The sequence below is a fragment of the Chionomys nivalis genome, chromosome 1, assembly GCF_950005125.1.
Source record: "Chionomys nivalis chromosome 1, mChiNiv1.1, whole genome shotgun sequence".
Lineage (NCBI taxonomy): Eukaryota > Metazoa > Chordata > Mammalia > Rodentia > Cricetidae > Chionomys > Chionomys nivalis.
In genome coordinates, this window is record NC_080086.1 from 114,278,418 (window position 1) to 114,350,506 (window position 72,089).

The 72,089-nt window shown below is 36.2% G+C and overlaps 1 pseudogene; it reads left to right on the plus strand.

The window, feature by feature from the left end:
* The first annotated feature begins 13,051 nt into the window (after positions 1–13,051).
* On the plus strand, positions 13,052–40,571 carry LOC130883216 (glyceraldehyde-3-phosphate dehydrogenase-like; annotated as a pseudogene).
* The last annotated feature ends 31,518 nt before the right edge of the window (positions 40,572–72,089 follow it).

The window sequence follows — 72,089 nt, forward strand, 5'->3', positions numbered from 1 at the left end:
AATCTGGTCATTTTTTGTTGCTTTTTTTTTTTTTTTTTTTTTTGAGACAGTGTTTCTGTATGTAGTTCTCACTGTTCTGGAACTTGCTGTGTAGACCAGACTGCCCTCCTACTCACAGAGATCTTCCTGCCTCTACCTCCCAAGTGCTGGGATTAAAAGTGTGTGCCACCATGCCCTGCTTAAAAATCTCTTTTTAATAAAAAGCAAAAAAGGAATGTAGTCTTAATGATTATACTCATTTCTGTTAAGTTCCAAAATAACCCCTCAAAATGTACTGAAGTTCCCTGTATCTGAAACTTCAGGGTGTCTAAAAAATCTGACATCTCCCTCATCTATTGAAGTCTTCCAGTTTCCTCCTCACTGCTGTTTGTCTATCCAGTTCTGGAACAGTATTTCTCCACTGAGTGCAGACTTTGTTAGGTTTGACATTTTCTCTTGCTTATTTGCTCTTTTCTTTATTTTTAAATATTAATCTTTAAGGAGTGTTGGTGACAAACTGAACATAAATTGTTTTTCCCCACCCTCACCAAAACCTAACGTGCTCCTCATTGTTATTGACTCTTTCATGTTAATCTACACCTGAACATAGAAATAATATTTATGAGAAAGCCATTATTCCAGTTATTTATAAGGGAAAGAGTTCCATAAAAGAAGGGAAGCTTGTGGTTGTGTTTCTTCCTCCAAATTATTGGTTGCATTGGTCCGTGAAGGTGGAGGGAACAGAAGCAGGAAACAGGAAAGCTGTGAACAGGGTCAGTACAGGTCTAAGTACGACATAGACAGCCTTCTGGGACAGACTCCAATAAATCAGATCAACATTACTGCAGAATATAAAGAATATATATAATTTGGGATTCTGGAGACAAACCCCAATTTGCATTAAATAGCACGCTCCTATCACAAGGCTTTGTATTAGGCAATAGGATTCTATAGCAAAGTTCCTAGAACAAGTCTCCTTACCAGATATCTGTGTCAAGAGTCAATCTAAAAATAAATTAGACATCTGGTTTAGAGATAGCTTTCAGATAAGGTCAGTCCTTCAGACCCAGGGATATGGCTCCAGATAAAAGCAGGTAGAGGCAGGAAGATCAACTGGAGGGAAGGAGCCACCGGTTGCCAGCTATTGAGATAAGCTGCAAGACCATGCAGAGACTGCAATCTCTACCAGTCACCAAAAATGCCAACAGAGGTCTTGTTTTACTTTACATCAACATCCCAATCCTAACTACCCCAACTTTGCTTTCTCTCTTGACATATTTTTCCATAACATTAATAAATATGTGCATAGAACCATGCAGTTATAGACTTTCACATGATAAATATGACATTTCAAACAATGGTTGGAAACTCAAACTAATAGACTGTGAAAAGAGGGAAAATATGCTGCATACATGTAACCAGTTAAATGAAAAATATATGCATAAGATGAAATTTAGTAAATTTCATATATAACACTAAAGCCATAAGTAATAGAATGACATATCTGCCACAAAACACTTTAGATACTCTGTTTAAAATCTGTCATGTGCAATGTTGGCTGCCAAGCTGGAACAACATGTGACATATATAACAGAAAATTAAAGTTTTATTAATATATGTTTAAAAAGACAGCAAACCATCCTAATAAGGAAAATGCCAAAAATAAAGGCATTTTAGAAAACTATACTTGACAAAGTAACAAATTTCCAAGCAATTTAACAAATTAAGATGAGATACAAATTAATTTCTAATAAACTAGCACAAATTAGAAGATTATTATTAGTTGAGAAGGTCAATAATCAGGTTATTAGTGAGTAGTCATATTGTATTAGTAAAATTTCAACAATCTAGCTGGTTTAGAAGTTAAATTGTTTAAAAATTAAAGTTAGTATAGTCATAAATACTGATTATATATATATAAATATTATACATAAATAAGAGCAATAGTGTTACATATATGAAAGAATAAATATATTTAGAATATTTACTATAGAGCTTTATGAAACTTTAGAAGCACTTAGTGATGTGACATTTTATTCAATGAAATATTATCCAACCATCAAGCAGAAATAAATATAAAGGAATGGAAGAGAAATGTTTCCAACTCTCATAATTAAATGAATACAATAAGCTGCAAAAAATGCATAAACTTTCGGTGTTAAAATATTTATAAGTATATATATGCATATTAAATAAATAATTATATTGGGAGGGGAGATGGAAAATTGGGAATTTATGTGTGATTATGCAAATAAGTACAATTTAAAATTTTATTTCTTTTTATTTTTTGAGATTGTATTATAATTATATCATTTTTCCTATTCTTTTCCTTCCTACAAACTCTTCCATACCCCACTCCTGATGTCTTTTCAAATTCATGGCTTCTTCCTTCACTAATTGTTGGTACATATGTATATATCTATTTCTAAATACTTTCTTACAACATGCTCAGTCTGTATAAGTTTACTTGTACATATGTCATCAAGGCTTACCTTTGGCTTTGGATAACCAATAGTTGTACTCTCACCCAAGAAAGGCTATTTTGCTTGCTCTTAACATTGATTTGTTGATTGTTCTTTGTGTAAGACTGAACTGAGCACTACTGGGCTCTTCCCTATCCAAGTCAGCATGTTTCTCATTCAGCACATATTTAGGCATTCTGTTGTTTAGACATACAGAATGAAATGCCCTCCAAGTTTTTAAGGGAAATTATCTAAGGGAGTCATAGAATTGCATATTACAAATGGGCTGTTTGAAATTTTGTCAGACTTTTTTTTTGGTGTTCATCTGCTGTCCTTTGAAAATAGGAAATATAACTTACTGATAGGATGTTAAATATTGTTTCTATCCCAAATCATCATATATCATCATGATATACCTAATATGGTTTAAAAGCATAAATAATTTTGTATCTTTCAGAAGATACTTTAAAACATTATATTACCTATTACAAAATATATAAATATATAATTTATAAAATGATTTCTCACATATGCTTTGTACCACTACTGCACTAGTACACTTTACAGGCATGACACCATTGTTAATCAGAGGGGTTGCTGCTATTTTTGTGTTTATGTTTCTCTTTTGGTTGCTTGCAGAGTACCTTCGTAGAAAAAAGAGGCTGGAACATAGGGATAAAGGCTCGATGTACGCACCAGCTTGATATCTTCATATTCAATGAGTAGTGTGCATGCTGTGTTCAGCCATGGGGACTTGCCATCAATTTTTGTGGAGTAACTTGTAGCCTTGGAAATGGCTTGAAATGTTTTGTTTATTTCAATGGCTCCCCTTTGGTCAACACCTCAGTTAGATGTAACCCAGTCCCAAAACTGGCAGTATCATTTGATGAAAAGAGATGACCAGTGAAGCTTCTGTCTCTCCCAATATTTATTTTGCAAGTTCATTTAGATCACTTAAATGTATTTATATATTTTAGGAAGCTTCTACTGTATTAGGTTTCTATACTACTCAAATGCCCTTTAATTTTAATTGTCTCTGCCCATTTTCCCTTCATGTCTACTATTCCCTTTCTCACTCAACTTGATCCTCTAGTTCCATTCCCCTTCCATCCACTGAGAAATATCTACTCTATTTCACTTTCTTAATAAGATAATAGAGTTGAATTAGTACCCACTTCAAGAGAGGGAACTCATATCAAAGACTGTTTGAGCAACCATAAACCTGACAATAGATTGCCCAGGGACTTAGGATGAAGCAAATATGATTATTCTAAAATAAAATAAACAACAAACAAAATGTAACAATAAAAATGACTCCTAATAACATTCTGCTATCCTCTTGGATCTGGACCATGCTTAGTCAAGATCAGAGAAGCTTCTTCCTGTAGCAAATGGGAACTAATACAAAGTTCCACAAACTGTCATGCAGTGTGAGAGACCACGGAACACTCATTCCTAATCAGAAATACTTCTTCTCAGGGATCAGGGAATCCTTTAGACCAGGAGGCAGACAGGCCTGAGTGCATAGGCTGCACCAATGACTGTAGCAAGTTTCACAGGGCTCTGTATCCACTCCACCATGTCTCTTGTTGGGATTGGTTTTATCACTTAACTTTACTAGCATGATAGGGCAGCACTGATATCCTTTCGGAGCTGTGCAGCTGGGAGCTTCTGTTACAAATACTGCTCAAACAGATAGTTCTACCTTATCATCAATGTCTGTGATGTTCAATCAGTAAAAACCCTCATATTGGAATCCCTCAGTAACCTCCTCAAGATGGCCAAAGAGACATAGGACTTGGTATGTCCCATGTGAGTTGCATCAGAGACAATGATCCCTCAGAAGTACCATGTCACCTTCTTCTCATTTTCAGGTATAAAAACACCATTGTTCCAGGTCAGGTACATGTAGAGATTTCAGGACTCAGTCCTGTTGGAGAGGATGACAGAGGCTGCACTCTCTAGCCTCTATGCTGCTCCATAGAGGAAACTATAATCATTGGTATTTCTGACCTGCAGCTTCCGGAAAAAGACTCCTTTCCAAATACTGATGCAGCTTCTTTCTTTCCTTCTCATTTTTTTTTTTTTTGATTTTTGAGACAGAGTTTCTCTGTAGCTTTTGGCTCCTGTCCTGGAACTAGCTCTTGTAGACCAGGCTGGCCTTGAACTCACAGAGATCCACCTGCCTCTGCCTCCCGAGTGCTGGGATTAAAGACGTGCGCCACCACCGCCCGGCTCCTTCTCATTTTTTAAAAACTTAATTTATTCATTTATTTTACATCCTGACAGCAGTTTCTCTTTCTCCTCATCTCCCATCCCTTCCACCTACCTCCACTCAATCCTACCATTCCATTGCTCCTCTGTTTGTGTTCAGAAAGAGGTAGGCATCCCTAAGGTCTCAGCAAAGCATGGTCTATCAAGTTGAGATAAGACTAAGGTGCCTCTCATGGTTTTAAGGCAGGGGAAGGTAACCTGGTGTGGGTAATAGGCTCCCAAAAGCCAGCCAAAGGATTAGAAACAGACTCTGATCCCAATGCTAGGAGTCCCACAACTAAACAACTTACACAATTTATCACTAACATGTTGAAGGCCTAGATTGGTCCCATGCAGTCTCCCTGACTGTCTGTTCAGACTCCATGAGCTCTTATATGTCCAGGTTATGTGTTTCCTTGTGATGGCCTTCACACCCTGGCTCTTATAATCCTGCATCTGTTTCCATTAGTTGCTGGAGGAAGGCACCCTGGTGACAAATGGGGTAGTCAGCACATTACAATGACATATGTTCCCACACATATTTGATTCTTTTCTAGGTTTCTGGGCCATCTATCTTCTGTGTCGCAGCACTCCGTGGAGTGTCAGGGGTGTTCTCATTTTCATGGTGTGGTTCTGAGGCTAGATCAGCCATTGCTTGGCCTTACCCATAATCTCCTTGCTCTTACCCTCCTCCCCCATTTTCCATAGGCAGATCAGACTGTGGGTCAAATGTTGTGTGGCATTCCAATCCCTCCACTGGACGTCCCACTAAGTCACAGGACATGACGAATTCAGGAAAGGCATCCATTATTGCTAATCTTAGATGGGGTAATCTTTGTGGATTCCTGGAACTTTCTCTTGTACCAGGTTTCTTTTTAACCCAAATGCACACATTTTCTAGTTATCTCTTTCAGTGCTTTTCCCCTTCATGTACCCCTCAATCCAAACCCTCACATACCTATACCGACCCCCAGTTCACCCACAAGATCTCTCCTAGTTGACCTTCCCAGGCAGATCTATGCCTCTCTCCTTGGGCCCTCCTTATTATCTATCCTCTCTGGGTCTGTGGATTTTAATATGGTTATCTTTTATTTTACAGATGATATCTGTAATGGTCTGTCCTGTCCCTTTAAGAGGCAAGCCCCACCCACTCCCTCCCTTCTGCCTAGCAAGCTGATCTTCCTTCCACTTCTAGCCTGAGCTCTCTTTTCCATCTCTCTCCCGAAGAGGTAGATTCTTCCATCTCTGTCTTTCACCCCCTGTAGCTCCTCATGGGACTCTCTCATCCACTGCTTGCCACCCACCTGCCACCTACAGAGGCCTCAGGTGGTGGGATCTGGCTGCTCATCACTGCCTGCTGCCTGCTGCCACCCCTCAGGGAACTTCACTGCAGCATTCTTACCTAAACCATTACAATATCCACTTCTATGTTTGTCTTGGTGGTTCTGGGTTGTCTCACTCGGGATGATTTTTTTTCTAGTCAAATCCATGCCTTTGAATTTCATAATTTCATTGTTTTTAAGAGCTGAATAATACTCCAATTGTGTATATTTTCCAAATTTTCTTTATCCATTCTTCAGTTGAGGGACACCTATGTTGTTTCCATATTCTGGTTAGTATGAATAATGATGCTGTCAAAATAGTTGAACAAGTGTCCTTGTGGTATGATTGAACATCTCTTGGGTATATACCCAAAAGTGATATATCTGAATCTTGAAGTAGATTGTTTTCCAGTTTTCCAAGAAATCATTATATTGATTTCCAAAGTTGTTGTACAAGTTTGCACTCCCACCAGAAGGGAGAAATGTTCCCCTTGCTTCACATCCTCAAGAGAATAAGCATTTATTAGGTTTTTTTTTTATAATAGTCTTTTTGACAGTTGTAGAATAGAATCTCAGAATCATTTTACTTAAATTTCCCTGATGACTAAGAATGTTGAACATTTCTTCACGTGTCTCTCAGTCATTTGATAAGAATTCTCTGTTGAGATCTATACCTCATTTTTTAAATCAGACTATTTGGTTTTTTGATATCTAGTTTCTTGAGTTTTTTATATACTGTGGAGATCAGCCTTCTGTCAGAAGTGAGTTTGGTGAAGATATTTTCCCATTCTGTAGAGTGTGGTTTTGTGCTTTTGACAATGCCCTTAGCCTTGCAAGAGCTTCTCCATTTCATGAGGCTTTATTAATCAATTGTCAATCTCAGTGTCTGTGATACTGGTATAATATTCAAAAAGTTGTCTCCTGTGCCAATGAGTTCAAGGCTTTTTTCCACTTTCTCTTCCATCAGGTTCAGTGTAACTGGTTTTATGTTGAGTCTTTGATATACTTGGTTATTATGCAGGATGATAGATATGGATCTGTTTGCATTTTTTCTACAAGCCAACATCAAGTTATTCCAGTACCATTTGTTGAAGATTCTTGTTTTCCATTTTATAATGTTGGCTTCTTTGTCAAAAATCAGGTGGTCATGGGAGTATTGGATTACTTTGGGGTCATTGATTGAATCCATTGGTCCACCTGTCTGTTTTATGACAATACGGTGCTGTTTTTATTACTATCACTCTGTAATAGAACTTTAAATCGGAGATAATGATATCTCTGGAAATTTTTTTATTGTCCAAGATTTGTTTTAGCTTTCCTTGGTTTTTGTTTTTCTGTATGAAGTTGAATACTATCCTTACCAAGTCTAAAAGTATTATGTTGGACTTCTGATGAAGATTGCATTGAACCCATATTTTGCTTTTGATAAAATAGGCAGTTTTACTTTTTTAATCCTTCCAATCCATGAGCATGAGAGATCTTTCCATCTTTTGTAACTTTCTCCAAAAGCTTTTTTTTTTTTTTAAGAGTTGGCATTTTTGTTATACAGGGCTTTCACTTGCCTGGTTAGAGTTATCCCAAAGTATTTTATATTATATGTAGCTATTGTTAAGGATATTGCATCTCTGATTTCTTTCTCAGCCAATTTCTTGCTGGTATATTAGAGGTATACTGTTCTGTTTTGTTTTGTTTCATTTTGTTTTTAATCTTGAATCCAGACAAAATGCTGAGGATATTTATTAGCAGTAGATGTTCTCTGGATAAATTTTTGGGGTTGTTTATGTATACTTCCATGTCATCTGCAAATAGCAATAATTTGACTTCTTCCTTTCCAATTTGTGAAAGACAGAAAGGGAGTGGATCAAATGAGAGGGGAAATGGGGATAAACTGGAAAGAGTAGATGGAGGAGAAACCATAATCAGAATATGAGAGGGAAAAGTATTTTTTTTCAATAAAAGAAAAAAGTATTAAGTGAAATGTTTTATATTTTTTGATTTATATAAGATTTTTTTCTTGTTCTGTATACAGTATTTCCTTTAAAGTTAAACTACAGACTAAGATATTATGATACAGTGAGATTATATGTGAATTTGCTCCCACAAATAAGAACTATATTTAGACTATACTTTAACTCCCACGTGTTACAGATACAGAATGAAAAGATGAGCCAAGGTGATTCATGATATATTCAGCCCCTTTTGTTATCAGCATAGCATAAGCAATGTCACAGCCTCTCCTTTCACATCCCAGCTCTCAAATGTGTCATAATGCTTTGACAGGTTTCATCTATGACTGAAAATGACTTCAGAGTCCCCTGACATTTTAATGTCTGGATTTACATAAACAGACAGTTTTTACAAAAGGAATAAAAAAATGAAGCAGAGTTAAGAGTTCTTTCAGCTTTTACTTGGTTTGGTGTGTGAAATTGACTAATTTTAAAACACCAGGGAAAAACTAGAGGACTAATGATTCTGATCCCCTTCACATTTTTTTCTTTTTTTCAAGATCTAGTAAATAAACAATTGATACGTACCTATAAATTATGTATAAAATACATGAATTCAATATCCATTTTGTAAATAGAAATCTAGAATAACAGTTCACAACCACTATTTGATTCATTTTTTTTTTCTTCTTCCTTTATCCCAAACTGTCTCTGCTTCCTATGTTCTGGGATTAAAGGTATGCAATACCAATGCCCAGTTTATTTCCCTTTTTTAAAAAATATAATAATTTTTATATACAAACTGGTTTTAATCTATAAGATTTCAGAATAAGTCTAAATCATGTTCCCTCAGAACAATTTTATTCATTCAAACTAATCACCTCCTTTTCATTTATATAACAACTACTTTGCTAAAGTTGTATATGCTAATTTAAAGGTGACCTTTCATAAAACTGCCTTCACTTTTCATAAAATATGGCAAAAAGAGAATACTAAATGATGTTTTTGGTGCAATTAAGATTTGAAATTTGGTGTTCTATTTTACCATCTTATAAATTATCTTCCAATGTTGGGAGGGAATAACTAAAGCTACTACATTATTCTTAATGTTAAATTTTTATTGAAAATTGAACAAAGGAACCATTATTTAATACACCAAAATCATAATTTTCTGTAAATAATTGATGACAGTACATGTAAAGGCAGTACAGTAAAACTCAAGAGATCATAAAGGCAACCGAAGCATTTATGCTTTCCTTATGATCTTACAAGCACAAAAATCACTTGGGGATTACTCATACTTGCCCCATATTCGCTACAATGTGACAAATCTAGGAAATTAAGACATCAAAGATGACCCAAGTTACAAGAATCTAACTTGATAAGTATATCTGTTGACTCATTGTGTTGTTGATTCAAATTCCTTTTGTTTTTGTTTTTTGAGAGAGGATTTCTCTGTGTGGTTTTGAAGCCTGTAGACCAGGCTGAACTTGAGATCACAGAGACCTGCCTGCTTCTGCTTCCAGAGTGCTGGAATTAAAGACACGTGTCATGTCACCACCACCTGGCTCAAATTCTTTTTCTTAAGGTTCCTTAAAATGCTAAAATTCTTGCTTTCATTTTTTTTTCTATATTGGGTAGCTTTTGTGTATGGGTCATATTTCACAGTGTGTCATTCACATTAACACGGCATTTATAAAAGCTGGCTTTTTAAGTGACAATCAATATTGCACATCATATTACTGAAAAGCTGAATGAACAGTATAGCTTGTTTTTTAACCTCTTCAGTAGAAAAGTTTCGTAGTCATTGGTATGCAATGTATACAGTGATTTTTTATAGCAGATATTAGAACTTAGCCTTGGCATATTTTTATCTCGAAGACACCTGATCTTTGATACAAGCACAGATGTTCTACTCCAAAGACATGCTTTGAGAACTCTCATACAATATTATCTCAAGCAGAAAAGCTATAGAATTTTAAAAATAGATATATATGATAGTTAATGCCATTCAAGTACCTTCACCATCTGATCCCAATATGCTTTGTTAAAATGTATATTCCACTATAAATCCTTAACTACAATGAGGTATTCAATGAAGAGGTTTCCCTCTTGATTTTAGTCAGCTGTATACTTTCCCCAACTAAACTGAATCACCCCCCTTGCTCATGCACACACACACACACACACACACATCAAATGCTATTATTAATCTGAGAATAACTTTGTCTCTTACATGAACTCTAATAATCTGACCGTAGAATTGCAACAAGCTGGAGTCGTTGATTCTGAGGTCTTTGGACTTTGAGAAATAGCTCTGTTCAGAAAGTTTATATAGAGTGGATGTTCTAGTGTTCCTAAACTCCTCACCAGAAGAGAAAGAAAGATGGAAGGAAAGAGAGAAAGAAGAAATGAAGGAGGGAGGGAAGAAAGGAAGAAAGGAAGGAAGGGAAAGAACCATAAATAGGGAGGGTGGAAAGGGGAATCAGAGGGAGGGAACAAGTAGGTACACATACTAAAATAATCACAAACAATAAAATTAGGGGAAGACAGATGGCAGTTATATAGGAAATACCAAGCAAATTTCTCAAGGATTTCAGTGGGTAAAAGTATCTCACGGTGACATTATTAAAACCAAAATATTTTAGCATTTGGAAGTGTTATTGAATGTTAAATTGATAAGAGGAGTATGGAACAAATCTCTTGTACCAAATCTATCTCCTACCACAGAGCATTTGGTCTAAAATATTTATTGTTTTAGAGCATACATCTGCTAGTAGACAAAAGTAAGCATCATGGTTCACTAATACCTTACATATAGCAACAAGGAGGACAAGCCAGAACTGAAACGCAACATTGATAACATATATCGCTCATTCTGTACTTAACATTCATGAAGAAGGTCAGTAATAATACTCTATCAGCTGAAGTCAGGATAAAAATCTGAAAAAAAAAATCTGTTTTTCCGAAAAGCTCTAGATAGAAACCATCACAGTGCTGTGCTGAAGACTGAACATCCTTGCTTATACATACCAACAATTGTGATTATTGTAAATAGATTGCCCAGGGAGATGTTCTGAAAGGTGAGTTCAGTTTGATGGCATGGCCTTGTTTAAAATAAGTGGCTGATATTATTTCTGACATTAGTAAGAGAATGATGTTTACATGTAGTCCTCTTGTTCTGGAAGTTTTGAACTGTCCGATCATGCTTCTAAAAGATGTTCCAGCTTCACATGAGTTCAATATAATTTATATTGCTAACTGCAGTAGGAGAATGTGATAGTGATAATTCTTGGAATTTTGTGCTTTTAAAATATGATTTGAAAACAATCCAAAGAGTCAATTCTTGATAATTTAAATAAATATTAAAAGAAATATAATTGTGAGTGTGTGTAGGTGTGTTTGAGGGTGTTGTGTGTGCACAAATGTCTTCTGTGATACTTATTTTGACATCAGTGAATACACATCATTATGATGTCTTACATTGTTGTCCATCAATCTCTTTCTCTTGTCCACTTATGAACTCTTAGTTTCTGTTTATAAAGGCAATTTTGTAGACATTAGACAGGGTCAAATTTTGTAACAAGTGAGCCTTTTATAAGGTCATTTAACCTAATGCAAGAATCTGATAAGTGGCAGATTCCTGTCTAATGTGTCTAATGCCATTATCTGCTAAGTATTTGTTGAGATTATCTGCATAATTCCAGACTCTGAGATATGTAATTATCTTTTTCACAGCAGTTAGCTGCCAGAGAAGCAAAGGAACAGACTACAGCAAGTCCACGCATTGATTAGTGAAGCAGGGTATATAAGTACTGGACTACATTTATATAGGTAAAGCAAGTGATTTTTACGATGTCTTTTCAAGATTTTTTACCTCATTTCCATTAGCATTTGTAAGTCACTGAAGAATAAAGAATATTTATTTATTGACTTGGATAAACTTGACTATTACACAGTATATAGATAATCTGTTTTCAATAATTACAGATGTTTATAATAAAAATAAGAGTTTTGAGCTTCTGAATTAAAATTACTGGTCATGCTTTGGATTTTTGCAGTCAACAATAGCTCATAAATTTATAGGAATGTTACTATTTGAAACAATCTATCATCTAAGTTTTAGATATTTTCACTATTATCATCAGACTATTGAGATAAACATAAAAGAAAATATAAGAGTATTTCAAATTATTTAGTGTAAATGTAACTTTTGGACAACATATACCTAACATTTGGATGAACTACAAAAACTGCAATAAAATATTATGGAAAATATTCTGTATTCATCCAAAATTGTATAATTATCTATGATATTTAATGACATATAACTGAGATTCATTTAGTATTCAACTCAATGTAGGCTATGAAATGTTGATAAAAATATTGTATTTATTTATCTTCATGAAAATTAAAAGAAAATTCCCAATTTTTTGAAAAGGTTAGTATAGATTTATAAGTGTCCTAATTATTGTATATTGATTAGTCATTAAAATCTAAATCAGGTGGATATTCTTTTCCAGATAAGATCAAATGTCATTCAAATTATTTTTTTAATTTCTTATGTGTTCACTTATAGATTTAAATATAGGTGTGTTTGCTTTTTTATTTGATATCAGGAATTAAAATATAAACAATGTTGTTAAAGTAATTTATTGTTTTGAGACTTGTAATAAAAGCCTTTATTTCCTATGTAATGTCATGTAGCATTTACCTTTGTGTATCATCTCAAGTGTACTATCTTTATATAACAGTTTCTACCTGTTTTTTTTTTTTTTTGTACAATTACCTAATAGGAAATAACCCTCAATGAGTGTTCCTATTTAAGAAATAGGAAAGAATCACCTCCAGAGTCCTACCCAGTGCACACAGACAAAAGTCAAATTTACTTTAGTCACCTGACACTCTGTCCAAGTTTATATAACCCTATGGCACAACCAGGGTGTCTTAGTTAAGACTTTATTGTTGTAAAAAGACAACATGACCACAGAAACTCTTAGAAGGAAAACATTCAATTGGAACTGACTTGCACTTTAGAGATTTGGTTCATTATCACCATGGCAGGAAGCACGGCAGCATGCAGGCATACATGGTGCTAGAGAAGGAACAAGAGACCTACATCCGCATCAGCAGGCAGCTGGAAGAGATAGAGACGCCGAACCTGGCTTGCGTATTTGAAACCTCAAAGCCCAACTAAGTGATGTACTTCTTTCAACAAGGTCACATCTACTCCAAATAGACCACTTGTCCTAATTCTTTCAAGTAGTGCCACTCCCCATTTGCCTATGGGGGTCATTTTCAAACTACCACACAGGCCAAGACTTTGTTTATGTGGTAATATTTCTAGAATATAGACTGCCTAGGAACACCCCCAATTAGAAGGCCTTTAAAGGCTTACCCCTTACCTAAATTGTGAACATCTAATGTTCTCTGGGGGTTGGTGCACTGACATTTTCTGTCTATAAATGAAAAATGTCTTTTACATTTTTTAGGCTCTGTACTGATTCAACTCCCTCTTCTTTCTTCTCTCCCACGTTTAAAGATCTTAAATTCTCTGTCTTATAAAATGAAGGAAGAAAGAATATGAATGAGCAGAAGTTTAATTTTATTTTTCTAATAAAACTTCCAAAGAAACAGAACACCAAAAGAACAGTAGATAGAGGAAAGATGGAAAAGAAAAGTAGAACATATCAATCTCCATTTGATCACTCTGTAAGAGCAAAATCTAAAATAACAATGGTGATTCGGTAAATACCCTGCTGTAGTTGCATTTTGTTCTCTTCCTTTTTGTAATTTTTTTGAACTTATTAATGTTGTGGTAAAACTGTAATGTTGTGGTAAAAATATGAGGCTGTAGCTGCTTTAGTGAACTCTTCGGAAGAGTTTTCTCTGAGGCCTGGAACATGATCTCCTAGTTCAGCTAGCTTCTTCTATGGCCATCTTTTGTCAGAAGTTAGTTGAGGGGACTCTTTGCACATGACTCTCCTACAGTTGGATACAAATTCAATTGTTAGAATGTTGCCCTTACTCTAGATTATTTCTAAGTTATATATAATATAGATTCATTTAAAATGAGGGATCATGGAAGAATCATGGAAGTAGCAAAATGAAAGATAAAGGACAACATTAAAAAAACCCACCACCACAAATAGCAAAAGGAATACAAAGTTAGCTCTAAGATAAAAGTAAATTTGAAGCAAGTAGCATTTTTTTTAAATTTCCCTGTTTCCTTCTCCTAGCACATTTATTAGTTTTTATGCTTAAGCAATTATTTATTACTAGATTGCTTTTAACAACTTACTAAAAATAAGAAATGCTATGTTTGACATATTTTTAATTTGGGAAATTTTTTCATTTGTTTCAGCAGTTGGAAGTAGAGCCAGTGTGTTTAATGAACTAATGCCAAAGTCTTAGAAGCAAATATTGAGGCAAAATTATAAACATTATGCTTACAGAGACATATCAATGAAATAAATCTCATGCTTTATTTACGTTTCTACTCTGTAAGTTCAAACAAGTGTTGATTTCATTACTGATACCAATAAATATCTTATAACTAAGCAAATAAAGACAGCAGTAATATTTTGTCTCAATGCAAAAATAGAATTAATGTGATATAAATGGTGTGCATTGAAAAATATTATTTTCACTCCTCACTTCATTTTATTAAAATCTCTAATTAGAAGAGACCAAAATGTCATGCTATGCTAATTACATAAAATACCTTTCTTTTAGCTAAAAGTTACTCAACTTGTGCTTGAATGCATTATTGACAGGGAATTTAAATTCTGTCAGACAGCCCACTCTCCTATTGGCCAAAAGTCTAATAACCAGCAAGGCTATCATTGTGCTTCAACTACATTGGTTCACCCCTGTGTATATAAGCACAAGGACTTCTGTGTGAGAACACATTGCTGTTTCTTCTATCTGTTGACCCATTGGCATTCTACACAACTCTCCTGTCAGTTTGTGTATTAACTTCTAACCATTCATTGTAAGATCCTTCAGTTATTTCTAAATTATTAATAGTAGACAAGTTTACCATCCCTTCAGTACACCAGTGCTTAATTTTAAAATAATAAATAGAAATCTCAGGAATTAAAAATGCTACAAAATTTGAGGACAAGTCACTAAAAAAAGAATATATGCTGCATGGTAAATTTCTCCTAACACATTTAAAAGGGCTTCTCTGTGATCCCAAAGAATAAAATAAATATTTGTATAATATAAATATTGTATATTTATTTCCTGGTCCTGGTCCAGAATGCTGGAAATCATAAGAAATAAAATTGTTCCTGGCTCTATGCTTGAATAGGAGGAAAATGATAAAAGGAAAGTGACACAAATAATATATATAAGTGAAGAAATATTGGGGGAAAGTGTCTTGGTTTTATGTAAGATGGGTCATTTGTTAAAGGCACTTGTCATCCATCCTAACAACCTGAATTTGATGCCTGTATCTCGTGAAATGAGAGAACAAACTCCCTCAAGTTATCTTCTGACCACCACTCACATACAGGGATACAAGGATCCCCATTCATCTCACACACAAAATGAACAAATAGATAAATTTTAAATAAAATTCAAGTATCTTCAAGAAAAATAACAGTGAAAATAATATGAATTTGACTTTGTTCAAAGTAAAAATAGCAATGGTTTACCACCAAAAGAGTATCCTAGTTTTAATTCTTTGGTGATATCCGCATATTTAGGTATTGAATTATGTGTTATATAAGCATGCACGTATACAAATGATTACAACTATATAAAATGCGTTATGAGAGACTGTCTTCAAAGGGCTTAGTGCAGGAAAATGCTGTCACATAATTGCATGAACAGCAGACTCCAGTTTTAAATGAATACAGATTAGATGCTCAGTTCCCACAGGTTCTAAATTTCCTGTGATCATTTTACATGGAATTATGGAAAACTGGTTTCTTTTTCACAATGTAAATCTTCAGGACAGAAAGAACCCAGCCAGGAGCTTCCATTAGCACCTCTCTGCAATCCTTCCACCTATGAAGCAGAATGACTGACAGGTTCTTTTATGGTCACCAGATACAGAGAGACTGAGGAAAATTTGCTTTTCATATTTTACTATGTATTCAACTATTAAGTATGGTGTGCAGGAAATTGTAATTTAGAGTGCACTATTCTTATTATCTGATTACTTAACCATTTATGTTACTTGTTAAAGTTTATTTCTATGTTTATTGGCTATGTGCCGGCTACTGTTATGTCAACTTGGCACAACCAGTCATCTAAAAGGAAGGAACGCTCAGTTAAGATGATGCCTCCACAAGATCTAACTGTAGGGCATTATCTTAATTTGTGATTGATGCAGGAGGACCAAGCCCCTTGTGAGTAGACTCATCCCTGCGCTGGTAGTCCTGGGTTCTATAAGAAAACAGATTGGGTAAGCTGTGATGAGCAAACCGGTAAACACTATTCCTCCATAACCTCTGCATTAGCTTCTGCCTCCAGGGTCCTACCTTATTTGAGTTCATGTCCTGACTTCCTTGAGTAATGGACTAAACTATAGAAGTGTAAGCCAAATAAATCCTTTCTTCCCCAAGTTGCTTTAGGCCATGGTGTTTCATCCTAACAATAATAATCCTAATTAGGACAAGTTGTTAACTTTAAACATTGTTACTATGCTCCTTTCTTAAACTTACATATATTCATATAAAGAGCAAAAGAGTAATACTTTCACATGAAAGGAAAACAGCAAGAACATTTGAATGTTTTCACATATTTACGTTTTATAATATTTAACATATTTGGATGCTAAATGGTATTCTTTTTAGTTTTCATAAAATAACAATTTATGCAAAAAAACATCCAAGGTTTCTTACACAATAATCTAAATTTAAGAACCCATAGGACTAATTTCATTTTCTCATCTCTGGGCAATGTATAGTTTTCTGACATTTCATTAAATGTAATTAAAATATGCTATTCGTATCCTTATGAAGGTGCATTTAAAATCACTGCTGTATAAACGATGCAGGTTTAAATAACTCAAGTGTGTTATATTAACAGAACCATCTGCTCAGCTCATAAAATGCTTTCCTTTAAAATGGAAGCTCTATAATACAACAAGATTAAATCCAAAATGAGAGATTATAAAAGATAGCTTTCATACCTCATAAATAGTGTGTTCCTAGATCACTTAGCTGCAATAGCATGTTTGGAACTCCCATCTTCTTGAGTTCTGACAACTCTCAGGTGTCTGGCTTTCTGTTTGTGATTCTAATTTGGAAAAATATTGTGTGACTTTGTTTATTTTGAAGTAATTTACAATGATTCCCCACACAGAGTTTTAGCCCCCTTTAAAACTTCTATGTCTATCCAGACATTATATTTCATTGTTCTCATATTTTTTTCCTTGTTTTTTTCATATGTTACAGTTTTCCAGGATCTACACTGGTAGAAACCAAAATATTTAAGAATGTTCAATTGCCAAACCATTCTCATATATTCCTCTTACCCAACACACATCTAGATGGTATTACTGTGTACAGTAGAGAAGGTTGGAGAATGAGCCTCCCTTTGAGTTAGGGTCTGTTCTATTTTACTCAGTAGCTCAGTTTCAAAGTCTGACAAAAAAACCCTCTTAATTGTCTCCAAAGTGCACTACTTAAGAAATAATACTCAAATAAAACCAACAGCAGATGAGATGTTTTATAGCTTTCTAGAATTCATTTTTGTGCTTGTTGCCATGGTCACCACTTCTTAGCTTTCATTTTTCTGTTGTTCACATTTGAACTGGTCCTATTATTGCTCACATTGACTTTCTGCTTGCAAAATGATTGGGCCCAAGGAAAAATTTTTATTTATCATTTAAGAAATTAAACAACATACCCAAAATATGAATGAAATTTTCTATAGACTGCATGACTTCAGCAGAATTTAGAAGCATTTGACTTATTCACAGTGGTTTTTATCCTTAGACAACATATGTACCAGACCATTTTATCTTTGGTCATATTGGGATACATCTGACATCTAAGGAGACTCAAGAATAATCATTCTTATACAGTTCTGTAAAATGCTTAATTAGTCTGCCATCTTATAAAAGAAGCACATATAAAACAATAATTCCAATCTCAACAGAAGTCTGGAACTTCCTATTCACAGGCCATATTTATAAAAGAGACATGATAAAATAAAACACAAGCACTTCAGTTTAGTTAGGAACACTGACTGTGATGTGGGCTCTACTTTGCCATAATAAGCCTTAAATTAAGTTCATTTTGTTTCTTTGGTTTCAGCACTGATCATACAGCATCTTGTGTATACTAGGCAAATGACACAGCACTGAGAAGGACCACCAGTCACCATCCTACTTTGGAATGGAATTACTTTATATCGTAGAATACTAAACATCAGTGTCAAATTATTTTTCTAAAATGTCCAAGATTTTATGTCTTACTTATTTTCAGGGGATTATTAACTTTCTTAATTTTATAGATTTTGTATTTCTTTTCAGTTTATAGAATGAAATTGGGAGTTTGTCATTCAAGTGATTCTGGTCTCTTAAGATGTGAACAGTAAGAACAATTCAACAGTTAAGTGTACTGGCTGTTCTTTTCTCCAATGGACCTGGGTTTGAGTCCAAATCTCCACATAGCAGCTTGTATATATCTGTAACTTCAGTTTCACACGATCTGAAACTATCCTCAGGTCATGAATCACGCAAATGGTGTACAGACATACATACAGGTATAACACTGGCATAATGATTGTTTTTAATGGAAAGAGCTCAGTAATTGAGGCACTAGATAATGATAGTAGCTAGGGCTAAGGAGTAACCAAAAGGCATGTTGAATTCCTGTTGGTAACACGCATAGAAATGTAGTCAACAATTCACTAACATGCATGCACCTGCCTGGATACCTACTAAAAATGAATTTAGTTAAGGAAATGATCACATATAGATATTATACAAAACACAATTTTAAATGATTTCTTCATGTATATTTTAATGGAAAAATATACAAATATTAATGAATGAAAAGTAACCAATATTAAATAGCATGTTACATCTTTGCTAAAATGACAACAAACAGGAAAATACTGTTACAATAGTGTATGCTACTATAAGTTTTTTAGAGATGTTTATAAGATAGAAACTGAAAGATATGATCTGAAAAAATAAACCTGAGATGAGCTAGTTCTCTTGGCAAAATATCTCTGCTTTGGCCTGTGTGTTCCTCAACAAAAACGTAAACTTAATGAGCAGGATCTGATATATAAAATTAAGAAAGTGAGAATTTTTATCAAATACCTTCTAGCAAAATTGCAGGCAGACTTCCATATAAATATTCAGTTTATTATATTGAAATAAAACATTAAGTATTATTTGTATTTGCCATATTTGTAATGGAAATTGCTTGGATAGAACTTGTTCTCTTGCATAAAATATTGCTATAAATTTTGGTTGTCATTGTTATTATTTTTAAAATTATGTGCAGCAGGACAGGAACCAAAAGCTACGGAGAAACCCATCTCGAAAAATCAAAAAAAAAAAAAAAAAAAAAAAAAAAAAAACATGTGCACCACAAAAATTTAACTTTTTTCTTACCCTAATTATCACAAATACTGACTCAGAACTTGCTAAATTACTTATTTATTTTCCATATATCCCAGAAAAATTAATGCAACTGAACTATAAACAATAAACAATACTGATGTTAGTTATTAAAATCAAAAAGCCAAATTAACAATAACTAAGAAGAAAATAAAGATCAATTTGTAAAAACGAGTTAAATTCTAAAAAATTTAGACACTACTAGAGTTCTATGTTTTGATTGTCCCTTCTTATTATGTGTTTGTCTCAAAAAGATACATCTCTCCTACATCTCCACAATGGGGTATAGAGTCTGAGTTTTTTAGACTCACCTTGTAAAGTGAAATAATTAATGGAAATACTGTTGATGCTAAAGAAAATTGAGGAATCAAGTCCTGTGTTTATGAGAACATGAGCAGTGGGAGTACAAGGTAAACCATTCCGTCAAAGTTCTATCTTGAAGAGCAGGATTAGTGGTAGTCCCCAGAGTGCAAAAGGAATCTGAAAAACAGAATCAATTCAGATGGGTAATCTTACCTACTTCCCCTATCCAGGCGAAAGACTATATGTTTTTCTTTGGGTTCACTTTCTTATTTAGCTTCTCTAGGATCACAAATTATATGCTCAATGTCCTTTATTTATGGCTAGAAACCAATTATGAGTGAGCACATCCCATGTTCCTCTTCTTGGGTCTGGGATACCTTACTCAGGATAGTGTTTTCTATTTCCATCCATTTGCATGCAAAATTCGAGAAGTCATTGTTTTTTACCGCTGAGTAGTACTCTAATATGTATATATTCCACACTTTCTTCATCCATTCCTCCATTGAAGGGCATCTAGGTTGTTTCCAGGTTCTGGCTATTACAAACAATGCTGCTATGAACACAGTTGAACAGATATTTTTGTCATATGATAGGGCATCTCTTGGGTATATTCCCAAGAGTGGTATTACTGGATCTTGGGGTAGGTTGATCCCAAATTTCCTGAGAAATCGCCACACTGATTTCCAAAGTGGTTGCACAAGTTTGCATTCCCACCAGCAATGGATGAGTGTACCCCTTACTCTACAACCTCTCCAGCAAAGGCTATCATTGGTGTTTTTGATTTTAGCCATTCTGACAGGTGTAAGATGGTATCTCAAAGTTGTTTTGATTTGCATTTCCCTTATCGCTAAGGAGGTTGAGCATGACCTTAAGTGTCTTTTGGCCATTTGAATTTCTTCTGTTGAGAATTAATGCATAAAGTACTAGGATATTAGTACTACAGTGGAAGTATCAGTAGCTATATAGTACAATATGGAATAAATTCCACTTTGCAGATAGTTTTGGCCAGGAAAAATTGCCGTGCTTCCGACCCAAGTTTTCTCCATTTTCTCCTTCATATTGATTTAGAGTATTTCCTTATTGAATACTTCTTCTTTCTCCAAAGCATAGTTTTACACTTCTATTCCTATCCAACCCATATGTTCCTGGCTATCTTGACTTCCTCAAAATTCATTTCTAGTAACTCCAGTAGCTTTTGAGCATTACAGATTAACTTTTGAGATATCATATTAAGGAATAGACTGTGTTAACTGTGTGGATAAATATATATGTGTACACACACACACACACACACACACACACATATATATATATATATATATATCCAGAAAATAGTATTCATAATCATCTCATGTTTAGATAACCTTGTTAGTAATTGAAATCAATGAAACTTCAAATGACACATATCTTGTTCAGAAACTTTAAACAGCAATGTTAACTAGATTATATATAATTATTTATCAGATGTGGTTTTTCACATTAACACAATAGCTAACATTAAAAAGAAAACAAATAAAATCATAGTTAATTTAATACAGTGATTCCCTAGCATGCAAAAGACTCTATCTGGGACTGCCATAGAATCAAGTCAAGTGGTAAACGTCCTTAATCTTACCATTTGGCAGGTAGAAGCAGGAACATCAAAAGCTCAAGGTCTTCCTCATCTACATCCTAGACTAGGTTCAAGACCAGAAATTACCCCTACACACACAGGAGAGAGAGAGAGAGAGAGAGAGAGAGAGAGAGAGAGAGAGAGAGAGAGAACTGTTGTCATACATACATATATACACATAAACAACTGATAAATAAACAAATGGCTAAAAGAACTGTCTCACTTTGTAAGTCACATTCCAGAATAAAAACTCCTGTTTACTTTTCCAGTTTAACATTTATTTTTCATCACTGGGGCAGTAGGATGCCATCAGTGCTCTCCCATTGCTTATCACCTTGGAAGAGCTGGTTAAGTCTATTCCAGTGGAGTAGAAAGTACAATATGTTTCCCTCTCAATAAAACATCCCAGTCTTGTGTTTCTCTACATTTGATATTTCTATGTTTGTTCTCAGTTACAGGCTTCTTTCCTCTGCTGGGACTCTGCCTACTTATTCCTTACATTCTTCTTACATCTTTTGCTGGTTCAAAAGGTCAAAAACTTAAATTCTTTTTTTATCCTAAGATAAAGAAATCATGTCCTTGCTTCTCCTTCAATTCCACAGTTCTGTGTTTGACTAGAAATCTCTCTCAAAACTTAAACTTAGCTTTTCTTATCCAGTTTCTTACCTTATACTGATTGCTCTAAGTGGGACAGTCTTGTTCTGTCCCCATAACTGAATACAAAAGAGGGAGTTAGTATTGCCCAAATTAATTAAATTATTGAGTTTCATAGGCATCAGTTCTATAAAATTGACAGAGTTGACAAGTATCACAAGAGACATAAATAGCTTCTTTTTTTCTCTTTGTATTTTCCACAAATTTCAACCAACCTTGTATCATATTAATGGTTAGTTTTTCTCTGTGCTGGGCATGAGTACATTTTCTCCCTTATCTTTTCCTATTTTGTTTTTACTGAAGTATCCCTATAATTTCATCATATTGTGTAGCTTCCTCTTATCTGCTCTTTTCCCTTGTTATGCCATCTATTCTTAGACTCTTGCCTTATGTCCATGTGACTCTAGTTTCCAAGTCACTGTAGCTGCTTTCTGCTTTCAGTGGCTTTTCTGTAGTAGAATAACATTTTTCATACTTTCTGTGGAACACATTTACGAAGATCTCTAATGAGCACTTAGAATTTTCACTATTGAACTAATGAGATAATCATATTACTCCCCTAGCCTACTGTACTTCATTTCCTATTTCTGGAAATGTCATCTTAGCTCACCAAACTTACCAAGTACTGCTGGTGCCCTGATGGCTGTCTCCTCTCTCATCCCACATGCCATTGTTTTAGCACACAAAGTTTCTATATTGAGTGTCTTTGTAATCTTAAATTTTATTCTAGGAGAACTTTCACAAGCCACATAGTTTAATACTTTACCTTTCAATTTTTTTTTCTAGGTGTTCTTTTTCACTGGTTGTTTTTTCTTTTCCCTGGGACTTTCAGGGTCTTTCATATTGTTATTAGAATTGTCATTCTATAACTCAGTCTTTCTAAGTCTGTATCAAAATTTCTTTTAAGAATCATTAAAAATCCTCTTGCTTGTTTGCAATGTTATTTACATTTTACCAAAAAGTCTATTAGTTTTAATTGAATATTTTTATTTACTTTGCAATCTGACCACAGTTTCCCCCCTCCTTTCATTCACCCTTGCCCCAATTCCATTTCGTCTCTGTTTCTGTTTAGAAAGAGGCAAGGCTTCCTTCCATAGATATCATCAAAGTATGCCGTAACAAGTTGCAGTAAAACTAAGAACTTTCCCTTGTATCAAGACTGGCCAACAAAACCCATTATGAGAAATAGCTTCCAAAATTCAGTCAAAGTGTTAGGGATGGTGTTCAAACAGTATTAATAGACAAAAGTACCCAACTGTCACATAAGTCGGTTCCACGTACACTTCCAGGTTGTCATTTCAGACTCTGTGAGCTTCTATAAACCAAGATTAGCTGTTTCTGTGGGATTTCTTGTGATGTCCTCCTCTGGCTCATACAATCTTTTCTCTCTCTCTTCAGCAGGATTCCCCTAGCTCAGCCTAATGTTTGATTGTGGATCTCTTCATTGCTGAATTAGTAATCACTCTACGAGTATAGCAGAATATTATTAGGCATTATTATGTTGATATTATTTTCCCCAATAATATTTGGTTCTATCCTATGTTTCTGGGTCATCCAGCTTTTGGGTCCTAGCATTCCAGGTAGTGTCAAGGGTGAACTAAATCTCATGACATGAGCCTCAGCCTGGGCCAGTTATTTGTTGGCTACTCCCACAATCACTGAGAAATCTCTACCCCACCAAATCCTATAAGCAAGATAGACTGTAGCTCAGAGGTTGTATGACTAGCTGGAATCCCAGCCCATCCACTGGAACACATGGCTAGTTCAGGCTACGTGTTCCCTGTTGCTAGGAGTCTTATCGTGGGTCATATTTGTAGATTCCTGGGAGTTTCTCTTGCACCAGGTTCTTATCTCATCCTGAAATGTCCCCCTTTCCACTCATCTCTTCTGGAACCCTTCCTCTCGAACCACCCAAAACCTGATCCCTCATGCTCCCATCTCCCTCCACTCACTCCCAGTCCAACCATAAAGTCTCTTCTATTTCCGCTTCTTAGGCATATCCATGTCTCCCACTTTGAGCCCTCCTTGATACTGAGCCTCCCTGAATCTGTGATTGTAGCATGGATATCCTTTACTTTACATCTAATATCCACTTATATGTGGGTATATATCATATTTTCTTCCTGGGTCTGGGTTACTTTACCCAGGATGATTTTATTTCTAGTCCCATCCATTTGCCTTCATATTTTATGATGTCATTGTTTTTAACAGCTGAGTAATACTACATTGAGTAAATATATCACATTTTCTATATCTATTCTTCAGGTGAAGGGAATCAGCATTATTTCCAGGTTCTGGGAATTATGAATAAAGCTGCTATGAAAATAGTTGAGCAAGTGTCCTTGTAGTATAATTAAATATCATTTGGGTATATTCCCAAAACTGATAGAGCTAGATCTTAAATCTCAGAGTCATTTTGATTTGTATTTCCCTGATGGTTAAGGATGTTGAACATTTCTTTAAGTGATTCTTAACCATTTGAGATTCTTCTGGTGAGAATTCTCTGTTTCTATCTGTACCCCATTTTCTAATTGGATCATTTTTTTGAGTCCAGTTTCTTGAGTTCTTTGTATATCTTGGAAATGATCCCTGTGTCAGATGTGGGATTGGTAAAGATCCTTTTCCATTGTGGTTTTGTCATATTGACAATGTCCTTTACCTTCAGAAGCTTTTCAGTTTTATTAGGTCCCATTTCTTAATTTCCAATCTTAGTGTTGTGTGCAACTGGCATTATATTCAGGAAGCTGTCTCCTGTTCCAACTACTTCAAGGCTATTGCCTACTTTCTCTTTTCTTTGTCTTCAGGTTCATTGTAACTGGATTCATATTGAGATCTTTAATTCCCTTGGACTTGAATTTTATGCATGGTGTTATATATTGATCTATTGCATGGTTGATATATTGATTGGATTCTTCTACATGTCCATATCCAGTTATTTCAACACCATTTGCTAAAGATGCTTTCTTTTTTCCATTGTATAATTTTGACTGTTTTTATCAAAAATCAGGTGTACATAGGTGTGTTGGATTATGTCTTGGTCTTCAAATTGATTCCATTCATCCAACTGTCTGATTTTATGTCAACGCCATGCTGTTTTTATTACTATAACAGAGCTCAAATCCATAAGGGTGATAACTCTGAAAGTACAAGATTTTCTTCAGATATCCTGGTTTTTTTCTTTTTCATATGTAGTTAAATACCGTTCTTTCCAGATTTGTAAAGAATTGTGTTGGACTTTTGATGGAAATTGCATTGAATCAGAAGATTGGTTTCGATAAAATGGCCATTTTTACTATGTTAATCCTACCAATGAAAGATCATAGGAGATCTTACATCTTCTCATATCTTTTTCAAATTCTTTCTTCAGAGACTTGAAGCTCTTTTCAAACAGGTCTTCCACTTGTTTGGTTAAAGTTACACCAAGATACTGTATATTATTTGTGCTATTGTAAAGGGTGTTGTTTCCCTGATTTCTTTCTCAGCCCATTTATCCTTTGAATATAGACAGTAGAGCTATTAAATTTTTGAGTTAATCTTGTATCCAGCACTTTGCTAAAGTTGTTTATCAGTTGTAAGTTCCCAGGTAGAATTTTTGGGTTCACTTATGTATATTATCATATCATTGGCAAATAGTGATACTTTGGCTTTTTCCTTACCATTTGTATTACTTACCTTGATCTTTGTAGTCTTACTGCTCTCCTAGAATTCCAAGTACTATTTTGAACAGATTGAATGAAAGTAAACAGCCTTGTTTTGTTCCTGATTTTAGTGAAATTGCTTTGAGTTTCTTTCCACTTAATTTAATGTTTGCTGTTTTTTTAAGTATATTACTCTGATTATGCTTAAGTATGTACCTTGTATCCCTGATCTCTCCAAGACTTTTAACAAGAAGGGGTGTTAGATATTGTAAAAGCATGTTTTAAGCATCTGGTAAGATGATCTTGTCTTTTTTTTTAAGTTGGTTTATATGGTAAATTCCTTTATCATATATTGAGCCATCACCGCATCTCTGGGTTGAAGCCTACTTAGGATGAATAATACTTCTGGTGTGTTCTAAGAGTCAATTTCCCAGTATTTTAGTGAATTGTTTTTACAATGATGTTCCTGGGGGAAACTGTTGTACAATTCTCTTTGTTTGGTTTCTCTGTAGTTTGGGATTCAGGGTGACTGTGGCCTTATTAAAAAAAAAATGACAACATTCCCTCTGTTTCTATTTTTTTTTCACAAATTTGAGGAGTATTGGTAGTATGTCTTCTTTTTCCTCTTCCTCTTCCTCTTCCTCTTCCTCTTCCTCTTCCTCTTCCTCTTCCTCTTCCTCTTCCTCTTCCTCTTCTTCTTCTTCTTCTTCTTCTTCTTCTCTTTGGTTGGGAGGATTTCAATTACTACTTCTGTTTCCTTAGGGGTTAAGGGTCTGTTTAAATTGTTTACCTGATTTTGATTAAACTTTTGTATATGGTATATATCAAGAAATTTGCCCATTTTATTTAGATTTTCCAATTTTGTGGAGTACAGGTTTTTGAAGAATGATCTAGTGATTCTTGGGATTTCCTCAGTGTCTGTTGTTATAGGCCACTTTTTGTTTCTGATTTTTAAAATTTTGATATTCTCTCTCTGCCTTTTAGTTAGTTTGCATAAGGCTTTGTCTATCTTGTTGATTTTTTTCAAAGAACCAACTCTTTGTCACTAATTCTTTGTATTATTCTCTTTATTTCTATTTTATTGATTTTTAGCCCTCAGTTTTTGCCATCTACTTCATTTGGGTGTGTTTGCCTCCTTTGGTTCTAGAACTGTGAAATCATTAGCATGAGATTTCTCTAAATTCCTTATGCAGGCAAATATTGTTATGTATGTGTGATTTAATTTAATTTAAACATTACTAATTTTAATTTTTTTCCTTTTTTTTTCTTTTTTACAAATGTGGGTGCCCTTGTATTTGGGGCATAGATGTTCAGAATTGAAGCATCATCTTGGTGTATTTCTCCTTTGATGAGTGTGCAATGTCCTTTCTTTTTGAGTTGATTTTTATTTGACGTCTATTTTGTAGATAGCTACAATAGTTTTGTTCTTAAGTCTGTTTGATTGGAAAACTTTTCCTAACCTTTTACTCTGAGGTAATGTATTTCTTTGATATTGAGGTGTGTTTTTTAAATGCAGCCAAAGGATGGGTCCTGTTTTTGATATTATTTTGTTACCCTGTGTCTTTTCATTGGAGAATTGATCCCACTAACATTGAGAGATATCAATGATCAGTGATTGTTAATTCTGCTATTTTTGTGTGGTAGTGCTAGTGTGTGTGTATTTCCCTTTTTTGGATGTTGCTGGTGTGAGATTATCAATTATCTGTGTTTCCTTGAGTATAATTAATTTCACTGTGTTGGTGTTTTCTTTCTAGAATCTTTTATAAAGCTGAATTTGTAGATATAGAGTTTATATTTGACTTTGACATTAAATATCTTGCTTTTTCTGTCTATGGTGATGGAAAGTTTTAATGGTTATAGTAGTCTGGCTGTCATCAGTGATGTTTTAGAGTCTGCAAGATGTCTGTCCAGACCCTTCTAGCTTTTAGACTCTCCACTGAGAAATTAGGTGATTTTGATAGCTCTGCCTTTGTATGTTACTTTTTCCTTTGCTCATGTGGGAGAATTGTCTGTATTGTGTCAATCATGTTTTAAAGAAATGCTGATTGGCCAGGCAGAAAGTATAGGTGGGAAAACCAGACAGGAAGTAGAGGTGATGCGATGAGAACAGGAAAATTCTTGGAAAGAGGAAGCTGATTCCTGCCTAGACTCTGAAGAAGCTAGATGTGAGCTGCCCTGCTGAGAAAGGTACCCAACAATTTGGCTAGCATAGATAAGAACAATGGGTTATTATGCTATAAGAACTAATAAGTAGCCTGAGCAAATGGGCCAATCAGCTTTATAACTTACAGAGATCTCTGTGTGATTTTCTTTGGGGCTTACTGGCTGTGGGGTACTGGGTGGGACAGTAACCCCAACAAGCAGGCCCCGTTAATGTTATACTTTGCAGCTTTTACTATTCTTTCTTTATTCTGTATATTTTGATTATTATGTGGTAAGGGGACTTTTTCTAGTTCAATCTATTTGATGCTCTGTTAGCTTCTTGTATGTTTATAGGCATGTTATTCTTTAGGTAGGGAAAATTTTCTTCTAATATCTTATTAAATAGATTTTATTATTCTCCTTCTTCTATTTTCATTAATTTTAAACTAGGTCTTTTCACAGTATCCTAAATTTCTTGCCTGTTTTGTGTTAGGAATATTTAAAATTTAACATTTTCTGTGAACAACGAATATATTTCTTCTACCATATCTTCAAGACATGAGATTCTCTTTTCCATCTCTTTTATTTTGTTGGTCATGTTTGCACCTGCACTTCCTGTTTGCTTATGCAAAATTTCCTTTTCCAGAATTTGCTTAGTTTGTGCTTTCTTTATTGCTTCTATTTTCATTTTCAATTTGAACTTTTTCTTTCAACTGTTTGTTTTTTCCCCAATTGGCTTTCTTGCCATTCTTTAAGAGATTTATTGATTTCCTCCCAATTTTTTGTCTTTTTCTCTATTGCTGTAAGAGATTTTCTATTCCATCTTCTCTTAAGTATCTCTATTATTTTCATAAAGCTGGTCTTAAGGTCATTTTCTTGTGCTTCAGCTGCATTACTGGAATGTTCTGGTGCTGTCATAGGATAATTGGATTCAGGTGGTACCATATAGCAAATATTTTTTGACTGTGTTTGTACCCTGGCATTTGGGGATTTGGATTTGGGATTATCAGTCTAGGTGTTGATTCCTGTATTTATCTTTTTTGGATATATGTTTTATTCTTTGTTTTCTATTTCTTTTCTTGTCTTCTGGCCTAATTTCCCAACAGTTCTGGTTATAGGCTAGTCTTAAGGTCCAGTACTATGTCTCCACAGGGAATTTTAAGGGCTTGTGCCCCTAGTTCCATTCTGTTTTTTGCATATAATGTGTTTTATTTTATAACCACAGCATCATGTGGTTTTTTTTTTTTTAGTTTGTTTATATGGTAAATTATGTTGACAGGTTTTTGTATGTTGAACCATCCCTGCATATCTGGGATGAAACCAACTTGATCATGGTGGATAATGGTTCTGACGTGTTCTTGGATTTGATTTGCCAGTATTTTATTTAGTATTTTTGCATCAATGTTTATGAGAGAGATTGGTCTGTAGTTCTCTTTCTTAATAATGTCTTTTTGTGGTTTGGGTATCAGGGTAATTGTACCTTCATTAAAACAGTTTGGCAATGTTCCTTCTGTTTCTGTTGTGTGGAATAATTTGTGGAATGTTGATAATAGTTCTTTGAAAACCTTGTAGAATTTTGAGTTGAAACCATCTGGTCCTGGGCTTTTTTAGGTTGGGAGACTTTTGATGACTGTTTCTATTTCTTCAGCAGTTATATGTCTGTTAAATTTGCTTATCTGGTCTTGATTTAATTTTGGTAAGTGATACTTATCCAGAAAGTTGTCCATTTCCTTTAAGTTTTTCAATTTTTTGGAGTACAGGTTTTTTGAAATATGACCTGATGATTCTTTGTATTTCCTCCAATATCTGTCTTTTTGTCCCCTTTTTCATTTCTAATTTTGTTAATTTGGATATTCTCTCTCTCTGCCTTTTGGTTAGTTTGGATAGAGGTTTGTCTATTTTGTTGATTTTCTTGAAGAACCAACTTTTTGTCTCATTAATTCTTTGTGTTGTTGTTATTTCTGTTTCATTGATTTCAGTTATTTGATTATTTCCTGCCATCTAGTTCTCTTAGGTGAGTTTGCTTCTTTTTGTTCTAAAGTTTTCAAATTTTTGGTTAATTTACTAGTGCGGAATTTTCCCAGCTTCTTTATGCAGGCCTTTAGTGCTATGAACTTTTCTCTTAACACTGCTTTCATTGTGTCTGATAAATTTGGGTATGTTGTATGGTCATTTTCATTGAATATCAGGAAGTCTTTAAGTTCTCCCTTTATTTCTTCCTTGACTCATTGATGATTCAGGTGAGCATTGTTTAATTTTCATGTGCTTGTAGGCTTTCTGGAATTAGTATTGCTGCTGATTTCTCATTTTAAACCACGGTCATCTGAAAAGATACATGTGGTTAATCCATTTATTTGTATTTGTTGAGGTTTGTTTTGTTACTCAGTATGTGGTCAGTTTTTGAGAAGGTTGCATGAGGTGCTGGAAAGAAGACATATTCTTTTATGTTTGGATGGAATATTCTATATATGTCCGGTGTTAAGTTCATTTGAATTATAACATCTGTTATTACCCTCATTTTTCTGCTCATTTTTTGTCTGTCTTTGAGGTTGAGATGTGTTTCTTGTACGCAGAAGAAGGATGGATTCTGTTTTTGTTTCCAATCTGTTAGCCTGTGCCTTTTTATAGTTGAACTGAGTCCGTTTATATTAATGGATATTAATGGGAAGTGATTGCTAGCTCCTGCTAATTTAGTTTTCATTGTTGGTAATGTTAATGTGCAAATTTTTCCCTTCTTTGAGATTTGCTGCTATGAGACTATCAGTTGTTTTTGTTTTTGTTGATGTAGCCAACTTCCTTGGGTTGGAGTTTTCCTTCTAGTATTTTGTGTAGAAATAGGTTTGTGCCTAGGTATTGGTTGAATCTAGTTTTGTTTTGAAATATTTTGCTTTGTCCTTCTGTGGTGATTGAACATTTTGCTGGTATAGTTGTCTGGACTGGCATTCGTGGTCTCTTAATGTCTGCATAATACTTGACCACAACCTTCTGATTTTCATTGTCTCCAATGAGAAGTCAGATGTAATTCTGATATGTTATTTGACCTTTTTCCTTTGCAGCTCTTAATATTCTTTATTTTGTATGTCTAGTGTTTTGATTATTATGTGCTAAGGGGACTTTTTTTTATTCAGTATGTTTGGTGTTCTGTAAGCTTCTTTTATCTTCATGAGCATATCTTTCTTTAGGGTAGGAAAGTTTTCTTCAATGATTATGTTAAATATATTTTCTGTGCTTTTGAATTGAACTTCTTCTGATTCTTCTATAACTATTATTCTTATGCTTGGTCTTTTCATGGTGTCCCATATTTCCTGGATATTTGGGATTAAACTTTTGTTAGATTTAATATTTTATCTGTCTTATGAGTCTATTTCCTCTATTGTATCTTCAGCATTTGAGATTCTGTCTTCATCTCTTGTATTCTGCTGTTTGTGCTTGCATTTGTGGTTCCTGATCATTTTCTTATGATTTCTGTTTCTATAATACCCTCAGCCTGGTTTTCTTTATTGTATTTATTTCAGTTTTCAAATCTTGAATATTTTTTTTCATATGTTTGATTGCTTTTTCTTGGTTTTCTTAAAGGGATTTGCTGATGTCTTCCAATTTTTTGTTTGTCTTTCCCTCCATTTCTTTGATGGAATTTCTTATTTTCTCTTTAGGAGTTTCAAACATTGTCCTGAAGTTACTTTTAGGTCATTTTCTTCTGCTTCATCTATATTTGTTTGTTCAAGTCTTGCTGTTGTAGGGTCTTTAGGTTTTACTGGTGTTGTGTTGCTCTTTGTGGTGTTGTGTGTGTTCTTACCTATTTTACTCATCTTTTCCTCTAATAGTTGTTGTTGGGGCTGTCTGTGATTCTGTTGATTAATCTTCTAGGTGTCAGTAAATCCATGGTTGTTCCTCATGGTATAGTCAGTGCCATGGTTCTAGTTACCCCATTGGTCACCCTATGTTCCTGGAGGATGCTCAATGCTCCTAATTTTTGCTCCACTCCCTTGGAGTTTGCTGTCTCAGGCCTGTTCTAGCCTAGGTTATTGACTCAGACCTGTTTCTGTAAATGTACCATGTCTGCATCTGTTCCTACAGAGGTCCCTGTCTTGGAGTTGGTCCTGCAAAGGACTCTGGCTCTGATCTACTTCCATGGAGTTCCCAGGCTTGGGTGTGCCCAGACCCACAGTGGTCCTGGCCCAGATTCACACTTGGACTCACAGAAGTTTCTGGTTCCTGCCTTTGATATCCTAGATCAACGCCTGAACCCACAGAAGTCCTGACTCAGGCCTATGCCCTCAAAGATCCCAGACTCATGCCTAAACCTACAGAAATCTCTGGTTCCTTCCTACTCCCTCAGAGATCCCAGATTCACACCAAGACCATAGAGATCCTGGCTTAGGCCTAGTTCCTTGGGGGGGGTCCTAGACTCAAGCCCAGACCCACAGGGATCCTGGCTTTGGTCTACTTCCTTGAAGTTCCCAGATTCATGTCCAGACCCAAAGCCGTCTCTGGCTCTGGCTCACTCACTCAGGGGTTTCTCCCCTGTACCTGTTCCTGTGGAGTTTGTTGTCTCAGGTCTGCTCTGGCCCAGGTTGCTGGCTCAGTCCTGGTCCTCAAATGTCCCTGGACTGGATCTCAGGCCCTCTCTAGCCTAGCTAGTTGGTTCAGTCTCTCTCCCATGGATCTCATCACCTCAGGCCTGCTATGGCCTAGGTCCCTGGCCCAGTTCTGCTTCTACAAATGTCCCTGAATTCGCTCCTGCTCTCATGGAGTTCACTGTCCGAGCTGCCTTTCTGGCCTGGCAAGATGATAATGGAGCCTGCTGCCAAGCATGGCCATCTACTTTCCATCCATGGGACATATCCCATGGTAGAAGGGAAGAAATGACTCCTGTAAATTGTCCTCCAAACTCCAAGGTGTTTGCCATGGCATGTAGGTGCTCAGTTTCAGATGTTTAGTCCATTATCATCATGACAGGGAGTATGGTGGCATACTGGAAGATGTGACACTGGAGTAGTAGCTGAGTCCTATATCTTGCAGGCAACAGGAAATCCTAAACTGGGGGTTTAAACAAAGATTTATTAATAAAATTTTAAGGTGACTGTGAAGTTTAATGAGAAAATATTGCATCTTTACTAATTAAACTTCAGTAGAAATTTTATATTTCTTTTGAAGCAAAAGAAGACAACAAACTACACTAATATTAATTGGCCTTATGATGCTATCACAAAAAAATTTAATGCCAAATGTTGTTGCTGTGGCAGATATTTCAAAATGCAGTGTACATACATGCCTTACTACTTTAAAACTGCAATTTTGATTAGTTCCATTGCTGGAACTTTTATTTAATATTAATAAAGAAGCACATATTGAACTACATTTTAAATTTATATTTTAAAAAAGTTTTATAATTATATTAAAATATAACTGTTTTATTATAATTTTATATGTTGTATTTTGTGCTTTTAACAGTATTTTCTGGTAAAGGATCCATGTGTTTCACCAGAATACCAGGAAGAATCAATTTACAAACCTTGCCACTATTTGTTTAGCATGAGAACAGAAAACCAGAAAACTATTCCAGAGTAAAGTAGTCAAACAACTGTCAGTCCTTTGGAGCACTCATTTCTTTGTAGTAGACTAGTCTGGGTTGGGCTTACCATACAAAATGTCACCCTAACATTCCTCCTCACAACTCATATTATCTATAACCTAGGTATTCTGCTGTCCTGAATTAAAGTTTGTTATAATTAAAATGGGAGGGAAATACAACATCTCATGTGCCATGATAACTTAAAATCCTAGACTTCAATGAATTTGTTCAATGGAGTTGGAAAACATAGTTTTGGGTTACTAGTGTAAGCACTAACTCAGCTTGTTATTTTTCTTGTTAATTCATTGTTCCATTACTTTACCTACAAAGTAACAGACTTCATTGAGAAATTTAATGACCAGCCTGGAAAATTTCCAGACTGAAAAAGATAAGTGCTAATATATAGACATAGACATGAATAAGTTATACTATGTATTATAATTACAATAGTATGTGTCTATTTAGAATATATTTAGAATTCTTATTGCAATTTGTGTACATGTCATGATTTACATCACAGTTGTTTTATTATACATATTTGGAAGAAGAAAGTACGTGCAAGTTTGCCTTGTAGGGAAGTATTAAGAGGACTCAAAACACAAGTTGAGTTACAGAAGAAGAATGAATAAAAAGGCAGATAAAATTATCTGAGGCAACAGCAAAATTCCCCTTCTTTGCTATTAAAAGTAATATAAATTTATATATTAAAAAAGAGCAATAAAAGGCAAAATAGACCAAAAAAGTATTCAACTCATTCAAACTTGCCTAAATGCAAAAGAAAAGTAAATGCCTTGGAAAAACAACCTCAGGGAAAAAATAAGACATATCAAACAAAAAACATAAAAATTAGAATCATTTCACACTACGACCAGAAATTATGGTAACTGGAACAAAGTACAACAGACTTCATAATATACAAAAGGAATTTTAAGACATATCTGCATCCTCAAACATGAGGATTAAAAAAATAAAAAGTTATTTCACAAACCATGTGACAAAATTATAAAGGTTTTCCAAATATAAGGTCATTCAGGTACACACCTTGTAACTCAGAGGCCACAAGATATTTTGAAATAATATTAATTTGACTGACATAAGATCCACCACTGAATTTCTGTATCATTTTATTTCCATTCCTCTTTAATATATATTTCATAATACAGAAGGATAATTTCATACAAATATGTTGTATCTTTCTGAAAAAGTTTGTGTAAAGAAAGTTATCTGGCTACCTTGGAATTCTTATAGAACATTGCACTTAGGATATACTTAGCAATAGCTTATAGATTACTCATCTTGGGAGATGAATGCTCTTATTATCTTATGTTAACACACAAATTATTCTCTAACATTTGAAGGTATCTTTGCTAATATGATTTCCCTAAAGCACACATATCCATTGAGATAAGAGTAAAACTGGAAATATCATCTATTAAATTGATTGATACATAAGAAAAGATGAAAAACGTACCTTTTATCAAATAATGTGCAACCTATAAAATGTAGAACATGAAATAAAGATGGGCTAACCGCCTATATGGGGTTAACCTGTAACTAGACTTATTCTTTTATTTCCTCAGTCACAATCACTGGCTCATTTCTATGCCCTTTATTTCTTCAGCTTGCTTTCTTCTGTTAGCCAAGGAAAAGCAGTGACGCGACTTCCAAGTGAATGCTTTAGACAGAAACTCAAAGGGGACTTTGTATCATAATGAGTAACGTCACTGTAATCATCTCCTTAATGAATGTGTCTCACCCATTTAACAGGAAAATAATTAAAATAGTAGAGCCTAGTGTTGTAAGGACACCATGAACACTCTGCACAGTCTATCTGTGCAAAGCCCTTACATTATTAGCATTTAGCAGATATTGACTTTGATAAATGTTAAATATACTCCCAGGAGTGTGATAGTAGCAGACTGTATATTGCAGTGAGATAGACATTTGCATGTGTGGGGACAACTGAAAGACAGATTCTGTTGGGTTTTTCAGTTTTTTATTTTTCAACAACTTAATTTTAGGTTCATCTTCACACAACACACAAAATAAGTATTTGTGTCTGTCATTTTGCAATAGCTACAGCAGTTATAACAAACCTAACATGCAAACAATGTTTAAGAAGTACCCATTGTATCTTAAAATGATAAAATAGTGGATTCTGTAGTAGATACTTGTCTAAAGATACTAATTGGCTTTATAGTAAGGGAAATTTGTAGATACTATGAATTATCCATTAACATATTTGTATATTTAGTAACTCATTAAAGGAAAAATTTGTAAGAATTATTTAATGTAGTTCTAGTATTATTTAGTTGCTTATTTTTCATAGAATCTTGAGAAAGAGAAACACTTTAACTATTTTATATCATACAGCTTACCTTCTCCATGAAAATTTCAGGTAATCTAAGCTAGTTGTAGTTCACAGAAAACCCAATACTGAGTTTATATCTTCAAATATATTTTACAAGTATATCTTCCTAATACTTTCCCAGAGTCTACCATTTCTTCTGAAAAAATAATATCAAGGATAAATGATGGAAAATAACAGGTAAAGATGAAAAAATGAAAATTATTAAATCAGTGAACTCATACTATGCCCCAAAAGGATGAACACATGAATTTACAGAGGCCTGGAAAGAGATGATAATGCTAATATATTTTTATGTTAGAATTGCAAACCCCATAGAACTTTAAAGCAAGGACATAAAAGTTAACTTTAGCTACACTGGTTACATTCTAAGAAGGATGAAAGCAGTAACAAAAGTTAACAAAAAAATGGGTTTTTCTGTCTTCTGATGAAGGAGGAGCTCATGATTTGCTTTTTGTAGCATCCACATTGGCTTGAAGGGACTCTGCAGTGAAAATTGTGTAGCTTGTGGCTATCACTCACCCTATTCGAGCTTTCATTTAGAAAGGTAAAATTTAGCCCCTGGCCTCCTGGACTCTTGCTCTACATAAAGATAATTGGATTCTAAAAAGAACAGAAGCTAATTTGTAGGTTTAATATAGTGCTTCTTTTAGATAGTAATAAAATCTTTTTCTAAAACCCTAAGTGCACACTATCATTAACATAAATCAAGTGGTTCCCAACCTCAGATCTGAAGGAAATTCTTTAATATTTAAACCCTTAGAGATATCGCAGTGTACATACACTTACCTCCCAATTCCCCATTGTAGACTCAGATAATACTACTTTAAACTTTGTTAAGAATCCAAGGGTTTTCAGGAATTAAAATGTGTATGCTAAGCCCACTGACTTGATATAAGCTTTTTTCACTTTTTGTCAGGAGAGGAAGGACACTGCTGATCACCGGTTGCTAGGGTTATGTTTGCTTTATGAACAAGTATATTTTTGCGTGATTAAATCTACAGGAAGTGTCAGTTCCAACCCGTAAGAAAGATTAAGAATGACATGGCAAGATCCACAAAATCCAAAAGTACGTACAAGCAACCTGTAATGTCTCTTGCAAGGAAAAGCAAGAAATGGCTCTCTAGTGATTAGCTTCCTTTTGTTTCTTTTTATATCTCCTTCCTTTTCCTATTCTCTAGTCTCCCCCTCATCCTCTCCTCTCTCTCTCTCTCTCTCTCTCTCTCTCTCTCTCTCTCTCTCTGTGTGTGTGTGTGTGTGATTTTCATGTGCATATCCCTGGCAGGCATGTATGGGTGTGGAGAGCAAAGGACAACTTCAGGAGGCAGCCTTAGCCATCCACTGTAATTGAGATAGGGTCTCTCATTGTTTTGCCACTGCATTTTTATTACTTTGCACATTTCTGTAGAATTACATTTCTTCTCCCTCCATCTCCTGGTAGAAGCAGCAGGACTGTTCTACATGGGTTATAGGAATATGAGTTTAGGTTTTCATAGAATGTAGCAAGTGATTTTATATACTTAGCCATATCCTTATGCCATTTTGTTAATCTTACTAAATAATATTTTCACAAGTTTTTAACCAGAGTCCATATATACTACAACAGGAAACATTATGGTTTGATTCAGGTTTTGAGCACATCAAAATCATTTTCATTCTTCCTGAATGGCAATATCCTGCTACAATAAAACCTTGGAAGGATAAACTATTTCCCAATAATGAGTATTCTGTGATGCTGCAATCACAGTGTATCATCACTGGTAAGTAAAAATAAGAATAAATGCTAGTCATAACGCACATCACATTAGTGTCTAATATTTTACTTAAAATGCTACATAATTTAATTCACTACCATTTTTATCACATATTGCTGCATAAAATATACTTTTTTTGCCTCTTTTAACTACCTTGGGTGATTATAACTGTATTCAGTGAACTGTCTACATCTACTATATATAATTAGACAAGTTTTGAGATAGTTATTTGCTCATGACACCCGAACCTTACTTAAGATAATGAACATGTCAGCCATTCAACTGAGTTTCCTTATATTCCTCTTTTGCTTTGCTTCCTCCATTCCCTTATCAAATCCCCAGGCAAGCAGTAGTTTATCCTTCACTAAGGACTCATTCTTACTTAATGGAATTGAATATAAGTAGAACCATAAACTATGCACATTCTTTAGGCTTTTATCTTTCATGGATCACATATTTTGTGACTATTAACAGTCTGTTCCATTTTAAAGCCACATAGCAGCCCATTATACTGGTGAGTCAGTGTTTTCACACATTTAAGAATCTGGCTTACTTTCTAGTTTGAGGTTACAGGTAAGTGATGGATCATGAACATTGCTTTGAAAGGTCCTGTATATACACATGGCTGCACATCTCTGAATAAATAACTCAGTGTAGAAGTAAAAATCACTAGCTAGAGTAGAACACTAACTGCCAAGATTTTCAAAATTATGGTAAAAATGTATGTTCCTACCAGAAGATTATAATTGGGGTTTTTCTGCCTACCTTGGAAATATTTCAGACTAACTTTATCTATTTCAATAGTTTGTATTCACGTAACAGTTGGGTTTGATTTCTGTTTTCATCATAAGTCGTTGGTCTCACATACTGAAGTTTATCTCACACTAACACTAATCTGTATTTGGTATTCAACTCTTACATATATTTGTTAAGTTTTTACTGAGTATTCATATTGTGATACTGCAGGTTTTTTTGGTTTGTTTACATTTCAAAATAATAATGTTTCTTTCTAGTTCATAGAATCAAATAAACTTTTTGTTTGGATTTTACATCTGACACATTTACTAAATCCATGCATTACTTATAATAATTATCTTGTGAGACAAGCCTCCTTCTGTCACTCACACTGCCCTTAAATTTTAGTGCAGTCCTGACTGGCTTTAAGCATGCAAACCTGTGCTTTGGCTTTTTAAAATAGATGCACTATGGCCCGGTCTTTGTGGTCACAGTCAATTGTTCATTATCTAAGTCAAAGTTACAAAGCTTATCTCCTATGTTGTTCTTTGTTATATTTTCCTAAGAATGTGTTGGGATGTTTAGTATGCTGTCAATACCTGGCTGCATTAAATTTTGTATACACAGCACAATATTTATTATTTACTTTATTGTTGTTATTTATGTGTAGGAGTGCTTTGCTTGCCCATATATATACCACATGTGTCGCTTGTGCCTGTGGAGGCAGGAAGAGGTTATTGGATGCCTCAGGATTGGATTTATAGACTGTTGAAAGCTGTTATGAGGGTGTCTCTTCAAAAGCAACAATTGCTCTTAACTGGTGATCCAATTCTTCAACCCTCTAGTATCAGATTTTAAAAGAGATCCTGGTAACTTGAAATCTAAGTATTTTATTTCTTTGTCATCATAATATTACTGATGTAATATTCTCAAATGTAGATATCCTCAAATCAGCATCTAATACATAGAAGCATCCAACTGGCTAGTGGAGGGAGATGAGAAAGTTCCATTTTGTAGCTTAATAATAACTAATTTTCTTTAGTTTTCATTCAAATAATGGAATCAAAAGTACAACTTGGGTGAAATATAAAAAGAGTTATACAGCTCTCTGTTCCTCCCTGTTTTACAGACAACTGCATATTTATGTTTAGTGCCAGCCTCTTTCCTGAGACAGGGTGGTGAAGTTTGGAGTAAATGGATTTGCTTGTATTGGATGCCTGGTTTCCAGGGATGCCTTCAATTATGGCAAAGTAGACATTGTTGCCATCAATGATCCATTCATCGACTTCAGCTGCATGGTCTACATGTTCCAGTAAAGGCACAGTTAAGGCTGAGAATGGGAAGCTTTTCCTCAACTGGAAGGTGATCTTCCAGAAGCAAAATCCTGCTAACATCAAATGGGGTAATGCTGTTGCTAAGTATGTTGTGGACTCTACTAGTGAGTGTCTTCACTACAATGGAGATTTCTGGGGACCTCTTGAAGAGTGGGGTCAAAAGGGTCAACATCGTTGCTCCTTCTGCAGATGCTCCCGTGTTTGTGATGGGTGTGATCCATGAGAAGTATGACAATTCCCTCAAAATTTTCAGCAATGAAATTCTTCCTGCATCGCCAATTGCTTAGCTGCTCTGGCCAAGGGCATCCATGATGACTTTGGCATTGCAGAAGGTCTCATGACCATAGCCCATGCCATCACTGCCACCCAGACTACTGTGGATTACCCCTCTAAGAAGCTGTGGCATAATGGCCATGGGGCTTCCCAGAACGTCATCCCGGCATCGATTGATGCTTTCACGGCTGTGGGCAAATTCATCCCATGGCTGAATGGAAAGCTCATGGGCAAGGCCTTCCGTGTTCCTACCCTCAATGTATTCATTGTAAATCTGACATGCTGCCTGGAGAAAGCTACCAAGTATGAAGACCTCAAGAAGTTGATGAAGCAGTCAACTGAGGGCCCACTAAGGGGCAACCTGGGTTACATTGAGGAATAGGCTATCTCCTGTGATTTTAACAGTGATGTTCACTCTTCCACCTTTGATGCTGGGATTAGCATTGCTCTCAAAGCTAACTTTGTAAAGCTCATTTCCTGGTATAACAATGAATTCAGCTACAGCAACAGGGCTGTGGACCTCATGGCCTGCATGAACTCCAAAGAGGTCCACCTTGGATCACCCATCCCAGCAAGGATACAGCACATGGAGAGAGGCTTTCTGCTGCTGAGCAGTTCTTATGTATAATAGTTTAATAGCTATCATTTGCATGGGAACCCTTTCCTTTTTAATATATTCACGTGTTCCATCCCTTGGGTATGTGTATGTGTCTGTGTGTAACACATGAAAGCATACATATGGAGAGCAGAAGACTACTTGTAAGGCTGGGATATGTTGAGGATAGGGACAGTTCTGTCTCCTATCAGGTAAACTCATGAGATCATACTTCAGATCATATGGGTTTCGTGAAACAGATTTAACACAAAACAATGCCTTGAGTCTTAAAGTTCCTTACTCTTAAACAGGATACAGTTGAGTCTGATTTCCTTTTTTTTCTCTCTCCCTTTTTCCATATCATTTATTTATTTATTTTGGTTTTTCAAGATAGAGTTTCTCTGTGTCACAGCCCAGCTATAATGGGATTAGCTCTGTAAACGAGGCTGATATTAAACTCTCAGAGATCTGCCTGCCTCTGCCTACCAAGTACTGGGATTAAAGGTATGTGACTTTTCATATAATTTTGAAGAAAATATTCATTTGTTACAGAGGGAAAATAGTACAACCTTATTTTTTCTTCCATCCATTACATAGCAACCACAGTTTCTTCTGTCCTCTCCTCCTAGTCCCTCTCTTCCTACCTCCCATTCCCAGATCCATTTCTCCTTCTTTCCCTTCAGAAAATAGTGGGGCTCCCAGAACATTAACGTAGTATGGCATGCCAAGTTATAATAAGAATAGGCGCATGCCCTCATATCAACACTGGATGAGATAACCCAGTGAGAGGAAAAGGGTTTCAAAAACAGGCAAAAGAGTCAGAGACAGCCTCTGCTCCCATAATAACACCAAGCTGTACAACCATAACATATGCAGAGGACCTAATCAGACCCATGCTGGCTTCCTGATTGTTGGTTCAGTCTCTGTGAACCCTCATGAGACCTGCATAATTGATTCTTTGGGCATTTTTCTTGTGTTGTACTCCATCTCTCTGGCTCCTACAATCTTTCCTCTCCCTCTTCTGCATGATTCTCTGAACTTCAACTAGTATCTGGCTGTGGGTCTCTACATCTGTTCTCATAAGTTGCTGGAAGAAGCCTCTCCGATGCTGATTATAATAGGCTCTGCTCTGTGAGTATAGTGGAGTGCCATTAGGAACAATTTCATTGACATTTATTTATTTATTTAGTCAAAGTGTTTTGTTGGGAAGGAGCCAGCCATCATAAGCTAAATATGAACAGATACCCAAAGGAAGTTCTTTACTTCCAACCATTATCACCTGCCAGTGCAGGACTCAGCCATCGATAAGTTTAAGAGAGGCCTAAGTCTCAGTAGTTTACCCTGAAGCAATACTGGTTGCAGGAAGGACCATGAACTAAGATTACAAGAACAAACCATCCAAAGGAAGTGCCTTACATTTCATTTGCTGTAGATAGGACCATCTGCCAGCACACACTCACCAGGATACCCCTAAACAAATGTGAGCCAATCAGGGGTCCTGAACCTCAGAAACTACTCACACCCACATTTACTACTATTAAAAACCCAACTCTGACTGAGCTCAGGGCTCTCTGTTTATTCCAATATGTTGGACATGCAGAGAGATGGAGTTTGCAAACTTGATAAAATAAAGGCTCTTCGCTTTTACATGCGGGACTCAGTCTCCTTGCTCGCTTTTGGGGCACTTGGCAGATTTGGGCATAAGACTTGTATACTAGGTCTCTCTGGTCGATGAGTATGGTAGAGTATCATTAGGAATCATTTCAGGTTCCCTGTGCACTCTGTGGACATAAGAGGTGAGACAACAGTGGCCCTGTGACCCAGAACCTCCCACTCCCTAAAACGTGGAGAAAGGCCAGGGGCCCCCTCCCCAGGTGACTTTGGCATTCCTAGCAGCCAGCAGAGAGCTTGTCTGCTAGACAGCCATCTCTCCTGCACCAATATGTCGTTTCCTGTGAGCTCTATGGAGACCAATTCTTGGTGAACATAAAATGTGAGACAACAGTGGCCTTGGGAACCCAGACCCCCACCCCCTAAAACCTCCACATGGGAGAAAGGCCTGGGCCCCTCCTTCCCAGGTTCCTTCAACATGCCTAGCAGTCAACAGGGAGCTGGTCTCCTAGACAGTCATCTAACCCACCCCCAACCCCCAACGCATTGTTCCCTGTGAGCTCCATGGAGACCAACTCTTGTAGACTTTAGAGTTGAAGGAAGAGATGGGAAGGCGTCAATGCAAGAACTCCTCCAACATCCTAAAAAGCAACATGGTAACACCAGAACCCAGCAGACACACAATAGGAAGACTTGATCATCCCAATTCCTACACTGGAAGCTTAGCCTGGTTAAAGAAGATGGCTTGTTCAGGCTCATTTTCCTCTGTTACTAGGAGTTTTCACTAGAGTTACCCTGCTGTGGTTTCCTGAAAGAATCCATTGCACTAGCTTTCTATCTTGCACCCAAAATGCCCTCCAGTTCTCATTGTCTCTCCCAGTACTCTCTGCGTTTAGATTTTATATAGATGACAAGTACCCTGTTGAGAGTACAGTACTGAAATTCCCCACTAACAATGTGCATGGATTCATGTCTAATTTAAACTTTAGTATTGTTTCCTTTACAAAGGTGGGTGTCCTTGTATTGGGGGCATAGGTTTTAAGAGTTGAAAAGTCATCTTGCTTGATTTTTCCTTTGATGACTATGAAGTCTCCCTATCCATTTCTTTTGTATTACTTTGATTTAAAGTATATTTTGTTAGATATTAGAGTAGCTATACCAGTTTGTTTCTTGGTCCATTTTCTTGAAAAACCTGTTTCCAATCTGTACATGGAAGTAATGTCTATCTTTTATGTTGAGGTGTGTTTCTTGTATGCATCCATTCTGTTAGTCTGTGTTTTTGTTTTAGAATTGACCTCAATAATATTGAAATATATCAATGACCAAGGATTGTTAATTCTTGTTTGGTGACAGTGGAGGTGGTAGTGTGTCTGTCTGTCTACTTGTCTATGTGTGTGTGTGTGTGTGTCAGTGTGTGTGTCTCTCTGTGTGTGTTTCTATTCTTAGGGTTTTGCTTGTGTGAATTTATTCATTGCCTATATTTTCATGGATGTAATTAACCTTCTTAGGTTAGAGGTTTTCTTCCAGTACCTTTTGCATAGCTGTATAGCTAAATTTTTGCATAGATAATTTTTGATTTGACTTTATCATGGAATATCTTGTTTTCTTTATCTATGGTGATTGAAAGTTTTTCTGGGTATAATAATCTGGGCTCACATCTAAAGTATCTTAGAGTCTATAGGACATCTGCCCAGGCCTTCTGACTTCTAGAGTCATGATTTAGAAGTCATGTGTAATTCTAATAGGTCTGTCTTTATATGTTAGTTGGCCTTTCTGTTTTACAGTTTTTAATATTCTTTCTTTGTTCTGCATTTTTGATGTTTTGATTATTGTTAGAGTCTGAGAAAAGTCCTTAAAGAATACCTACAGCCATGTATGCAATAACAAGAGTGCTTTATTAATTCTAAAATTGGAGTGTCACTTGATGACCCCCAAAGAAGGCCACAAGCTCCTTTTAAGTGGAATTAGGAGAATTAATCTGGAGCTGTTTCGCAGTGGAAAGATTAGTATGGGTCTAATTGGTGGGAGGTCCTAGTGGCTAGTGAACTTCCAGCAGCAGGGTAAGGAAAGTTATCCTTAGTTATCAGGAGACAAGGAGGAGGGCTCCTGTTGAGCCATGAAATGGGCTTTAGGAGCCTGCTGAGCCAGCAGAAGGTGCAGTGGGGTGCCTGCTGAACTAGAAGAGGGCTATGGTTTTTCTGAAGACTTTCTGTTTAGCTCTGTCCCATTTTAGTGAACCAATAATACTAAGGTGTAGATTTTTGTCAGGCCACTAGAGAGTCTGGTCTTCTCCCACACAAACACACCACCTCTCTCCATTACCATGTAACCAGTGACTTTCTTTTCTAGTTCAATTTCTTTTGCAGTCTGTTAGGCTCTTATGGGTATGATCTTTATATGCATGACCTTCTTTATGTTGGAAAAGATTTCTTCTATAATTTTGTTAAAAATATTTCTGGGTCTTTGATCTTGGATTCTTCTTCTTTTTCTATTCCTATTATTCTTAGGTTTGGTTTATTCATTGTGTCCCAGATTTTCTGTATGTTTCCTGTCAGGAATTTTTTAGATTTAACATTTTCTTTTACCAATGTATCTTTTCCTTCTATAATATCTTCAGTGCCTGAGATTCTCTCTTCAATCTCTTGTAGTCTGTTGGTGATACTGGCATCTGTAGCTCCTGTTCATATATGTACATTTTTCATTTCCAGAATGCCTTCAGTCTGTGTTTTCTTTATTGCTTCTATTTCCATTTTCATGTCTTGAACTGTTTTTTTATTCATTTTTTTCAACCGAATCTAATTGTTTCTTCTTGGCTTTCTTGGACTTTTTTTTAAAAGAGATTTATTCATTTCATGTCTTAGGACCTCTCTAATCTTTATAAAGTGGGTTTTAATTTTCTGATGCTTCAGATATTTTGGGATATTCAAGGCTTGCTGTAGTAGGATAGCTAGGCACTGATGGTGACAGGTTGCTCTAGTTGTTGTTGATTGTATTTTTGCACTATCATCTAGACATAACACTTTTGGGGGGGGTCATAGGTCTAGTTGTTGATTTCTGAGTTTGTCTTGTTGGAGAGGTGCTTTGTTCCTTGGTTTCCATTTCTTCTCTAATTTTTCTGGCTGTAGTGCCCCGTGGTTGAATACAGTGTCTCTGCCCAAATTGGGGACTGGACTTCTGATGGCCAAGGTAGACTACAATCAAGCAGAGAGTTTCCACCCAATTTGGAGGCTAGAGTTCTGGCAGCTGGAATGACTTCTAGTGGAACAGGGGCCTTTTGACAAAGATGTGGCCTGGGATAGGGTGACAAGGAAAGAAAAGGTTATTGCAATTTGGCTGGGTAGGTTCTGGGGGAGTGTTGATGGTCTCAGAGTCGGGGGGCATATCTTGCAATTTGGTTGCTGCAGTGTCCCCTAGTATAGCATAGGGCTTCTGCCAGAGGTGTGGGCTGGGATAGTATAGAGGGGTGTCATCTTCTTTTTTAATTATTTTTATTCTTTTTTAATTAAAATTTCCACCTGTCCCCGTTTCCCATTTCCCTCCCCCTCCTCCCAAATATTGCCCCTCCCCCCACTACCCTTTCCCTATCCCCACTCCTCTTCTCCTCCTCCAACTCCATTCCCCCTCCCTCTCGATACTGAAGAGCAGTACAAATTCCCTGTTCTGCGGGAAGACCAAGGTCCTCCCACTTCTATCTAGGTCCAGGAAGGTGAGCGTCCAAACAGGCTAAGCTCCCACAAAGCCAGTTCATGTATTAGGATCGAAACCTAGTGCCATTGTCCTTGGCTTCTCATCAGCCTTCATTGTCCAGTTTCAAGCCATGCTTATTCAGTCCCAGTCCCGCTGGCCTTGGTGGGCTCCCAATAAATCAGTTCCAATGTCACAGTGGGTGGGTGCATCCCTCTTGGTCCTGACTTCCTTGCTCATGTTCTCCCTCCTTCTGCTCCTCATTTGGACCTTAAGAGTTCAGACCATTGCTCCAAATTGAGTCTCTGTCTCTATCTCAATCCATTGCCAGATGAAGGTTCTAAGGTGATATATAAGATATTCATCAGTATAGGATAGGATCATTTCAGGTTCCCTCTCCTCAGTTGCCCAAGGTACCAGCTGGGGACATCTCCCTGGACACCTGCAAGCCCCTCTAGAGTCAAGTCTCTTGCCAACCCTAAGATGGCTCCCTTAGTTAGGATATATACTTCGCTGATCCCGTATCCATCCTTCCTATATCCTAACCATCCCAATCCCTCAAGCTCCTCCCATCCTCCCCTTCTCATGTTTCTCATCCCATTTCCCCTTAGCACAAAGCCACCTCACCCGCAAGTTCCCAGTTTTTGCCCTGCAATCTTGTCTACTTTCCCTATCCCGGCGGATGACTATAGGATTTTCTTTGGGTTCACTTTCTTATTTAGCTTCTCTAGGATCACAAATTATATGCTCAATGTCCTTTATTTATGGCTAGAAACCAATTATGAGTGAGTACATCCCAAGTTCCTCTCTTTGGGTCTGGGATACCTCACTCAGGATAGTATTTTCTATTTCCATCCATTTGCATGCAAAATTCGAGAAGTCATTGTTTTTTACCACTGAGTAGTACTCTAATATGTATATATTCCACACTTTCTTCATCCATTCTTCCATTGAAGGGCATCTCGGTTGTTTCCAGGTTCTGGCTATTACAAACAATGCTGCTATGAACATAGTTGAACAGATACTTTTGTCATATGATAGGGCATCTCTTGGGTATATTCCCAAGAGTGGTATTACTGGATCTTGGGGTAGGTTGATCCCAAATTTCCTGAGAAATCGCCACACTGATTTCCAAAGTGGTTGCACTAGTTTGCATTCCCACCAGCAATAGATGAGTGTACCCCTTTCTCCACACCCTCTCCAGCAAAGGCTATCATTGGTGTTTTTGATTTTAGCCATTCCGACAAGTGTAAGATTGTATCTCAAAGTTGTTTTAATTTGCATTTCCCTTATCGCTAAGGAGGTTGAGCATGACCTTAAGTGTCTTTTGGCCATTTGAATTTCTTTTGTTGAGAATTCTCTGTTCAGTTCAGTGCCCCATTTTTTAATTGGGTTAATTAGCATTTTAAAGTCTAGTTTCTTGAGTTCTTTATATATTTTGGAGATCAGACCTTTGTCTGTTGCAGGGTTGGTGAAGATCTTCTCCCAGTCAGTGGGTTGCCTTTTTGTCTTAATGGGACCTCCTGAAACTGAGTAGCTTCTGTAAAGCAAATTGGATCTATCTTAAAACTCTAAATAATGCTAGTTGAAAGAATGAACGGATTACAATGATCCATTTTATCCATTAATATTAGCATGCAGCTTTACTAACTCAATATTTAGAATCCATCAAAAACTATTTTTCAATATTTAAAGCCTTTTTATTCTTATGCAGCATTATTATTGTCTCACAAATCTTAGTTAAACCTGTTGTTCATCAGGACTAGCAGTTCCTCAGTAATGACACAGAGACTTATTTATGAAAGTTAGGCCAATAGCTTAGACTTATTTCTAACCAGCTCTTATAACTTAAATCAACTCATTTCTATTAATTTATGTGATATCATATGGCTTGGTCACCTTTACTTTGCAATGCCCAAGGTGCTTGTTTTGAGTCTGGATGGCAACTGTTTGTACTCACACCCTTCTTTCCACTGTCCTCTTTGCCTCCCAAATCCTGCCTCACTATTGGCCATTCAGCTGTTTATTAAACCAATCTGAGTGACAAAACTTCACAATGTACAAAAAGTTTATATCACAACACAAATCTGTTTTTGTCACAGACAAAATTGTAATTCATTTCATCTTGCCTTTAGTAAAATTATTTTATCACTTTTCAAAAAAATTAATGAGGAAAAAGAGAATATTGTAGAATATGTGCCTTTTTCAAAATACACTTTAATCAGTACCCTTAATACATAATATAAAGAAAAATAAATTAGCAGTTGGTAAAAATATCATGGGTAAAATGTGGAAATGAGAAATATAAACCATGTGGGACAGAATGCTAGGTAAATGACTGGTTCTGTGATGTGCAAAGCTGTTCAAATATATAAATGGTCTCTTTCACTGGCTGGGTCTCTTTATATATGCTTAAAATGTCCCCATAAGTTAATGAAATCATACTTGCAACTAATACAATTATAACCTAAAATTAGACTTTAAAAATTAGAAATCAAAATTTCAAATATATCTTCAATAAAAATGATAACCTTGTCTGGTTCTTATCTCCACAAAGGCATGGTGAGTTTCTAATTGTATGTCCTTTTATTGCAAAGTCTCTTTAGATTTAATTTTCTTATACTATATTGCCTAGTACTTGATATGTTTCTATGATGTTTAAAGGATTTTGTTAGAATTTAACAGTGATTCCAAATATCTTTTTGTATGTAGTTATTTGTCTGCCCACAGTTTGTGAATATCAATATTCTGATATTACAAGTAATATCATCATCTTCTTCCCTTAAATATGGGTGGAAACTGTCTTGGCCAATGAGAAACCTCCCAAGTAATGCTAGATCATTTCTTTGCCCATTCTTAAAGATGGTAATATATATATATATATATATATATATATATATATATATACACGTGTCTCTTTGCAAACATGCCTTTCCATATTCTAATCGCTATGTTATGATCAGCACAAGTAGCAAATATCCACAGAGAGGTTTTGATCACTACTGACAGCCTTATACAGCAATAACTTTGTTTCGATATAAGTGAGCCACACTATTTGAGCTGTCCTGGCTAAGAGATATGTTATAGTAAAACACATTCCCAGGATTTGATTTACCCAAATTGAGTATTTTTGAGCAAAATAAATTATTGATATTGCTCTAATCCATTGAATTTTGAAGCAGTTCATTTTACGGCAGTTTCTTGTCAGAACCAAACTATATCATTTAAAATGCATTTCAGTATCTTTTCACTGATACACTTTTTCTTGTAGGTGATGCAGTAACATCTCTGGGTAATGTTGGAATAGCATCTTCATTGTTTCAATATAATAATAATATTTGCAGTACTGTTCAGTAGCATCACTTATTTAGTGTGAGTGAAAAAACCAATAGGTTTATTTCAGCATTCACTTTTTTGTTTCAAAATGACATTGTATCTTACTAAGTATCTTAGATCTTTTGCAATATGCATGATAAAACATATAGAAGAGTACATAAGTTTTTATTATCAAAAGGGGTAGCCACTAATGACTAAATAATCAGGATTGTAACTGGGATATGCAGACCTTGGGAAAGATGTGTGTGTGTGTGTGTGTGTGTGTGTGTGTGTGTGTGTGTGTGTGTATCTTGGTTCCTTACTATTTAGACAAGGTGAGACATATAACTAACATTGTCAGAAGCATAATGGAACCCAACCTTATATTACATGAACCTATGACAAAGGAAACACAAGTAAACTGCAGGATTGAGGCACAGAGTATGCAAGACTATCTGTCAAACATGACTTATAGTATGTGTTCAAGAGTTTTTCAGGCTGTGTGAGCCTCAGCTTGAGTCAAAGGCATACTCTCTAAATGGGCCATAGGTTTAACCTTTCCCAGGAGTGAGGACCTTAGAGTGTTTCAAGTAAAACTTTGTACAGCGTGGAGTTTCAGCTACAGAACTTGGAGTATGAGCTCTGCCTGCCTGTGTTTAACAACAGATACTCACACAACTCAGAGAGCACATGTTCTATCTTTGGGTGTCTATATAGGAACACAGGACTTGTATTGTTTTGTTTTCTGGTGTTTCTAGTCTATCAACCCTAAATGAAGAATAGGTCTTGTGAGGTAGCATCATTTCTTGTGAATTTAGATTGCTCTTGTGGGCTATTATTTTAAAATTTTTAAAGGGAAATTATTTTACTTATCTCTATGTTTGCTTTTTAAAAATTTAGTCAACTAAAATAAAAGAAACTTACATAAATATATGTAAATAAGAAACATCCAAAGAAAAAGCCGGAAACATTCTTTAAAATTACTTGATAATAATATAACAAATCCTTCTTATTTTGAAAACCAACCAACGTCCCACAAAAGTATAGAATAGCAGATTTTTTTCTTGCTTTAGTTTTGCCTAAAACTGAAGACTATAGAAACATCCCACTTTTTCAATCTTGTTGAACAGATACATGGTACATCTATACTTACATGAAGAAACTTTACCATGCAAATACTAAGAGTAGACCAAATAGTGATGGTGCACACCTATAATCTCAGCACTCAGGAGACAGAAGCAGGTGTATCTCTGTGAGTTTGAGGCCAGCATGCTTTCAAAGAGCTAGTTCTGGGACAGCCTCCAAAGCTACAGGGAAACCCTGTCTCAAAAAACCAAAAAGAAAAAAGAAAAAAATTACTAAGTGTATAAACCAGATTGTGAAGCCAGTAGTTCTTCACAAAAAATGAGAGCACTGCATTTTTGAGTAGATTAATGCTTGTCAAGTAGTATGTATGTGGGATTGGGATTATTTAATGTTTAAATAATTAAAACTTAGTTTAATTTAATTTAAAGAATGATTAAACCAATATATGTAGCAGAGTATTACACCTTATGTGAGGAGGGCTCTGGGCTCAACCCTGAGCATCACAAATTAGAACAAAGAATAATTTCAAACCAATATTCTACAGAACATGATTTTTAATAATGTTAATGTATTCTAAATTATTCAGAATCTACTAAGCCTGCTTTCTCATCCCAGTATGTGGAAGGGCACTAGCAACACTCCTTTAGCTAGCCTGATCTTTCCTTTTATCCATACATAGGGAACACTAAAATTCTTAGAACACATCATTCAGAGAGAAAATTCTGAACACCCTAAAAATAGGTCCAAGGCCAAAAATTCTAGTTTTCTTACTGAGTTTCATTACAAATATTGATGGGAATGTCTCAATTCTGGAAACATTTGGCCCTTAGTCAAATATTGACTTGAAGTGCATCATGGTTATGATTTACCACAGTTTCATAGGAATTATTCTAGTCAAATGTTTAAAAGGCTTTTTCCATTTCCTTCATCACATTCCAAAGACATTACTGAATTAGACTGCATTAACTTCATAATAACAGAAGAAAAGAGCAGTAATGAAACAAGATAAATGCTATTAGGAAGGAACTAAGTTCATTCTCTGTAATTTCTATGTTGATTTGTTGAAATTGCTAATGTGACCTCCAACAGGATTTCTTCTCAGTCTTATTCATCAGACTCTTTATGATGGAAATGAATACTTATATTTTTTTAATTATAATACATGGCCCTATGTCAGGTTGGGATTTCCACATGATGGTAAGAGTGGAAAGCTTAGGTTAGGTTTCAATACTAATATAAGGAACAAAAACATTAAATATGAGCCAAGTGTTGGTGGCACACACCTTTAATCCTAGCATTTCGGAGGCAGAGGCAAGCAGACCTCTGTAAATTCAAGGCCAGTCTGGTTTACAAGAGCTAGTTTCAGGACAGACTCAAAAACTACAAAAAAAAAAAAAAATCCCTTTCAATAAATAAATGCTTAAGTCTTTTCATGGAGAAACTGCACAATAATCTATTTTTCTCCTCACCTTCAACCAACAAAAGATGGAGTATCAATTCTACTAAGCCAAGAACAATAATAAACCAATGAGCTTTGGAGGGCTAGTTACAAGAGGATGAGTGGGGGAAGTAACGAGTCAGGGACCAACCTCAACAAAACCACTTCTTGCCAAGGTAGAGGCATCAGGATTTAGAAATATCAATAAAAAATCCAATAAAGAGTTCAAAGAAATGTATAAAAATAATAAAACATAAAACACTTAATAGTACCAGGAGGGAGTTCTAGTGAATGCTGAAATTGCCGGCCTTTAATTTCCAATTGTTTAAAATGCCCTGACCCCAAGAGGTGGGAGTAGGAAAAAATCTGCCTTAGCGTGAAACACGAAAATGAATAGACCAGTTGAAGGTCACAGGATACATCTATAGTGAAACATTTTGTTGTGAGGACAAAACAAGTCATGCTCACACCCTAGACCAAAACACTCTGTAGGCAAAGCACTTCCAGGATGGAATTCAATGTCATCTCCATAAGGGAACTGGAACCTCAGTTGGATCCTTAGACTTTTGTTTGAGGTAGAAACATACCTACTTCTCTATTCCTTAAATAAAAGGCCTGGATATTAGCCACACCTGTTCACAATAACCTTGACAGAGCAGAATTCTCCATTCTAAATATTAGTTGGACATTTATTTGCTGTAGAAACACAATAACCTTGAAGGAATAGAGATAAGTTACAACTCTCTGATCTTTGGTCAAGATGGAAAGAGGCTCACATATTTGGGCTTCCACATAACACAGAAATAAAATGGTTAGGCAGAAGGATTAGTAGAAAAGGAACCTAGCTGTTTTTTTATTGGAGAGAGATCTGCAAGAGAAAAGGGAACATGAACTTTCATAATACCATTGACTTTCACCACCTCCTGGATAGGACAAAAAAGGGAGGAGCTATGGTGGGATCTGGTATCGGTGGAGACTGGGGAGCATTGGGAAGGGCTAACCCAGTGCACACAGGGGGTCCAAGGGGACATGAGGTTGGAGGGGGAGGGGAAGAGGAAGTGGGTAAGGTGGAAGTTGACCTTGAGCCTCCTCAGGATTGAGATGGGGGGTGTAGACAGGGAAGGAGAGGAATGTGGAGAGTGTTGCTCCACAGGAGGGGGTTGGGTAATATAGCATTGAGGAAGTAGGGGAGGGGCCAGTTCCTCTGACTGCATGGTGCTGTGAGACACTGGCTACTAAGGGAAGGGTGAAAAGTGCAAAGCCCCAAAACTATGACATATGTAAGTTCTGCTCATTTGTCCTTTATTGGATGAGTCCAATTTATAAAGATTTTGTAAGAGGCATCCCAGAGGCAACAGCAGAGCTGGCCTTGAACTGCAAATCCCCATTTTAAAGTTTATGCCCAACCAAGTGGTCTAAGTCTATTACAGCACATTTGCTAAAATAGCTCTTAGGCCTAACTGGGTCATGGAAATTGAATGCTAGGTGTCCCTGGAGCAAACAAAGCCTATCTGAGCCAGGACTGGTCTTGCCAATCTGGCTGCTGCTGAGATTAAACTCTTGGCATTAGCTCGTGGATTCAACAAGAGTCTCATAATTGATAAAAGTAAGTATGAATGGGTCTCCCCCAAACCCTATAGCATAGACAAGAAAAAAAGATTCACCAAGGTGCAGCCACTGTAGCCCAGGAGTCAGTCTTAGTGTGGCTTGGAGAGCTCAGATTGTGGATTAGGGAGCTTTCGAAGCATGGCCTAGGGCCACATGGAAATGTCACCTTATATAGGAGGAACCTCCCAGATGTTAGGAATTTTTCCCAATGCGAGCTCTCTGTTGACACAAAAATCCCAGACAGGCAAATCACAATAAGCCAAATTAAAAATATCCAGGTTTAATGGGATTACTGCACTCTCAGGTGGCCCTGAGGGGAACCCAGAAGCCACGAATGCAACCACCAAAGAGAGAGGAAAGAGAGCACAAGGGGACCTTCAGAGGAAGCATTTAAGTAGACTGGGGGAGTGGTCAAGATTTTGATAGGTTCGTCTTTACACTCCTCCAGGGAGTGGTCAAGGCTTGGCAGACACAGGGATGCCTACAACAAAGATGGAGACAAGATACCACAGGGACTTGGGAATTATAATCTATGCCAAATGCACTGCTTTCTCATATTCCCCTTAGTTTCGCTCACCTCTCTCATAAAGAAAATCTTTACAGATGATTTTCTTGAGAAAAGTATTTTACTGTTATTTTTGAATCTTTGAGTCTTTAGAATTTTGCTTTTAAGCTTGTTTGGTTTTACTTCCTTAAAAACACGTGCGAAGGACATGTCTTGGCGTAAGAACTCCTATTTTCATTCAACGATCCAAAGGAGGAGCAGAAGGAGAGTGAGCACGAGCAAGGAACTCAGGACCGCGAGGGGTGCACCCACACACTGAAGCAATGGGGATGTTCTATCGGGAACTCACCAAGGCCAGCTGCCCGGGGTCTGAAAAAGCATGGGACAAAACCGGTATCGCTGAACATAACGGACAATGAGGACTACTGAGAACTGAAGAACAATGGCAATGGGTTCTTGATCCTATTGCACGTAATGGCTTTGTGGGAGCCTAGGTAGTTTGGATGCTCACCTTACTAGACCTGGATGGAGGTGGGTGGTCCTTGGACCTCCCACAGGGCAGGGAAACCTGCTTGCTCTTTGGGCTGAGGAGGGAGGAAGACTTGATTCGGGGAGGGGGGGGGATGGGAGGTGGTGGTGGGGAAGAGGCAGAAATCTTTAATAATTAAATAAATTAATTAATTAAAAAAATATCAGTGAACAGTGTTCTGCACGCTTTTTCTTCAGTTTTTTGTTACTGTTGCAATAAACTTTCATCTTTTTGTTTTGCCATCTCAAATTATATTACTGACAAATCCCTTAAGAAAATTAGGGCATAATATAAATCAGTAAACAAGTAAATGGCTTCTAAATATGACAAATACCTTAGATGTGATAAACAAAGAGATGCGACAAAAGAAATTGAGAAGCTATTCATGTGTACAATCAGGGAAGACTTCCTGAAATACATTATAATTGAGACCAAAATTGTTTTTATTATTCATTAAATTTATTTATTTATTTTATATTTCAACCACAGTTTCTTCTCCTCCCATTTCTTCTCTCTACCTCCATTCAATATACTCCGCCTCTGTTTTTGTTCAGAAAGGGGCAGGATTCCTGTGGGTATCAGCAAAGCATGGCATTTCAAGTTGCAATAGGACTAAGTTCCTCCCCTTTTATTAAGGTTGGGTAGCCAACTCATTATGAATAGGTTCCTGAAAGTCAGTCAAAGCCTTAGGGACAGATCCTGTTCCCATGACTAGAAATTCCATAACTAAACCAAGCTACACAACTGTCACATCTATGTAGAAGGTCTAGGTCGGTCCCATTCAGGCTTCCTGGTTGTCAGTTCAGACTCTGTGGGCTGGTAGGTTGTTTCTGTAGCTTCCCTTGTGATGATCTTGACCCCCTGGCTTGTACAACCCCCCCCTTTCTTCAACAGGATTCCCCAAGCTCAGCCTAGTACTTGGCTGTGAATCTCTGCATCTGTTTCCAGCTGTTATAAAACCAGATTTAACAACACCTAGCCACAAATTCAGCCCTAAAGAAGGTACTAGAAGGAAAATTCCAACCTAAGGAAGTTAGCTGCACACAGAAAAATAAAGGCAACTTATGATCCCACACCAGAAAATTCCCCCAAAGGAAAACATACACCCACTACCACCAACAACAACAAAATCAAAAAATAACAGAAACAAATAATCACTAGTCAATATCTCTTACTATCAATGGATTTGATTCCCCTATGAAACGATACAGGCTAAAAAAATGACCACAAAATCAGGATCCATCCTTCTGTTGCATACAAAAAACACACATCAATTTCAAATACAGACATTACTTCAGAGTAAAGGGTTGAGAAAAGATTTTCCAATCAAATGAATGTAAGAAACAAGCTGGTATAGCTATCTTAATATTTAACAAAATGAACCTCATATTTAAAATAATCAAAAGAGATGAAGAAGGACATTTTATATTTGTCATTTCATCAAGATGAAGTCTCGATTCTCAACATTTATGCCCCAAATACAAGGGCACCCACATTTGTAAAAGAAACATTACTGAAGTTTAAATTATACATCAAACTCCACACACTAATAGTGGGAAATTTCAACACCTCGTCTTTGCCAATAAGCAGATCAGCAAGACAGAAAATTTACAGAGAAATAAAAAAAAAAACAGATGTTTTGACTCAATTAGATAACAAACAACTATAGAACATTCATCCAAACAGAAAAGAATTTACCTTTTTCTCAGTACCTTGTGGAACCTTCTATAAAATTGATTACATACTTGGACACAAAGAAAATCTCAACAGATACAAAAAAATTTGAATAAACCCCTATATTTTATTGGATCAACATGAGTTAAAGTTAGAATTCAACAACTAAACAAACTACAGAAAGCCTACAAACTCATGGAAACTGCACAATTCTCATCTGAATTACCACTGGTCAAAGAAGAAATAAAGAAATTAAAGACTTCTTAGAATTCAATGCATATAAAGGCACAACATACCCAAACTAATAGGAAATTAGGAAAGCAGTGCTAAGAAGAAAGTTCATAACACTAAGTGCCCACATAAAGAATTTGAAGAAATTTCACACTAGTGAATTAAAAGAACACCTAAAAGGTCTAGAACAAAAAGAAAAAAATTTTATGATGGTGGAATAGATGATGCAAGAAATAAACTGAGGCCTAAAATCAACAAGAACATTATAGAAAATCAATGAAACAAAGAGTTGGTTCTTTGAGAAAACTGTAGAGATATGAGCAGCAGGCCACTTCCCGCCACCTGGCCAGCTTTACCCATAATAACAACACACAAATAGTATTCTTTTAAACACTGCCTGGTTCATTAGTTCCAGTCTCTTATTGGCTAACTCTCACATCTTGATTAACCCATTTCTATTAATGTGTGTAGCACCATGAGGTGGTGGCTTACCGGGAAGATTCTTAACCTGCCTCCATCTTGGAGAGTAGAGCTATGGCGTCTGCCTGAATCTGCTTCTTTCTCCCAGCATTCTGTTCTGTCTACTCTGCCTACCTAATTTTCTATCCTATCAAAGGCCAAGGCAATCTCTTTATTAACCAATGAGAGTAACACATAGACAGAAGACCCATCTATATGATTTCCCCTTTTTCTGTTTAAACAAAAAAGAAAGGCTTTCACTTTAACCTAGTAAAATTACATATAACAAAACAGTTATAAAGCAAGAATTATAGTCACAATATTTATATCTATTTTATCTTTTATCATAACTAAGGAAAACTATAACTAATCATTCTTCAACTTCATCAAAGACTCCAGAAGGAAATAATATTACCTAAGCAAACAAGTAATAAGCAACTGCAAACTCTCGAAATGACAGAGATATCTCTCTTCCTGGACAGTCACCCAAAGTTCCTCAGTACTGTAGGGGCATCTATCTACAGCCTTCAGGCCCATAGTATCCAGTAGACATTTCCATGAAGCAGGAAATTTCAAAGACAGTTCAGTCACTTTCTGTTGTGTCCTGCAGAATGTCTCACAGACTCTTTCATGGAGCAGGAACCCCGAAAGAGCATCTCACCTATAGGCAAGTTCAGCAGTCCTCTTTCTGCAGGTTTTTTGTGTCCAGTTTATGCAACAGTCCAGGCAAGAGCAGTTTCTTGCCCAGATGGCTATCAAACTCCATAAGGAGCCTCTTCGATGCCCATCTTCTTCTTGTAGTTGGTGCTGCCAGGAGCAGACGTGTCTCATTGTCATTAAAAGCCCTAAGTTATTAAAACATTAAAATACCATATTCTGCAGTCTTTGAAAGATATGAAGAATGCCTATCTAACTGAAATATATCTCTATATATCTAGAAAATCTAACTAACATGACTACAAACTTGAATATTATCGACAATTATCCATTAGCAACCTATATTTCCTAATTATACATTACATTTTTAAATGAACTACATAATCACAATACCTTAATCAATATCAGAAATACATATACAAGCTGGGTGATGGTGGCGCACGCCTTTAATCCCAGCACTCAGGAGGCAGAGGCAGGCAGATCTCTGTGAGTTCAAGACCAGCCTGGTCTACAGAGCTAGTTCCAGGACAGGCTCCAAAGCCACAGAGAAACCCTGTCTCAAAAAACCAAAAAAAAAAAAAAAAAGAAAGGAAAAAAAAAAAGAAAAAAAAGAAATACATATACATATAACAAAATTGACCTTAAAATCCATACCAATGCAAATTATTCATATCTATATCATATCCCCCTTTAAGTGTAAAATAACATTTATAAACAATATTTGGGAATATGGGTGCAGTTATTTCTCTGCAAACTGCTTCCTGCTGTATGGGGGTGCTGCTATTTAGGTTTTTCATGGTGTAACCTGTGTACTAGGTTCATCTCAGTTGGCAGTTGAGTGAAATAATTTTTTGAGGGTTTTCACAGCAACCTTTCAGGAGGGTGTGGTCTATCATACCATATTGGGATATAAACAATCCACAGGGTCTCATCCTCTGTGAAAACTAAAGAAGAACTTTTCCAAAGCATCGTAACCTTAGATCCAAATTTCGAAGTCAAAGTATTTTCAAAATATCTATCTTGGATTAGTTCAGCAGCATTTATAAACAAATATCTTTTAGCAACTGTTGCTCCTTCCTCAGCATTCAAACAGTTCAAAGAGAGAATAATAGCTTACAGTATTAAGATTCTCTGTGTATTTTCCATCTTTGTGTGGCTTTATTTTAACCTCTATTTCGTTTATTTTTACTTTTATTTTTTGAGACAGGTCCGCTGTATATCTTTGTCCTGGAATAACTCTGTAGACCAGACTGTCCTTGAACTCTCAGAGATCCATCTGTCTCTGCTTCCCAGGCATTGGGATTAAAGGTGTGTCCTGCCACACCTTGAAGTCTCAGAGGTCAATCTACCTCTGCCTCCCAAGTGTTGGTATTAAAGGTATGTACTACCACACCCAACTACTCTCTTTCTTTCTTTCCTTTTTATTTTTTACTTTAAGAACTTTAACTTTTAGCCTCCATATATTTTTAACACACTGTAAATCATTTAGAGGTTTTCTTTGGTTTTGAACCTCTCTTTACTGTATATCTCTCTTTTTCTGACTACACGAGTCTTAATTTGCCAAGCACTATGGGTAGAATTAAAGTTGTGGCTTTGATGACTGGCTACAACCCATTCCTTGGCTTTCTGCGATTCCAGCCTTGTGGCTGAAGTACAGGACAGAGCCCTGTTCATTGTCACAACTCTACAGTGATTCAAGGTCCCTGCCAGCAAGCAAGCTGCAGCATTCTGCTCACAGACAACACTCAGTTGGACTGCCTGCTGGAAAAGAAATCAGAGAATCATCACCCTTTACAATAACCAGAAATGTTATAAAATATCTTGGTGGTAATTCTACCAAACAAGTGAAAAAGAACTATATGACAAAAACATTAAGTCTTTGAAGAAAAAAATTTAAGACGATATCACAAAATGTAAAGAACTCCCATGCTATTGAATGGGTATTATCAACATAATAAAAATGGCAATCTTACTAAAAGCGATCTACAGATTCACTGCAAATCCCCATCAAAATACCAACACAATTCTTCATAGACCTCAAAAGAACAATACTCAACTGCATTTGAAAAAAAAAATTCAATTGTTTTAGGTAAAACAATTCTGCACAATAAAGGACCTTCTGCATGCATCACCATCCCTGACTTCAAGCTCTACTGTAGATCTATAGTAATAAAAACAGCTTGGTATTGGCATAAAAACAGACACATAGATCAATGAAATTAAGTTGAAATTGTATCATAAATCTTCATGCCTATGAGCACCTGATTTTTGGCAAAGAAGCTAAAAATTAAAGAATGGAAAAAAAAAACTTCCACAAACGGTGCTGGCATAACTGGATGTAAACATAGAGGAATAAAAATAGATCCATGTCTATCCTCATGCACAAAACTCAAGTCCAAGTGGATCAAAGACCTCCACATAAATCCAGTTACACTGTCCCTGATAGAAGTTAAAAAGGGATGTAGCCTTGAACTCAATAACACAAGAGGCTACTTCCTGACTACAACACCAGTAGCACAGATAATGAGATCACCAATTAAAAACGGGACCTCCTGAAACTGAAAAGCTTCTCTAAGATAAAAGACACTGACAATAAGACAAAAATAGCAGCTTACAGAGAGCCTGCAGATCTTCACCCACCCCACATCTGACAGGGAACTGATCTCTAAAACTCTAGAAGCTAAACATCAAAATACCAAGTAATCCATTTAAAACATAAGGTACACAATGCAGGGTACTAACCATTATACTATCATGGCCAAAAATGTGTAGCCCAGGCTGACCTCGAACTCATGATCCTCCTGCCTCTGCCTCCTTCAGCAAATCCTACTGGTGTGCGCCACCACAACCACGAGGGGTGCACCCACGCACTGTGACAGTGGAGCTGATCTATTGGGAGCTCACCAAGGCCAGCTGGACTGGGACTGAATAAGCATGGGATAAAAATGGACTCTCTGAACATGGTGGACAATGAGGGCTGATGAGAAGCCAAGGACAATGGCACTGGGTTTTGATCCTACTGCATGTATTGGCTTTGTGGGAGCCTAGCCTGTTTGGATGCTCACCTTCCTGGACCTGGATGGAGGCTGGAGGATCTTGGACTTCCCACAGGGCAGGGAATCTGGACTGCTCTTCAGACTGAAGAGGGAGGGGGGAAAGAGTGGGGGGAAGGGGAGAGGAGTGGGGGGAGAGGGAGAGGAGTAGGAGGATGGGGAGGGAAATGGGAGGCGGGGAGGAGGCGGAAAATTTTTCAATAAAAAAATAAATAAATAAAATGTGGTACAGATCTAAATATAGAATTCTCAACAGAATAATCTCAAATGGCCAAAAGACACTTAAAGAATTGCTCAATATCCTTAGTCATCAAGGAAATGCAAATAAAAATGACTCTGGGATAACATCTTACACCTGTCAGAATGACTGATATCAAAAACACTGAGGATAGCTTATGTTGGAGAGGATGTGAAGGGTACATTCCACTGCTATGGGACTACAAACTTCAGCAACCACTTTGATAATTGGTATGGTAGTTTCTTAGAAAATAGGGAATCAATCTATTTCAAGACCTAGCTATACCATTTTATGCAGATACCAAAGAATGTACAATCATACCAAAATGATACTTGCTCAACTATGCTTATAGCAGCATTATTTGTAATAGCCACAACCTGAAATCAATATATAGATGCCACTCAACCAAGAATGAATAAAAAAGTGTACATTTATTTACACAATGAAGTACTACTCAGCTTAAAAGATGATGGCCTCATGAAATTTTCAGGCAAATGAATGGAACTAGAAAAAAAATCATCCTGAGTGATGTAACCCAGAAAGACAAACATCAGTGGTTATTAAGAGTAAAGGATAGAATAACCAAACCACAATCCACAGTCCCATTGGAGCTGAGTAACAAGGAAGACCCAACAAGAGATGCATTGATTTTCCTGGGAAGGAGAAGTAGAAAAGATCTTGTGGGTAAACTGGGGACAGGGGTTGGGGGAATGGAGAGATGGTGACTAGGGAAAGAAGTTTGGGCAGGCTGGGTGCAGGAGGCAGGTTGGAGGCATGATGGAGGGGGGAGTAACAAAAGAGACATCTTGATGGGGGCATTTTCTGGTTAGAGATAAACCTTGTGCCAGGGAAACTTACAGGAACCCACAAAGATTATCAAAAGTAATGATCCTAGCAGTGGTGGAGAGGGCGCCTGAACTGGCCAGCTACTATAAGCGGATTGGTGACTTCCCTAATTGCCATCAGAGATACTCTGTCCAGTAACTGATGGAAGCAAAGGCAGAGATCTTCAGATGAACACTGTGCTGAGCTCAGATTGTCTTGCAGAAGAAAGGGAGAAGGGATAGTACCAGCTAGGGCAGTCATGATGGGGAAACCTACAGAGACCAATGACCTAAGCTCATGAGACCTCATGGATGCTTAACCAACAGTCAGCCTGAATGAGACCGACCTAAGTCCTCTGCATGTGTGTGACAATTATGTAGTGTGGTCTCTTAGTAAGGCTTCTAAATGTGAGATCGAGACCTCTTGCTGGCACTTAGCTGGTTTTAGGTAACCGAATCCCCATGCTGGATTGTCTGGCCCTGCCTCATCATCTAAAGTGAGGAGACTGGTCTTGCCTCAACTTGATGTGCCATGTTTTAGGCAAGCCCATGGGAGTCCTGTCCCTTTCTGTATGAAGATGGAGATGGAGGAGAAGTGGATGGAAGGGATAGAATTCATCTGTACTTCAGCAACTAATGGACAAATAGGCCCCGCTTTCTACACATGGTACTTACCTTATCACATTTAGACTTGCATTTTGTGTATGGTGATAGTTATGGGCCTATTTTTGTTCTTCTGCATGTTAATAACCAGTTATGCCAGCAACATTGTTAAATATGCTTTCTTTTTTTCCATTTTGTGTGGATTGATATCCAGGTCTTCTATTCAGTTCCATTGGTCCTCCTGTCTGTTCTTACGCCAATACCAGGCTGTTTTCAGTGCTGTAGGTCTGTAGTAGAGTTTGAAGTCAGGGATTGTAATGCCTCTCAAAGTTTTTTTATTGTACAGGATTGTTGTGGCTATTCTGGGTTGTTTTTTGTTTGTTTACTTTTCCATATGAAGTTGAGTACCATTCTTTTGAGGTCTGTGAAGAATTTTGCTAGGATTTTGATGGACATTGCATTGAATCTGTAGATTGCTTTTGGTAAGATTGCCATTCTTACTATATTAATTCTACCTACCCAAGAGCATGGGAAATCTTTCCAGTTTCTGGTGTCTTCTTCAATTTCTTTCTTCAAAGATTTAAAGTTCTTGTCATATAAGTCTTCCATTTGTTTGGTTAGAGTTACTGTGAGATATTTTTATGCTATTTGTGGCTATTGTGAAGGGTGATGTTTCTCCGATTTCTTTCTCAGCCCATTTATCATCAATGTAAAGGAAGACTACTGATTTTTTTTAGTTAATCTTGTATCCTGCTACGTTACTGAAAGTGTGTATGAGTTGTAGAAATTCTTTTGTAGAATTTTTGAGGTCATATTTGTAAACTGTCATATCAGCAGCAAACAGTGAGAGTTTGACTTTTCCTTTTCCAATTTTTATCTTCTTGATCTCCTCAACTCTGAGATTCTATCTTACACATGTAAGAATGGCCAAGATCAAAAACACTGATGACAAGGGATGCTGGAGAGGTTGTGGGGTGAAGGGAACACTCCTGCATTGCTGATGGGAGTTCAAGCTTGTACAGCTCCTTTGGATGTCAGTATGACAATTTCTCAGAAAATAAGCAAACATCCTTAATCAAGACCCAGCAATACCACTTTTGGGTATACATACAAAGGATGCTCAGTTGTGCCACAAGGACATGGGCTCAACTATGTTCATTGCAGCATTGTTTGTCATAGACAGAACCTGAGGACAACCTGAATGCCCCTTAACCGAAGGATGTATAAGGAAAATGTTCATTTACACAGTGAAGTACTTACTACACAGTAGAAAAAATTAACGACATCTTGAATTTTGCAGGCAAATGGATGGAGCTAGGAAACATCATACTGAGTGAGGTAACTCATACCCAGAAAGACAATTATCATATGTACTCATTCATAAGTGGTTTTTAAACATAAAGCAAAGAAATCAGCCTACAGATCACAATCTCAGAGAACCTAGACAACAATGAGGACCCTAAGAGATGGATCTAATCTACATGGGAAATAGAAAAAGACAAGATATCCTGAGTAAATCGGAGCATGTGGACCATAGGAGATGGTTGAAGGGGATAGAAGAGGCAGGGATGGGCACAGAGAACAGTATATAGCTCAATAAAATCAATTAAAAAAATGTGGTAATCCCTAATGCTTATCTAACCTGATTAAAAAAAATAAAAGCACAAAAGCTACTGTTCAAGGTTTGGGATTTTTTTTAAAGTTATCTCTCCATTCAACATAAAACTCTGTCTTTTAATTATTACACAGAGAAATACCAATAAACAATATTGTTTTGTACTTTCTCTATATCTATTTATAATAGCTCAATTATATACTTCAGAGTCCTCTCAATATATACCATATCATCATAAAATATACTGACATATTTAGCAATGCTTGGCTAAGTTTTCCTCCCTCTGATCACCTTCCCCATTCTCTCTCTTTCTCTTCCTCCTCTTCCTGTCTCCTCTCCTTTTCTTCTTTAAAGGCCATGTGTGTTTCTGTGTGTGTGTGTGTGTGTGTGTGTGTGTTCTGTGTGTGCATCCTTTAAACTAATAAGGAGCAACAGCTTTTTAAAGGGACAATCAAGAGGGAAGAAAACTATTACTCTCCATCCATCCTATGTTTTTCATAATTTAAAATTTTAAGTTGTCATAGAAATGAGAAATTTTAAGAATAGAAAGTATTTTCCTTATAAACAACAGGACTTCTTTCTGTACTTCTTTCTGTATGAGCACATATAAACACATCTCAATAGAGAAATCTTATGAAAAATTAACTTTTATGAAAATGTATAAAGTCCCCACATAGATATTAAATAAAATTAAAATGTTAAAATTCAAATTTAATCAAAATTGTATTTACCAATTAGATTAAAATCTAGCACTATAAAAGCAGATTGTGAACCGGATTATACCTCAAATATAATTGTTTTCTTGTATTAAATTTAAAAATAAATTCCAAAGTACTTGTATGCCTTTTGTCAGTTTATTTTATTATAAGAGACTGAATACATTTGCAGGTAATATGATCCCAAAACTTATCAAACACAGTCCTTGTTTATCTATATTGTCTCAAACTTTAGGCTCCTCTGAAGTAATAACACTTTTCCTGACATATTTGGTAACTAAGGCTTACAGAAAATGTGACATTTGAGTAACATAGATCAACTAAGATGTAATAAACTTTCAAATCTAAAAAAAAATGTCACTCTACAATATTTCTCCACGAATAGCAATCTATGAAGTTAGCATTTAGAAAACAATCTATTTTAGAATAATTTTAACTGTGCAGTGCCTAAATGAATTCATGGAAATTAAAACTGGATAAATTATCAAATACTGAGGCCAGAGAACAAGTTGTGGAGCTGAGCTTAGATTTCCGTTGTTTTGTTTTGAGATATATATTGTTTGGTTGCTTTTCAGTCCCAAGGAAAAGGGGCAAATGTCCCAGGTGCATATTAATATCAAAGCCATGCTCCCAGAGAGTATCTGTTACAGAGTCCTGGCTCCTCAGTACTTCCCTAATCTGAGTTTCCCTTTCCTTCCCCCAGTTTCTCTTTCATATATCACCTCAGTCATTTTGGCTATACTCTCTCGGTTCTTTTTTCCCTTCTCTTTTCTCTTGGTTTTCCTCTTGGTCCTTACCTCCTCATTTCATGTGTTTGTCCTCTCTCCTCTTTCTTTTCTCTTTTCTTTCTCTCTTGCTCTCCTCCATTCCTACTTCTCTCATGACCACAATCAGAATGGACCCTTCCAGATACCTCTGGCTATACTTTCCCCTCATACATATCCACAATAAAATTCTTCTCAGCCATACCTAGGGTCGGTCAGGTACTCATCTTCTTCATTCAGTGCTCTTCCTCTATTTGGATGAACACAAAGTAGTAAAGACTTTCATCACACATATCAAATGCACTTTAGTTTTAAGAACAGCTTAACATATCTTCAAAGAAGTATTACTCTAAAAATGTCTCTGGGCAATGTTTATATTAACTTGATAAGTTGAATGTTTGCTAACCGCAATGCACCAGTGAGTGACACTGTTGACATGCGAAAGCTTCAATTCTGTGACTCCTGAAGATCTTTTAAGAACTGCTAAAACTCTTGCTAAGATCAATTCTTAATTTGTAACGGAAACATGTAGTCTTTGCCACTGTAATGGGAAATATTCTTTAAACTTCTCATACCATTTGTGATCCAATTCCACATAAAATCTAATTTCAAAATATAAACTTAATTTGGCCTCACGGTTACCTTGGAATTTTCCAGGAATAAACATTCAAGATGAAACATTTATTTTCTTGTAGTTGATGCTCTTGTACTTGGAAATCTTTGATTTTTCTTGCCCTTGTTTCCTCTTTTTCATTTTAGCTAACTTACATCTACCCTCTCAACAGATATTGCTTAGACTATTTTCCTCTGCTTTTCTTTTATTCAAAATAATTTTTTTCTATAATATATTCTGATTATGATTTTCCATCTATTAGGATTCAGGTATTATGCTGGTCTGCCCCATGTCTCTTGGCAGAATGTATGCAGACAGTACCCTGGCCAGCCCAAGTTCCAATGGCTGCTACATAAAGGCCCTTTTAAGAGACAAGCTCCACCCATTCCCAATCTCAAGTTCCTGCTGCTCCTCTGAAGAGGCAAACTTTTGTGCCTCTCTCTCTCTCTCTCTCTCTCTCTCTCTCTGTGTGTGTGTGTGTGTGCCCCTCTCACTGTTTGTCTCTGTCTTTGTCTCTCTCTCTCTGACTCTTTCTTCTGTTCTGCCAATCTTGTCCTCAAAGACCGGTTTCCCCCTTTTATCCCCCCTTTTCCTATTCTCTCTTTCCAAATATAAACCCTCTTAGTGAGCACAATATGCATGACCTATCTGTCTCTCACCCACCATGGGGCCTCTTGACTACAATCCGATAAGGACGCTCTCCTGCCCTTTCGGAAGACCGTCCAAGATCCTTCCCACCTCCATTCCCATCCAAATCTAAACTCTTTCTGCTTCTCCTTAGAAAACAAACATTGAAAGAACAATAATAAAGTAAACGAAAGCAAAAGCAAACAAACAAACTAGAGCAGGACAAAAGAAACAAACGGGGAAAAAGTCAAAGAAAAAATAGAACACTTAAACATATAAATACACACATTTATACACACAGGAATCTCATAAAAACATCAAAACTGAACCACAATACTTATATGGCAAGGAATTGTAATGCAAAGTAATAAAAATAAAATAAAATAAATGTGCCTGTGAAACATTATGAAACAAAGAATCCCTAAAGATGCTGTTGAGTTTGTTTTGTGCTGGTAGCCTGCTATATCCCCAGTGAAACACAGTTGAAGAGAATTTATATTTCATTTACAAGTAATTAGCAATTAGAAATAACTTCGGGGCTAGAATTAAGGGTTTTTATTCAATTTTCCTTACAGTGTTGGGACTCCATATGGCACAAAACTGTGCAGGCTCTGTGAATATAGCCACAGTCTCTGTGCATTCATGTATACACTGTTCCTGCTGGGTGAAGAAGGACTTGTTTCTTTGCTTTCTGCCATCTGCTCTGGATCTTACATTCTTTCAGTCCTTGGCAGATTTTCTTGAGCCACAAGGGTAGGGATTTGATGGAGACATCTCATTTAGAACGGAATATTCTAAAGTCTATCACTTTCTGCCGATTGTCTGTATGTGTTCCCATCTGCTGCAGGAGGAAGCCTCTCTGATGATGGTTGAGCAAAACACAGGTCTATGAATGTAACAAAATTTCATTAGGAGTAATTTTAATGATATTTTCCTTTTGCAGGAGAGTAGTATTTGGTTTTCTTCTGGGACACTGCTCTATCTGGTCTCAGATTCTTAACTACTCAAGCAGTGTCTGGGTTGGGTTCTATCAAATGGAGTGGGCCTAAATCCAATGAGATATTGGTTAGTTATTTCCTTATACTTTGTGTCAATATTGCATTAGGGCACCTTGCAGGCAGACCATTTTTTTTAGATTGATGAGCATGTAACAGAGTTGATATTTTCCTTTGGTAGTGTACAGAGTTCCTTCCAGTACCAGGGATAATAAGTTGTAGAATTGAAGGCTCTAGGTATGCACCTACTCACTTTTTCATGTCATTGAGTTGTACACATGTTGTCTTCATCAGTTTCTGGAGAGTAATCAATAGATCTGGCAATAGTCTAGATTGTTTGAAGGTTCCCATATGGCCCAATTGGCTATCAATTTGATGACATATAATCCAGTACCAGCATTAGAAGCTTCATTTGGTGATGTGAGATATCCTATTGCAGCTTCATCCCCCCAATTATTTGGCAATTTTATTTATATCACATTCATATATGTATGTATTTAGGAAGAATTTACTGTATTAGGTTTCTGTACAGCTCTCAAATGACCCTTAATTTTATATGTCCCTCCCTGTATTCCCTCTTTTGTCCCCATCTGCCTTCCCTCTTCTGATTTTATTCTCCTCTCTATGTCTACTCCTACTTTGTCCATCCATATCTATCTAATCTATTTACCATTCTTTGGAATATCTATCTACTACCCTCATTCTTTTATTTGATACCTAACCTCTCTTATTCCAGATTGTAGCTTGCCTTTAAAGAGTTAAAATATAATAACCACATAAAAATAAAGACAAACCACACTTGTCTTTTTGAATCTAAGCTACCTCACTCGGGATGATTTTTTTCTTCCTTTAATCCATTTAACTGTTAATATTATGGTTTCTTTTTATTTATTTTTTTAAATGGTTGAGTAATTGTGCAAATGTGCAACATTTTTGTTATCAGTGAAGACCATCTAGGATGCTTTCAGTTTCTGGCTATTATGAATAGAGCTGCAGTGAATATGGTTGAGAAAGTATCTTTGTAGTTGATGAAATGTCCTTTGGGTGTATAACTAGATCTTGAGGTAGATCAATTTCTATCTTCACTGGGGACCACCACACTCCTTTCCACAGTGGTTGTATGTTTGCAATCCTACCAGCACTTGTTTCCTCTTGTTCATAACAGCTAAACCACTTTTATACTCCTAACAAATACTGCTTATACTATTGAATTTGCCTCCTAAGCTCTCTTTCTGCTTTCAATTGGCATGTGTGTAAGTCACTCCCTCTACAACAGTTAATGTTCTATCTAAAGCATAGATTTTGTCTAAGAAAATATTTTTTTAAGTTTTCCTTAGTTAACAAAATGAAGTTACAAAGATAAATAGGTTGACTCACTTCTTGTAAAGCATCTAATATTCCTGGGGGGAAATTAAATATTAATTTAAATGTAACAATGAACTCTAAGAGGATAATTCACCAAAGATGAAAACCAAGCCAGGCAAGTTAAGCTTGAAATCCATAGTTGCTACTGAAAACATTTGGTGAATCAAGTGAAATTAGCTCAGAGGAATCATGTAGCAAGAGACAACTTGATAATACAACCTTATATGGAAGAATATTAGGAGACTTCAACTCAAAAGAACTTACTAGAAAAGTGAACAAGCACTATATCTACTTTGCCTTCTCATACTTCCCAAAAAAAACCCATGGACAATCACCAACTTAATGACTTGACTTTGAGAAGCACCTAGAACAGAATCATTTCAGGATTTCCTTGAAAATATGTGAATAAAGTCCAAAGCTCAAACAAGTAACCACACCTTTAATTTCTGAATTTCAATGTTTCCACAAATTAATCTTGATGTTGTTTTTCTTACATAGATCTAATCTGCATGGGAAGTAGAAAAAGACAAGATCTCCTGAGTAAATTGGGAGTATGGGGCCCTTGGGGGAGGATTGGAGGGGAAGGAGTGGCAGGGAGGGGAGCAGAGAAAAATGTAGAGCTCAGTAAAAATCAACACAAAAGAAAATAACAGCACATTTTAGCACTTATGGTGAATGAATAATTAGTTGTATAAATTAAGTAGTATACATCTGTAGCTCAGCTTGATCATCTGTGTCCCAATGTTTGGCCTTGCCACTGTAAGTCTGTTATGAAGAAGCATCTTCTTCCCTATTCTGAGTGTTTATGTTTATTTTTATGAGATTATTTTTCATCCATTAACCCACTTCTCTGTCAGCTACAGTTCAAGATCTGGTAGTAAGAAAATTCGTCTAAAATATTTTTGAATGTACGAAAACTTGAGCAATATTCCAGATAGTCTATAGCCGAAGATGATAGACTGAATGATAGATGATGAATGGATAGATAAATAGATAGATAAATAGATATTAATAGGTGATAGTTAGATGATAGAGAGAAATAGATGATATATAGATACATACATTTATACATGCACATGTACATACATATATACATAAACACATAGATGTATAGACAGATACATAGATATACAGATAAATATATAAAGAGATAGAGATGTTTGATGGATATAGATAATTGCTGAATTTTAATACTAAGTAAGAGGAATGATTTCTTACTCTTTCATTTTTAAATGTAAAAAGTTAAAAACTATAATTACCAGGGAAAATATTGCATAAGCCCTCAAAGAAGCAGGTAATTCCAATCTTTTCTTATTTAAAGTGAAGTCAGTAAATTGTTTTCCACATGTTCAAACAGAAAATAAAAATCTGTCCTGTAACTATGGCCAAGTTATATTTACACTTTACATGTACAAGGAGACAAATTAATCTGACTTAACCTTAACCATGTTTTCTTTAAGAATATCTTACATTCAGTCCTTTGAGCCTCACCAAGTTGAAGAACTGTGGGTAAATTTGCGGGTAATTACACTGAAGAAGACATGGTAGTAGTGTTCTCTGAACTCAGAGACAAAGACTTCTATCATTGAGACTTTCATTTTTAACTGTTTTCATTCTTAATCCATGTTGAGAAACTACTTATCTTTAGAGTTCTTCAAGTGTTTTGAATGTAATAATTTTCAGTCAGCTCTTATTTATCCTTAATTATGATCAAACATAAGGAACATAAGTCCAATTTGAGTAATTAGCAAACATTGTATGTGATGAACTCTTCAAGTATTAATATAGATGTATCATAACTGAGAGCCATGCATTCACTCTTGATTTACTCCGTGTCACAAAGGAACACAGTATTGACATAGGAAATGAGCAGTATGCAGAAAAGAAGAATGTATATGTTATATTCTCAGTTAACATTTTGTCATCAGAAGTAATGTGATTTCATAAAATACAATTTAAGAAACCTTGCAGGACTTTGAGTTGACTGACCTCTAATTGGTATAACAATCAAATTTCATGGTGACTACCATTAGATATAAAGATCTTCTGCAGGGGCCTTTCGCGGTGCAACAGTGACAAAACTGCCGCTTGGGGCCAGGGCCACCTTCGGGAGCGGGGCGTCAACGCTGCGCCTTCTGCCTCAGGAGCCGGCAAACGGTCCGCGTGACCCCGGCGCAAGGTAACTAGAGCTGGGCTGAGGGAGGGGCGTGCGCCTTGGGCTGCTGTGTTGCCGGCGGAGCGTGCGAACAGCGGCTGCGTCGCCGCAATAAAGTCTGCTCTGACGAGAAAAAAAAAAGAGAAAAAAAAAAAAAGATCTTCTCTGCAGGTTATGAGACATACTCTAAGTTCAACCATTGTACATTCCCATTAAAAATGCAAAGTACAATTTATACCAAATTCTTAGTTCTAGTTTCACTATTAAGTATACTGTCATTTTTGCGTGAAATAAATTTCATTTTTTATTTCAGAAAAACTTAAATCATAAATTGTTTTACCATAACATATAAACAAAGTATTTTAAAGCTTATCAAAACAGCATCCATATTCTTCTCTAGTTTCTAGCCTAATACTGATCTTCAGAGGTTGAATAATGATTCAGGAGAATCTCCAAGCTATTTAACTCACAATACCAAACCAGCATCTGTGTAATTATCCAGAGTAAATTATCCATATGTAGACTATTTGATTCACCTTGAATGGTTTTTCAACAAAGTTTTTATCTGTTTTTCATTCATTACTGGCAAACTATTCTATTTTCCTGTCATTTCTACTATGCTTGAATAAAACTGAGTTTCCATAATGAAGATAGATTCATTGATATGAAATTACCAACATGTACAATTCCCTCTGGAAATATCAGCATAAACCTCAAAGCTAAAATAGTATTAGGTTCCAATTAAAAACCTGGTGCAATTTTCTTCTGCAGACGAAAGTAAAGTATATGCAAAGTAAGTATTGCCTGGAAATTTCAAAATCCTTCCATATTTCAACTATTGGATTTTTGTGGAAATGAAATACCTTCTAATTTATTCTAAATTAGAATTATGTAGCAAACAAACAATAAGAAAAATAGAATCGTGATAAGTTAGTCTAATACAGTATATGATATTTTGTTTGTGTACGTATAGCTCTTCTATGCTAAGTTAATTATTATTTAAGGTGCTATCAGGGCTTTATACAATGTTTAACTCATTCAAATTTAAATGGGACATTTAAACATGTATTATTTTTTGTCAGCTATTATTGATTTAATACTAAGAAAGTGCATTATTACAATATGTTCAATTTTTAACATTCATTAAATCCACTTGGTAAATGTACATGAAAACAAAACTGCAATT